This window comes from Anoplolepis gracilipes, chromosome 14, assembly GCF_047496725.1.
Source record: "Anoplolepis gracilipes chromosome 14, ASM4749672v1, whole genome shotgun sequence".
In the NCBI taxonomy this organism is placed as follows: domain Eukaryota; kingdom Metazoa; phylum Arthropoda; class Insecta; order Hymenoptera; family Formicidae; genus Anoplolepis; species Anoplolepis gracilipes.
This window is the reverse complement of record NC_132983.1, coordinates 8,887,659-8,959,747: the sequence shown is the minus strand read 5'-3', so window position 1 is coordinate 8,959,747 and position 72,089 is coordinate 8,887,659. Positions and strand designations below refer to the sequence as shown.

The window sequence follows — 72,089 nt, the reverse complement described above, 5'->3', positions numbered from 1 at the left end:
ACCGGCAACCTCCACGTGGTGCACATTGGGTAATGCTAATGCCGGCGGTAAATGTCATTTTTCAATAAAATTTAAGGTTGACTTTAAAGTCATATTATTAACTCGGCCAAAAAAAATCGTCGAAATATTTTTAAAAAACCATTTTGTAGGTAAAACATTGTATTTTATGGAAATTGACTTGAGATTGTCGAGAGAATTTTTCTTATCTAGCTACAGAGCGTCAAAAATACGTAATTTTAAGAAAAAAAACTGTGCGTGCTTTTTTAAGGGATAGCACTGAGAAGATAAATTTTTTTCAAAAATTATCGATTGCATACTAAAGTTGAAACTTTAAGCTTCAAAATGCTTTTTTTTAAATTGGCGTATGATAATTTTTCACTGAGTTACAATAGTTTGAAAATAGCTTATTTTTTGACGTATGAAAAGTGTTCCCTATTTTCTTTTGAGTAGTGTGTATATATATATATATATATATATATATATATACTACTCAATATATATATATATTGTATATATATATATGTATATATATATGTATATATATATATATATATGTACATATGTATACATATATGTACATATATATATATACATATATATGTATATATATATATATATATATATATATATATATATATACATAGAGAGAGAGAGAAGGAGAGAGAAAGAGCAGTGGTCATTTTAATTTACCTGATAAAAGCTAACATTTATGCTTGGTGTTTTTTGTTACGCTTCACCATGATAAAAAATTTGCTGTTGACTGGCTCTCATGCAAAATATAAATTGATTTCTTTATTTCCATACTGTCTTATTTCTCTTTCATGTGATAGATCTCACAGTTGCACGAAATATTCTATATAATGCAAAATATGAATGAGACTGGCTCTCATGCAAAATATAAATTGATTTCTTTATTTCTACACTGTCTTATTTCTCTTTCATGTGATAGATATCACAGTTGCACGAAATATTCTATATTTTGATTATAACAAATGTTCAAAACCTGTTTCTATGTTTTTAATTGAAAATAGCAAGAATTATATATCTATTATTAACAAACAAACAATCTATTTCATAAACATTACGTATATATAATTCTTGCTAGTTTTCAGTGAATTTCTTAAAATTAATTATTAATCTTTTAGTTACCTATCAGTTCAGACAGTCAAAATGTGCAGGTGATATACAAATGTTCACACGATGGCTGCATAGTGTATGCACGTGTGCACGTTATATGTATATTGTGATGTCCACAGCTAACTCTGCATCAGACGAGCACAATACCTAAAAAAACACATAGGGACTGCATAACTATTGCATTGTGTACTGGCATATTAGCACGTTTGGTTATCTAGAATAGCCTATCCGCTGAAATTTGTTAGCTGGCAAATGACAGCACAGTGATCGCACTGTGCCAGAAAAGAAATAGCACGACGAACAACACCTAACCGTGCGTTCTCTGTGACAGCACAAGGTTGACGCACCTGGACGTCACACCTACTATCAGCTATCATACGTGCTGTCACTTATCTAGGTTATGTAAATAATAATATATACGTTGATAACATGGACTAAGGAAGAAGGGGACTGAGCTTAAACTTCTAGTTTAGTAAGAGACGTCACGTCAGATATGCAGGGGGAACTGCTTTCCGCTTCCATTTTACTTTCCACATCTCATACATGTTTTCATGTCTCTCTTATAATAAATAGGTTAGGGTTTTCTCTCTAGTTGTAAAGATGGTTAAATGTATTGTTACGTCGTCTTGACTACACGATTCCTTCCTTCCACGGAACTTTAATACTAACTGTCTACACTACGACACTACTCACTAGGGCATACTGTCTCAACCACTCTCGCAGAGTCGTGGTAACAACTGAGAGCGCGATAACAATTTGTTATCATAAAAAACGGAAAAGGGCAATACGACTCTAATCTATTAGAAAATTATAATAATACACTTAATATCAAAGTCCAAGTCCTCTTACAAAATCATGAGCACGCGATAACAACTTGTTATCATAAAAAGGGCAGTACGACTTTAATCTATTGGGAAATGATAATAATGCACTTAATACCAAAGTCTAAGTCCTCTCACAAAATCATGAAACACATCCTTTTCCATATGCACCGAAAGCACCAAAAAAACAGGAAACGGTCCCTGACAACGTTAGAGGAGTTTCCAATTGGAACCGATAGAACTATCAGCAGAGAACATAGAAAATAATATGACTCAGAATCACATGAGCGATAACCTTGCTCCAAAAACCATATAAAAGAGGGGTTTTGGAAGAAAACGAACCCAAGCTCTCTCTTGAATTTCACCAGTCTGTTTTAACCCGTCATTCTGTGAAAGTGAACAATAAAAGTTATCGGCGAACCACTCGAACGCCACTGAAGGAAATCTGGTTGAACCCTGATCACATCTTCAAATTTATCACTCAACTCACAACTAGAGTCAGTGAAACCAAAGCTTCAATTTCCATTGGCTCACTCTCTCGAACGACCACAATAGATTCTCCAAAGCTCCAGCTATGGTATTCTAAAGGTAAACTCAAATCGCCATTTTTCACGACCGTAACAAAACCATCTGCCAGACAAAGCGTACTGCCCACTAAACACGAATAACATTTCCAATGAATTCAAATCCACTTCTTAATACACTTAAACACTTCTTTATTTTGCATTTCTTTTTTTATTTTTTAATAAGATCATTGTAAACTTCTAATCAGAATTTAAAATTTAATAGTAGAGTCTCTCTCCCTTCTCTATTCTGATTGACGTTCTCCGCATTAATGTAACACCCGCGATTAAAACACTCACACACACACGCACACAACCACACGTACTCACGCAAACATAAAATAGAGAATGATTGTAATTTAATAACGAACACATGTAAACACATATATATTATATACACATATTTATAACCAAACTTGACAATAATTTTATGTAATATACTTTTAAAAGAAATTTATGTAAAATTAAACTCAATTCTCTCAGTGACTTCTAACCCCTCAATCAGTTGAAAGATCGCACTTGGTCCTATCCCGCGTAATAAGGATTAATTTCCTTTACCAAAAAAAACCTTTCGATGAATGTCCGAAACAACAAGTAATAGCGATATTCATTATCATTGACTTGTTTTTGGACCTGATAATTCGTTCGACTCGAAACCTACATCCTGACCTGCACGGTTTCGAGAGCTGGCTGTTACGCCCTTCTTTTTAACTCATTCTTCCCGAGTCTGGACGTAACAGTATAGTGTTCCATCACAAATTCTCGAAAAAGTGAATTTCAGAAAAAATTAGAACAAAACTTAAAATTAGTCTACATAGCTTAAAATTAGTCTACATAGGTAAAAATTATATTAATAATTTTATTTAATACGTAACATTTGATTCTATTGTTATATATAAAAAATGATATATAAAATTCTATATAAATGTGTGATACATAAAATTATATATAAATATTTCTTACTGTCACTAGATTACCAAAAGATATAAATAAAAGAATATTATGGCTGAAAAATATTGGATTATGTAAAGATCAAAATCTGCATCAAAAACAATTATATTTCATATATAGCAGGTTCCATTGTAAACTCTCTACAGGCAAAAATAAAATGTGAAGAGTGCTTAAGAGTTTTAAAAGGTATACCGTCATTAATTTCTTCTTTGATTATAATAAAAAGCAGAGGGTTTTTAATTTACTCATCAACTGATGTAATTTGTATTTGTACAAAGGCTGAAAAAGTAATAAAACTGTCTCTTTATGAAAGTGGTGGAAAGTTTTTATCAAAAAAATTTTCTGATCAGTTTTTAATAAATTCTATTAAACGATTATTAGTAAGTTGTAATTTATTTTTGAATTAAAAGACCATGACAATAACCAAAATATTCTAGAGCCTCATTCAATATATCTTATTGAAGCGATAATAAAATAATTTATTAAAATAAGATTATCTTATATTTACTCTAAGGCTATTGATGAAAGCATTAGTGACAGACAAAAGTTCATTAAATTAATTCAACATAAACATCTATAAGTTATGTTAAAAATTTGAAATATTTTATTCGCTATTTTATTAGAGATTTTTATTTGAGATTATATTGTTTTTATTTTAAATTTTATTAAAAATGAAAATTTAATATATATTATTTAACAAATAATATTATGTTACATATATTATGTTAATTATAATATTATTAATAATTTTATATTAATTTTATTAATAAAGTAGTTTATTAATTTATTAATATAGTTTATTAGTAATTTTATTTATGAATAAATAATAAAAAATATAAGAAATTTATTTAAAGTATAAATTTTTACAATTTTAAGCTTTATTATCTTTATTATTCTTTCATTTTACATTTACATATATGAGTTTTATGACTGGGTTTCGTGAAACGCATATCCGCTTATGTATATATCTATAGTATGCGTAACGTACGTTATATAGATACTGGGAAAGTAACGTGGCGGCCTCCCCCGCTGCGGACATACACCCCCGCTAGAGTTTCCGATCAATAATACCGATAATTTTAGTTCCGTCGTTACCAACCACGGACTAAGGAAGAGGAGGACTGAGCATAAACTCTAGCGGGGGTGTATGTCCGCAGCGGGGGAGGCCGCCACGTTACTTTCCCAGTATCTATATAACGTACGTTACGCATACTATAGATATATATATATATACATACATAAAGAGAGAGAGAGAGAGAGAGAGAGAGAGAGAGAGAGAGAGAGAGAGAGAGAACAGTGGTCATTTTAATTTACCTGATAAAAGCTAACATTTATGCTTGGTGTTTTTTGTTACGCTTCACCATGATAAAAAATGCTTCTTTCTTAACACATACTATGTAGCACGAAAGAGCAAAGTAACATAAACCAACAAAGTAACAATAACCAACAGAATAGGTTATGGATGACGAGGCGCTCGAGCGCTACACTACTTTACCACGAATATATCGCAACGCGTCAGCATCCAATCAGCATCGCAGAAAAGGAGGCTTAAACGCTTCAATATATTCGAGTAATCGACTTAACATACATTTTTTAAGATAGGATATTAACCAACAACAAAGTAACTGGGATTCATCTCTAGATGCCGCGATGTTTTCATATAACACCTCGTATCATGAAGGGAGAATGATATCTCCTTACGAATTAATTTTTAGTCGTTAACCACGATTACCCTTTAAACTCAGCGAACCACGACAGGGAATTACACGTAGAAAATTTCTTGCAGATTTGGTTGATAAATTATCCTATTTAAAAAAGTGCGCGGAGGAAAATCTCCAGAAAGCAAAAGAATCCGCGAAATAATATGATAGACGCGTGAAACCTTTAATATTAGATCCGGGAGAATACGTTTATGTACTTCACGAAACAATCAGAACTGGTAGTAGAAAATTGACAGATCAATATGATGGACCATTTCAAGTTATACGCAAAGTAAATGACGTTAATTATGAAATTAAGAGAGGCAACAGAAATCAAATTTTACATGTTAATAAACTGAAACGCGCATATTTCTCATTACAGAATGATGATGCCAATTAGTTCAAACTCTTTCGAGGCCTTTACCAATCAACCATTAGCACACCTACCCGGAGTCTTTGAAAGTGTCGATAATCTTCTTATTTTTAGAGATTATTGGAAATTCATTAGTTATGTCAACCTTGCACCGTTAGAAGAAAAGGAAAATATACTCAAATTTTACGTACATAAGATCGAGATTTTATGCTACAATCTCTACGGAAACAACATATCATGTTCAGGTTTACAAGAATTGCAATTCATTGAACGAAAATTAACAGCAATAAAAGCAGACAGAGAAATTCTTAATGATATGGACGATTCGACGACGAACCTCTACTTAATAACCGCAATGCAAAAGTCAAGCGAGGCGTTTTTAATTTTATAGGATAAATTTCGAAGATCTTATTCGGCACATTAGATTCATATGATGCTGATTATTATAACGATCAGATAGATCTTGTTTATAATAATTCAAAACAATTAACAAATCTATATAAAAAACAAATCAGTATTATGCAATCAACTATTAATAACTTTAGTAATGCTTTTATAGCAAATAATCAAAAATTTAAAGAAATCGATTTTAATTTAAACATATTAAAGACACACATTGTTACAAAACTCTAATAAACTAACTGAAACGGAAATGAACACAAAAATAAATTCATATTTACTAGAATATGCTGAAATGATGCTCGAATATGAATTAGAACTAGAAATACTTACCGACGCTATATTATTAGCACGCCGAGGATTACTTCATCCTAAAATATTATCTTCTAAAGAACTCTTTAATAATTTAAAAGATTCGCATCATATGATAAACAACAGAAGATTACTTGTAACACTAGTACCTAATCAATTTAATAATCTAATTGATTCTAGCAACTTAAATGTATTTTATAAAAACCATAGGTTAGTTTATATCATCGAAATTCCATTACTTGACGAAACCGACTTTACCTTATATAATGTAATTCCACTACCTATCAAACAAAATGAAGAAAATGTTTACCCATTTATCAATTCAACGTACACATATATGGGACTTAGAACCGATAAACTATGATACACACATTTAACAGATAAGACATAGCGAAATGCAAAAAGATTAACAACGCGACGATCTGTAAACAAACAAATTTATTATTCCAGATTACGGCTATTCATAATTACGAGTCAGAACTGTTAAGATTAGCCAGATTAGATAATATATTAAAAGAATGTGATATACGTTTAATGAAACTTCATAATACTGTTTGGTACCAATTGAAATCCACGAATTCTTGGATTTATTCAGCATCGCATGAGGAAACTCTTCACATTTTATGTCCAGATGACAAACCACGTCGGACACAGTTGCATTCGAATGGAATAACCACATTATCTCGAAAATGCGATGCTATTTCAGATAATATTTTACTACATAGTCGAACCATAACATAATAGACACTATCGAAAAAGATTTTATCCCAAACGTTAATCTAAGCACAAAAAAATCATGCGAGAACATCAAAAAGAAGAACATAAATGTTTCGGAACTTCAATTATTAAATATCGGTAAAGTACCTCATTTGGACATTAATTTATTAAAACCAGCAAGCTCTAGCCTGAATGAACTATAAAAGGAAGCAGACGAAATAAGTAAGCATCATTGAATAATAAATCTATATGGAAGTACTATGAGTTGGTTCTATTATATAATATATGGTATTTTGATATTAGTCACCATATATATATATATTCATAAAATGTTCACTAATAAGTAAATGCGTTAACATTTTTAGACTATGTTGTATACCTAGAGAAGGCTGTACTCATTATTTCAATAACTGTTTTAATAATAATGTAACCAACAGTAACGCACAACTACGTGTAACAACCGCACCACAGGGAATTACTCTTGCATCGATACCCGTCAAAGATAATAAAACACTTCAGTGTAGCGAGAACAATGATCAGGGCGCGAGAATACAGCGTCCCCGCTCTCGAAATTACCGATTATCAAATCTAAATTAATACGTAAAAATATCATCTTGTATCACCTGAAATTTACACCATCAATCGCTACCTTTGTAACCGCTTTTTCTTATTTTCTTTACATATGTATTTTACATTGTAACATTAAGTTAAGTTACTATATCGTCACTTGTAATTTTGTTAAACTTATAGCTATAAGAATATTCGAATTAGTCTCAGATCCAGGAGGATCTGTAATTTAAAAGGGTGGTGTTACGTACCGCAACTTTCCCACGCAAATATTTCACGAATAAATATCTTGTTAAGAGACAGCAGTTTCTCACACTAGATGTGCATAAGTCACAGGACACTCTTAATATCTCTTCGCGAGATATCTCTTTCGATTAAGCAATAAGCGCATCACTTCGAGATGCCACACGACTTTATCTGCATGTGGGGACCTCCGAGAATGAAGGTCCAGCGATATAAAAGTAGTCAGTTCTAAGTCGTCTCTCTTTGAGAAAACACCTTTGACTTGTAACATTGCGCCAAATAAAGTCTTGTAACTAGATAACTGTACCTTTATATTCGTTATGTCGCGTTCAATACATAACAGAGCACATATTAAAGAACATATTTCTCGAAGATGTAACACTAACATCCAAACATCATTTTAAAAATTCTTAACTGCATCAAAGATGGCTAAAGAAAATATTAATAGTATTCTTCTAATTTTACTTTGTTATAGCCCCAGAAAAGGCTATATATTTAATAAATGAATACATTATATATTTAATAAATGAATACATTTAATAAATGAACAATATATATATATATATATATATATATATATATACATATATAATTATAATGAAAGCGATTCGAATTGATGCAGGAATGCATCACGACCGAAGCGATAATCGCGCGAGCAGCTGACGCAGCGAGCCACGCGCGCCCGAGACCGAGCGCGAACACGAGACCGGAAAGCGCTCTCGGAGACACACCGGAAAGGTGTCGCCAAATTGCAAAAAGTACAAGCGAGGAAATTCGACTTTGAACTTCCTCGCCTGCACTAAAACGCGAACCCGCAAATTCAGCAACATAACCATATTTGGTCATGTTGCTAAGGGATCCTCTCCAAAAAACCATGCAGTTCGGAAGGAAGAACAGCACCCGCCGCAATAAAGCGACGGGCAGTCGTTGATTAAATTCTAACGAGTAATCGTCACGGGCAGTTATTGAATAGATCAAGATACACGAATAACTAAGAGATATACGCGCGCCGGAGATAAATTGACGCGTATCAGACTACCTGTACGACAGTGTATACTAGAGATACCGCTCTCTCACTTTACCCAACAGTAAGCGCGAGTGAAATAACGTCCGCAGGGAACAGTGACAAAAACAACACGCTATTGATTTTAATTAAAGGATCGTTTATTATTAGTTATTTAGAGATTATAGAAGCTAAATTGTGCCAATAAAAGAGATAAATTTGGAGAAAAACGTAAAGGAGAGTAAATAAAAGGAGGTAACAGCTGTATCCCCGGCATCCCTGCACGATCCCGCAAAATCCTATGCCCCCTCCCGGAGGCACAACAGCACACAACAGATAATAAAAAACAAACATGCATAACTTATTGTTGCAAAGAAAAAAACTGCAATGCTTTTAGAAATAGGGTAAATTTTAATAAACATTTATATAATCACATAAGACAAAATAAAATTGGGATTTGTTGTGGATACCCAACTTGCTCTACCAATAAAACAATTTTCAAAACAGTCAGTACTTACGCAGTACATATATGTAGATATCATTCAAATAATTTTGATAAGCAATTTATTACTGAAAAAAAAGAATGGATAAATTTTGATACTAGTAATAATAATACCAACAATAATAATTGTAATTTTTTTTACAAGAGGATGCTTTAAATCAAGTTTCACAAGAGGAAACTTCAAATCAATTTTCTTGTAATATAAAAAATAATGAGAAAGCTATAGCACAAGTATACTTATATTTGACTACAAAATATTTCTTAACAGAATTTGCTTTACAAACTGTAATAGATGGTATGTCATCTATAGTTAATCTTATTTATGAATACTTTATTATGACTTTAAATGAAAGTGATCTTGAAGATAATACAAAAAAAATTAAAGATATATTTTAACATAGTTATTCTTACTTTTTAAATATTTATGATTCTATAAATGGTTGTCTTCGAAATACATATATGAGAAATATATATTTCCAAAGAAATTTTTATATTGTAATGCTCGTACAAATTAATTTAGGATTAGATAATAATCATAAGCAATGTTATTATCATTATATTCCAATTTTGAAAATTATTGAAATATTATTACAAAATTTTAATATTCAAGATTTTTGTTTAAATTCGCATAATAATTGTAATAATAATAATGTGCTTTTTGATATAAAAGATGGCAGTGTAATAAAAAACAATAATTTTTTTCATAATAATAAAAATGTGTTAAATCATATTATATCAAGATGCATTTGAGATATGTAATCCATTGGGTGCATAAAAAAAATTTAAACTTGTTGGCGTATATATGTTACAAAATTTACCTGCTTATCTCAGATCAAAAGTTGATAATATACAGATAAATAAATAAATAAATAGCTACCGTTTGTATTCTAATCTATAAATAAATTACTGCCAATTCGGCCAATAAACGAGCAAATTAAATTATATGTTCGTAAAAATAATGAAATTTTATTGTACTAAATTACATCGGAGTAAACGTTTCGACTGTACGCAGTCTTTTTCAATACATTATGAACGTAATTACAAATACTAATATTACGTGTGACGGGAATCAATTTCCAAAAGCATGTGGATAATTTTCTTTTTGTCATCAAGAACTTGTAAAACTATAAATCTAACAGTCAATTGTCTGAACCACGTCAATTCCTACGCAAGAATTACAATATTTCTACCAACATCGCAAGTTATTAGTAAATGACCATTCCTTTGTTGGTTAAGGGCAAGAAATTAAAATCATTCATCAACAACAGTCTATACCTATTTGGCTGCGTAAAATTGCAAATTTTATAAAATATCAAAATTACGTTGACGTTATTGTATGAAGTTAAAAATTTCGAAAATAACCAATTAATTACCATTTTTTATATTCCTCTTTAAAACTTATTTGTGTGTCCAATGCATTACCGAAACGCTTCCTTACTAAAAGAGATTTCTCACCTCCGACAGACTCCACGCTATACTGTTGTAATAATCTAAGGTCGAGATATAACCTTTCTTATATTTGGACATAATAACGTTAACCGAAATTATTTTTGTATTATAAACAAGTTGTTATTTGTTTTTTAATTCTTGTAAGATGTCATAATAGGCTTCGTTTAACAATTCTGTATCTTTATTTGAATTTAAACCCTTATGCTGCTCCTTAATGTGCAACATCTCCGAAATGAGTCTCTTATGATAATTAGCTTCATAATCCAAAATTTTTACATCATCCCAGTTAAGTTTATGTGTGTTAAGTGTATGTTTTTCATTTAGAATATGTTCTGAAATTACCGAGTGTTTGTCTGAAGTCAATTTTATGTTGTTGATATGTTCTTTTATTCGTGTCCGTAATTGTCTTTTTGTTTGTCCTACATAAGACGCGTTACATCCATTGCAACTTATCTTATACAGTACCGGCCAAAAATATATCACCTTTATTATTTTTGAGTATATTTTTATTCAAAGTGGATATGAATCATAGACTAGCATGGATATTTATCATATCCTAATATGTTTGGATAGTAAATATAACTTACCATATAAAATATTTTTTATAAAATAATAATAACAACTTAAAAAAATTAATTTTATTTGAAATTTTATAAGTAAGTTAAATTAAATAATAAACTTTGAATCATAATAACATCAACATAAATCTACTTAATTAATATTTATATATTATATCTTGATTAAATAACTCTAGTATTTTGTACAAAAACTTTGGCATCGATTACAGCCTGACAACGCCTAGGCATGGAGTCAATGAGTGCGTTGATTGTCGACTGAGGAATTCTTCCACTCTTCTGCAAGTTGGGCAAATTTCTCAGCTGTATTCTTTGCCCGTTTACCTGCCAGACGTCTCTTTAACTCTTCCCACAAATTTTCAATAATATTTAAATCGGGTGATTGGCTTGGCCACTTTGTTAGGGTCACATAATGACGTCGGAACCACTCTTGCACTTCGACCGCGCGATGTTTTGGATCGTTGTCTTGTTGATAAATGAAGCCACGGCCAAGGAAACGCTTTGCATATGGAAGCATCACATTCTCAAGGATATGAATGTACACTTTTCGATCCATGAGACCATCGATTTTATAAAGAGGACCCATTCTTTTTGCGGAGAAAGCACCCCACACCATGATCGAACCACTTCCATGCTTCATTGTAGGAAGTTGGTATTTGGGATTAAAGCGTTTGCCTTCAGGACGACGAATCCATCATATTCCGTCACTACCAAATAACATAAACTTGCTTTCATCAGTCCAATGGACGTTAGACCATTGCTGAGATGTCCAATTGAGATGTTCTTTGCACCATTCCACTCGTGTCTTCCGGTTCTTCGCAGAAATGAACGGCTTCTTCACAGGTCGCCGTCCATTTAGTCCTCTGGCTTGTAGGCGACGGCGTATGGTCCGTACAGATGGATTAGGTTGTTCTGGAGTCAATATTTCTTTAGCAATGTCCGGTGCTGTAAGATGTGGATTACTACGAGATATACGGAGAATGTTGCGATCGACGAGAGAAGTAGTGCAACGTGGTCGGCCTCTCTTTTTCTTATTAATAGAGCTTTTCTGAATCTTCCAACGCTTGAGAAATTTGGTAATTGTAGATTTTGAGACATCAAATTGCTGGGCTAGCTCTTTATGCGTCCGACCTTGTTTGTGACCATTTACAATGGCTTTTTGCTGTCATTCATCCAAATTTCGAGCTCCACAAGTTTTCGTCATCTTTTAAGACACTAAACTTACATTTACAACTGTAAAAACAATGACGAAATACACGAAAAACAAAAGAAAACACAAAGGTTGCTAACATGTGACTTTGAGAAAATCAACAAACACCTTCGAAAATCATGATATATTTGTTCAAGTTTCATCATACATTATATATAAGGTGTACTTAATACTAAATATTACCTATAAAATTTATTTAGAGTTTATTTAATTCACTTATATAAAAGTTATGCTCAAAAATCCTAAAGGTGATATATTTTTGGCCGGTACTGTATATGACATTGGAGTTCGTCATACGGGGATTTTTATAAATAACAATATGTAAATGGATAGGCCATAGAGAGCCGACGTAGATGTAGGGCGTGAAGTAGTATATAACCACTTGTAATAATCCACCGTTTATTTAGTACAGTGCTCGGAGTTAGTTGCTCTTTTCGGGTCGATTTCCGAGACGACGCCTCCTATTCCCCCACTAGCGCTCGAGGCTCGACGGCTGCCGAATCGCTTCAGGCGCGTCCCTATAAGAAATGTGTTGGGATCCGTATGTTACGCACACAAATCGTTAGTTTTTTTGCTAAATAATTTTTATTTTTATAAATAATTTTAAATAAAATTATGTTAATAAATAATAAATATAATAAATAATATATACAATAAAAAATATATAATAATAAATTATAAGTAAAAATATTAAAAATATTAAAAATATTATTAATGTTATGTAAAGCTATTATATATATATATATATATATATATATATATATATATATATATGTGTACACATATACATATACATATTCGCATGCATATTAATAATAGAATTTTTAATATCTTTATTAATAATTTATTTTTTTTATTATATATTATTATATTATTTGTTATTATTATATTTATTATTTGTTAATATACTTTTATTTATTATTTATAATTATTTATAAAAATAAAAATTATTTAGCAAGAAAAATTTTAATGATTTGTGGCGTAACATACGGACCTCAATATATTTCTTATAGTTACACGCCTGAAGTATAGCGTTCAGCTCGGCCGTCGAGCCTCGAGCGCTAGTGGGGAAATAGGAGGTGGCGCCTCGGAAATCGGCCCGAAAAGGGCAACTAACTCCGAGCACTGATTTAGTAAATCAGACGTTTCGGACTCATTTCGAGCCTTCTTCAGTGATGTACACTACAAATGAATGAAAATTGAGATAAATACAATGACGTAAGGATCCGTAAAACCGCATAGACAGATCGCTCTATCGATACATACGTGAGGGATGTAATCTTAATACGTAATCATCTCCACCGGTCTCAACACTCATCCGATGCAAAGATCTCCCAAACGGTGCAAGGCGCAAAAGAGAGCTGCACTAATTAACACATATATGCCCATATGCAACTTTCAAAAGGTAGAATATCTTGTCAAAATTGAGATAACTTACTCAGACGGAAAATCAAAAACGGCAGAGATAATCACGCACCTTGTCGCATGACAAACGACACTTAACTGACAAATAAAATAAACAAGCAATGTCATGAGAGTACATAGGTACACCCATATAAAGAACATTCGCAAACACACGCAAAAATAACAACAACACAAAATCAAATTTTAGAAAGATCGTTAATGATTGCTAGACATGCCTCATTTAATTTAAATGTATTGTTCTGGAGATTTAAAGAATTCATTTGGCGCTTAATGTGAATCATTTCGAATATCAATCTTTTCCCCAAAAAAGATTCCTCATCCAAGATTTCAACCTTGTCCCAATTAAAGTCATGGTTCAATAACTTGTGAATCGCAATGACAGACGTGTGATTCTTTTTATGTTCCTTAATTCTAGTATTTAATAGACGGCCCGTCTGTCCCACGTAGAACGCGTTACAGTTGGCGCAATTAATCTTGTATACTATATTGCTTTTAGCACGTATATGTAATCTGTCTTTTCCCATAGTTATACTGCGCGAAGCGCGGTCCGAAAAGCTAGTAAATAAATAATTACCGCTCGTATTCTAATCCATAAATAAATTATTGTTTATTCGGCCAATAAACGGGCAAATTGAATTATATGTTCGTCAAAATAATGAAATTGTATTGTACTAAATTACGTCGAAGTAAACGTTTCGACTGTACGCAGTCTTCACTATTCACAAATGTACCATTAGATATTGCAATTATAGCATAAACAAGAGATGGAACTACATAGAAATCCACACTACCTTGCTACACGACGAATTCATTTTCGCAGTTAATTTTGTCTTAACATCGATTTATTTTACTTTCAATAACAAAATTTACAAACAAACGTATGGGAGCCCCATGGGATCCCCATTATCACCCATGATTGCCGATCTGGTCATGCAGGACTTCGAAACAACAGTATTTAATTCGTTAAATTTACACATATCATTGTACTATAGATATGTTGATGACGTTATAATGACCGTTCCATCAAATTCAGTCTCCGAAATTGTAAACGCGTTCAATAATTACCACGATCGTTTGAAATTCACAGTAGAATGTGAGGCAGACCGTTGCTTAAATTTTTTGGACTTATTTATTAAGATAATAAACGATACAATCTACATCAACTGGTTTCATAAGAAAACTTTTTCAGGCAGAGTTTTATCATTCTTTTCGAACCATCCGTTCTGCCCAAATAGGCATTATTTATAATTTGGTAGATAAAGTTTTGTTGTTGTCACATCCACAATTTCATCAAAAGAATATTGAATTGATAATTAATATATTACTGAGCAACGGTTACTCTCTAGAAATGATATTTAGAATGGCTAATAAAAGAATTGAAAGTCTCGTTTTCAATAAACTTAATAAAAAACCAAGTAAAATCAACGAAATATCCTGATAATAATAACGACAAAAAAGCGAAAAAGATTTTTGTTGTTCCATATGTCAGAAATATTTCCGAAAAGTTAGTCTCAACGATTAAAAAATCTGATTTATTAATAGGATACCGATGTTTTAATAAATTAGACGAAATTGTAAAAATACAAAAAGATAAAAATCCCCGTATGACGAACTTCAATGTCATATATAAGATAAGTTGCAATGGATGTAACGCGTCTTATGTAGGACAGACAAAAAGACAATTACGGACACGAATAAAAGAACATATAATTGACTTCAGACAAACACTCGGTAATTTCAGAACATATTCTAAATGAAAAACATACACTTAACACACATAAACTTAACTGGGATGATGTAAAAATTTTGGATTATGAAGCTAATTATCATAAGAGACTCATTTCGGAGATGTTGCACATTAAGGAGCAGCATAAGGGTTTAAATTCAAATAAAGATACAGAATTGTTAAACGAAGCCTATTATGACATCTTACAAGAATTAAAAAACAAATAACAACTTGTTTATAATACAAAAATAATTTCGGTTAACGTTATTATGTCCAAATATAAGAAAGGTTATATCTCGACCTTAGATTATTACAACAGTATAGCGTGGAGTCTGTCGGAGGTGAGAAATCTCTTTTAGTAAGGAAGCGTTTCGATAATGCATTGGACACACAAATAAGTTTTAAAGAGGAATATAAAAAATGGTAATTAATTGGTTATTTTCGAAATTTTTAACTTCATACAATAACGTCAACGTAATTTTGATATTTTATAAAATTTGCAATTTTACGCAGCCAAATAGGTATAGACTGTTGTTGATGAATGATTTTAATTTCTTGCCCTTAACCAACAAAGGAATGGTCATTTACTAATAACTTGCGATGTTGGTAGAAATATTGTAATTCTTGCGTAGGAATTGACGTGGTTCAGACAATTGACTGTTAGATTTATAGTTTTACAAGTTCTTGATGACAAAAAGAAAATTATCCACATGCTTTTGGAAATTGATTCCCGTCACACGTAATATTAGTATTTGTAATTACGTTCATAATGTATTGAAAAAGACTGCGTACAGTCGAAACGTTTACTCCGATGTAATTTAGTACAATAAAATTTCATTATTTTTACGAACATATAATTTAATTTGCTCGTTTATTGGCCGAATTGGCAGTAATTTATTTATAGATTAGAATACAAACGGTAGCTATTTATTTATTTATTTATCTGTATATTATCAACTTTTGATCTGAGATAAGCAGGTAAATTTTGTAACATATATACGCCAACAAGTTTAAATTTTTTTTATGCACCCAATGGATTACATATCTCAAATGCATCTTGATATAATATGATTTAACACATTTTTATTATTATGAAAAAAATTATTGTTTTTTATTACACTGCCATCTTTTATATCAAAAAGCACATTATTATTATTACAATTATTATGCGAATTTAAACAAAAATCTTGAATATTAAAATTTTGTAATAATATTTCAATAATTTTCAAAATTGGAATATAATGATAATAACATTGCTTATGATTATTATCTAATCCTAAATTAATTTGTACGAGCATTACAATATAAAAATTTCTTTGGAAATATATATTTCTCATATATGTATTTCGAAGACAACCATTTATAGAATCATAAATATTTAAAAAGTAAGAATAACTATGTTAAAATATATCTTTAATTTTTTTTGTATTATCTTCAAGATCACTTTCATTTAAAGTCATAATAAAGTATTCATAAATAAGATTAACTATAGATGACATACCATCTATTACAGTTTGTAAAGCAAATTCTGTTAAGAAATATTTTGTAGTCAAATATAAGTATACTTGTGCTATAGCTTTCTCATTATTTTTTATATTACAAGAAAATTGATTTAAAGTTTCCTCTTGTGAAACTTGATTTAAAGCTTCCTCTTGTAAAAAAAGTTACAATTATTATTGTTGTGTTCAATTTAACTGTATTATCTAAGATCTGATAACCCTGACATCTATACGCGAAGATCGGGATCGACCTATAATATCGAGCGAAATCAGTATGGCGACATTCGTGCAACAAGACACTCGTGCCTCTGTAACGTAGACTGTATTTTGCCAAGGAAATATATAAGAAAAAGTAACGTCTAGATAAAGTGACTTTTTGACCAAAGATCCCTGACTCCCGAACACTCATACAGGCCGTAACAATACAACCACGGCACAAACATTGGTCCTTCAAGCCGGATCCACACAAAGAATGTGGAATGTTCAATAGAACGAACCGCCATTACGTGTGTAAGGAAGCATCAGGATTCACGAACATCATAGTCGTTGCAGAAAATCTACAGCCAGATAAATTCATTTCTCGCGATTACACGAGTAACCAGGCGAGCTAAGGCCGTCCCTTTCCTACGGACTACGTACGGCGCTCTCTCTCTAGCTCAGGCGAGCTATAGCCGTCCTTCTCTTAAGGACGACGCACGGCGCGCTCTCTCTCTAGCTCAGGCGAGCTATAGCCATCCTTCTCTTAAGGACGACGCACGGCGCTCTCTCTCTAGCTCAGGCGAGCTATAGCCGTCCCTTTCCTACGGACTACGTATGGCGCACTCTCTCTCTAGCTCAGGCGAGCTATAGCCGTCCCTTTCCTACGGACGCACGGCGCTCTCTCTCTCTAGCTCAGGCGAGCTATAGCCGTCCTTCTCTTACGGACGACGCACAGCGCTCTCTCTCTCTACCAGGGCGAGCAATGAAAATTTTGCACATTCCACGGAATCAAGCTCATTGTGAAGACAGCACGATTGACCAAATACGTAAATATAGTCTGTACACTAGCAATAAAACTGCGTATTAAGGTTAGTTTAAGTTAAGTATAGCAATAAACGTTCGACATGGAACAAATAGCACAGTTAATTAGACAACGGGGTAGAATTCGAGCGAAGCTTACTACATTTAAAAACTTTCTTGCGCGACTTAATGAAGATCCTAATAAACAAGTAGAATTGAATAGTCGACTCGAAAAGGCTGAACAGTTATGGACAGAGTTCGATTATATTCAAAATAAAATTGAAGACGTAGATGGATCGGTTGAACAAGAAGCAGAAAGAATTAGTTTTGAAGATTGCTTTCATGAAATAATTTCGAATGCGCGTAAATTGTCCATAACTGAACAAATGCCCGTTCCTCAAATCGCTCAGATTAATGCTATACCAGTTGCACAAGGACCACAGGTGATAGTGCGACCGTCTGTAAAATTGCCTAATATAGACTTGCCGAAATTCGACGGAAGTTATGAGTGTTGGATTCCGTTTCGCGATTTGTTTGAGTCTCTTATTGATTCGAATACAGCATTATCTAATGTACAAAAACTGCATTATCTAAGATCTGCATTAGCAGGTGAAGCTGCCAAGGTCATCAATGCGTTAGAGATCACAAACGACAATTATACTCTAGCATGGAACTTGTTGAAAAAGAGATACGAGAACAAACGACTAATTGTACAGCATCTTATCCAAATGTTGATAGATATGCCGGCTATCACTAAAGAATCGCATGCAGATCTTAGACAATTAGCAGACAATATATCTCAATATACGAAATCGCTGGCGAAACTCGACCAACCGGTTGATAGTTGGGGTACGATTATTATACACATTAGCTTACCAAAAATTGATAAGAGCTCACGGCGAGAATGGGAGTCAAAACGGTCAGCAATAGATGAGTTTCCGACGTTAATCGATTTCACAGACTACCTTATCAATCGTAGTGTATTTTTAGAAGCGGTAAATCGTGCAAATCAAATTTCACAAGTTGTTGTTTATCATAATAAAAGAGATAATAAATCAGGCGGGAATCAACATAAAAATTTAAGTCAATCGTACGTATCCTCAAGCGATTCGTCATGCGTAACATGTTCCGGTAATCATGGAATACAAGACTGTCAAGTATTTCTAAAAATGGCCGTGAAGGACAGACTAGTAGAAGTAAAGCGAAAACGGCTCTGTATAAAATGTTTAAGGACCTTTCATGGGAGAAATTGCAAATCAAATAGTTGTAAAACGTGTAAGGGTTACCATAATACATTATTGCGTAAAATAGACCTGGCTGTTAATGAAAAATCAGACAAAAATGAAATACAAACGAATAATACTAATCAGACAACACAAGTGGCTCTGGCCTCAAATTCAGAAGAGTCCATGGTTCTTAATCATTGTAGTGTAAAGGGATCAACTCAAGTGCTTCTCGCGACAGCCGTTATTTATATTCGCGATCAGTATGGAAATCCACACGAATGTAGAGCTCTCCTCGATAGTGGATCGCAATCCAATTTTATGACAAGAGATATGAGCGAAAAATTACACTTGAAACCAGAATCTATTCACACGACTATTATGGGCATTAGCAACACAGCGGTCAATACGATTCAAAGGATACATGCTACAATTGAATCTCGAATTAACTCACGTCAGTTTAAAGTTCCTGGTGATCAATCAAATCACTGAGCGCTTGCCAATGTTTAAGGTTAACAAAACTCATTTGCATATACCTCCGAACATAACATTAGCTAATCCAAACTATTTTATTCCAGGAAGAACAGATATACTATTAGGTGCATCTATATTCTGGGAGCTCATGTGCAGTAGACAAATACGTCAATCCAAAAATGAGCCGGTTCTACAAGAAACCATATTGGGTTGGATAATTTCAGATCCCATGCATATTGGCAATGTAAAGCAACCAAATCAAGAAGCATACTGTGGAGTTTCGCTTAGTATGTTACAGCACCAATTAGAAAATTTTTGAAAAATTGAAGAAGTGGAACCACCAATACAACGGTTAACAGAAGAAACACATTGTGAAGAGCATTTTCTTTCTACGTACCAGAGAAATGAAGAAGGTCGTTTTGTAGTGCGATTACCACTCGAAGGTACGACAAAGGAATTAGGAGAATCATACAAATTATCAGAAAGGCGACTAAAAACTCTGGAAAGAAAACTAGAAAGGGAACCAGAGTTGAAGGAATGTTATCACGCATTCATGACGGAATATTTAAGGCTGGGACATATGACCGAAATTCGGAATAGTAAAGAATACAAGAAGCAAATATACATTATTCCACATCACGCAGTAAGGAAGGAGGAAAGCACTACAACTAAGGTAAGAGTAGTATTTGATGCATCAAGCAAAACATCATCCGGAAAATCACTAAACGATATACTGATGGTAAGACCAATTATACAAGATAATCTGTTTGCCATTCTTATTCGCTTTCAACATAAGTACGCTATAGCAGCTGACATCACAAAAATGTATCGTCAGGTACTGGTACATGAAGATGATCGTAAATTACAATGTATTTTGTGGAGATGGGATAATGAAGAGCCCATACGTGTGTTTGAGCTCAACACCATCACTTACGGCATGTCCAGCTCATCATTTATAGCTATTCGGTGTCTGCAAGAGATAGCACAGCAAATGAAACACCAGTACGAAAACGCTAGCAAAATTATAAGAAGGGACTTCTACGTAGACGATCTACTTACAGGAGCGGATACTGTGGAGGCGCTTATACAATTGAAACAAGACGTCACTAGTATACTGGAATCCGCCAAATTTGAGCTAAGAAAATAGACATCAAATACACCGGAAATAAAGGGTCCAGGTAGTAGTCAAGAAAGAATTATCATTCCATGCGAATCTACTAAGATACTCGGTTTATGGTGGAATACAACGACTGATAACTTTCAGTATCATATTAAAATGAATCTTCATGATAAGGCCACAAAGCGTAACATATTAGCCAGTGTGGCACAAATATACGATCCGCTGGGAGTTTTAGGTCCTATAGTATTGCAAGTAAAGATATTTATTCAACAGCTGTGGCTATTAAAATGTGGCTGGGACGAAGAAATTACAACCGAGATAAAGGAGAAATGGATTCACTGGAAAACGCAAATTTACAAGCTAAAACAACTATCCATTCCTAGAAGGATACTGTGTGATAATCCTGCGAGGATAGAAATACATGGATTTTGTGATGCCTCTGAATCAGCTTATGATGCTTGCATATATCTTCGTACAAAAGAAATCAATGCGAATACAAAATATATGGTCAAATTATTATGTGCTAAGTCACGAGTAGCGCCCGTCAAGAAAGTGTCGCTGCCACGACTAGAATTATGCGGAGCACTATTATTAGCCAAATTGAGCAAAAGAGTGCTACAAATGTTAACAGTACATATAGATGAAGTATACTTATGGAGCGACTCAACCATAGTTTTGTCTTGGATCGCGCGAGATAGCACAGAATGGAAAACATTTGTGGCAAACAGAGTGGGTGAGATACAACGTAAAACAAAAGGTACAAAATGGTATCATGTTAAATCTGAAGACAATCCAGCTGATCTACTATCGAGAGGAGTAAACCCGGAAAGGCTGATAGATAAAGGAATATGGTGGGAAGGTCCACAATTTTTACAGCGATGCACGACGTTCACACCATTCAGCAATAAAGGCAGGCAAGCAGAAATGATTGAAAGACGAACGACAGTTTTAATGGTGCATACAAAGAAAGAAGACGCATTTCTAAATATCATTGAAAAATTTTCATCATTGTCAAGATTAAGAAGGGTAATCGCATAGTGTTTACGGTTTAAAGACAAACATAGTACACAAGAAGCAAAGTCGTTAACAGTAGAAGAAATCGAACGATCCATGAAGGTACTCATTTCAGGTTGTCAGAGACATAGCTTCACACAAGAGTTACATGATCTTCGTAATTGATCGCAAGTACATTCCAAGAGTAAACTGTTGCCCTTGCATCCTTTTTTGGACGAGGAGAGCATTATTCGTGTGGGGGGAAGGTTACGCAATGCTCCTATAGAATTCACTCAAAAACACCCCATTATTTTACCAAAAAAACACCATCTCACAAAATTAATAATTAGAGAGATACATTATAAGAACTTGCATGCAGGTCCACAAACGGTCTTATCAATAATGCGCAATAAATATTGGCCTATTTCAGGTAAAGAGGCAATACGGAGCGTATTGAGGCATTGTATAATTTGTTTTCGCGCTAAACCGGTAACTGCGAAACAATTAATGGGCAATATGCCTGCAATAAGGGTGACGCAATCATCGCGAGCGTTTTTATACTCAGGGGTAGACTACGCAGGTCCATTTACTATAAAAATATCGCGTAATAAAAATAGTAAAGCGTACTTATCGATTTTCATTTGTCTAGTTACAAGGGCGGTACACTTTGAATTGGTACCTGATTTAAATACAACATCATTTCTCAATGCGTTAAAAAGATTTATTGCCCGAAGAGGCAGATGCAAGGTGCTATATTTGCACAATGGCACCACCTTTGTGGGAGCAAACAACCAGCTTAAGGAATTAAAAGACTGTCTATTAAAGGAGGCGACGCAGAGTCAGATACAGGAATATCTGACAGAGCAGTCGATTGACTGGAAGTTCATTCCTCCATATTCACCGCACATAGGCGGATTATGGGAAGCAGGGGTAAAATCTGCCAAAACGCATATGCGCAAGGTTATTGGACCAACGCCGATGAGCTTTGAGGAACTTTACACGGTTCTAACTTCTATTGAAGCCTGTCTCAATTCAAGGCCTCTTACCCCATTGTCTAATGATCCGACCGATTTGCAGCCGTTGACACCGGGTCATTTCCTAAGAGGCGAAGTAATGACCGCGATCCCGGATCAGGATATTGCGAACGTACCCGCGAATCATCTAACGCGTTACCAATTATTAACTCAGATGAGACAACACTTTTGGGCGCGATGGTCAAAGGAATATATTACACAATTACAAGAAAGAGGCAAATGGAAACAGTCTAGTCCGGTAAATATACATCCAGGAACAATGGTTATTCTAAAGAATGAAAATGCACCTCCGATGGCATGGCCATTAGGACGAGTGGTGGAAATACATCCTGGAGCAGACGGACTTACCCGAATAGTTACTGTTAAAATCAGTCGCGGACTATGTAAGCGCGCTATAGCTAAATTATGCGTTCTACCTATGGAAAAAACTGAAACAATCTAGTCGATTAAGACATAGTTATATTGCGTTCACGACATTATTGTATGGTGTTCAGGTCGTTCTGCATTAGTTAAGTAAGACAAGTATATTTAAGTAAACCACATATTGTATTCACGTTTATTATTTTTTTTTGAGTTATCGAATCCAGACATTTTATTTACGTTATCTCATTTTAGATGATCAACTAAGATTGGCGTTAGGTTTACGTATTAGCTATGGAATTGATAATTTACAAGCAGTGGCAAACCGATTGTAAATGAAGGATTCTACCTCGGCAAATGAATATAAATTTAGTTGAAAGAATATGTATCTTTCAAGGAGGGCAGAATGTTGTGTCCAAATTAACTAAGATCTGATAACACTGACATCTATACGCGAAGGTCGGGATCGACCTATAATATCGAGCGAAATCAGTATGGCGACATTCGTGCAACAAGACACTCGTGCCTCTGTAACGTAGACTGTATTTTGCCAAGGAGATATATAAGAAAAAGTAACGTCTAGATAAAGTGACTTTGACCAAAGATCCCTGACTCCCGAACACTCATACAGGCCGTAACAATACAACCACGGCCCAAACAATTATTGTTGGTATTATTATTACTAGTATCAAAATTTATCCAATCTTTTTTTTCCGTAATAAATTGCTTATCAAAATTATTTGAATGATATCTACATATATGCACTGCGTAAGTACTGACTGTTTTGAAAATTGTTTTATTGGTAGAGCAAGTTGGGTATCCACAACAAATTCCAATTTTATTTTGTCTTATGTGATTATATAAATGTTTATTAAAATTTACCCTATTTCTAAAAGCATTGCAGTTTTTTTCTTTGCAACAATAAGTTATGCATGTTTGTTTTTTATTATCTGTTGTGTGCTGTTGTGCCTCCGGGAGGGGGCACAGGATTTTGCGGGATCGTGCAGGGATGCCGGGGATACAGCTGTTACCTCCTTTTATTTACTCTCCTTTACGTTTTTCTCCAAATTTATCTCTTTTATTGGCACAATTTAGCTTCTATAATCTCTAAATAACTAATAATAAACGATCCTTTAATTAAAATCAATAGCGTGTTGTTTGTCACTGCTCCCTGCGGATGTTATCTCACTCGCGCTTACTGACGGTTAAAGTGAGATAACGGTCTCCAGTATACAGGTCGTACAGGTAGTCTGATACGCGTCGACTTATCTCCGGCGCGCGTATATCTCTTCGTCATTCGTGTATCTTGATCTATTTAATAACTGCCCGTGACGATTATTATTCGTTAGGATCTAATCAACGATTGCCCGTCGCTTTATCGCGGCGGGTGCTGTTCTTCCCTCAGAACTGCATGGTTTTTCGGAGAGGATCCCTTAGCAACATGACCAAATATGGTTATGTTGCTGAATTTGCGGGTTCGCGTTTTAGTGCAGGCGAGGAAGTTCAAAGTCGAATTTCTTCGCTTGTACTTTTTGCAATTCGGCGACACCTTTCCGGTGCGTCTTCGAGAGTGCTTTCCGGTCTCGTGTTCGCGCTCGGTCTCGGGCGCGCGTGGCTTGCTGCGTCAGCGACTCGCGCGATTATCGCTTCGGTCGCGATGCATTCCTGCATCATTATAATTTATATATGTATATATATATTCAATTATTAAATATGTAGCCTTTTCCGGGGCTATAACACCCCTCTCCCGTTGGAAAAGAAAACGGAGGTACGACGTTTTCTGTTTTAAAGAATTTATCTCCTTTTCTTAAGTCTTAAGAGTTTCCCAATATATATATATACTGACAAATAAATTGCTTACATAATTTTATAATCCAAACTTATAAATCAAGAAGTGCATACTTGAAGAGATATACAGGAGTAGAGTGTAAATTAGTTTCAAGAATAGGATGTGGTGCAAGTAAACAAGTATATGGAAACAAAAAGATTTTATCGACATCGTAATCTAAACGTTTAATTTCAAACTGCTCATACACAGCAAAATCAGAATTGTATATAATTGTTGTTGTAGTACCCAAAAAATAAATATTAGCATAATGTCTATTAACTCATCTATTAAAATGTATTTAATTTTGCATAAAATGAAATAATCATAACAATCTTTACCTACGCAGATACATATATTTCTTTTGTACGTAACACCTCTAAAAGTAACTTGTAAAGATATATATTTCACATTTTCATTTTTGTCATAAAAATAATCTCTTATTATTGTTACGTCCAGGCCCGTGGAAAGGATGGGTCAGAGGAAGGGCGTAACAGGAACTGTTCCGATGTCAAAAGTCTTATCGACGAGTAACTCGGTCGAGTGAGCTGCAGGTTAGCAAACAGATAAACGACGGGTGTCGTTATTACTCTGTTATGCAAACGCTCTCTCGGTGGTCCCTTTTTGGTAAGAGAATCGAATCTCTTTTACGCGGGACGGGACCAAGTGTGATCTTTCGCGTGGAGAGAGTGAGGGAGTTAAATAAGTTTACCGATCATTTAATTTTTAGATTAACATTTATTCACTTAATTTCTAACGTTATACATATGATCTTATTGTTTTAGAATATAAATGTCAGCCTTAAAATTATTTGTATGAGTGTGTGTGTGTGTGTGTGGATCGCGGGTGTTACATAAGTACGGAGGTCATCAACCAGAAAAGAAGGGGAACGAGTGCGATTTTAAAGATTTTATTCTGATTGGTATTCGTTACAATAGTTTATAAAAAAAAAATAATAAAGATTTGCGAAAAGTGTAATGTGTGTTACGGCGCGATTTTGACGTCTTCGAAGACGCTATCTATCAGGTTGAAGAGAGCGGAATCGGACATAGATGCAAGCTTCGATTCTAAAGAGGGGAGCGCGAAGGTATCAGGATCTGGTGGAGAGTACTCCAAAGAGGAGTTGGGTAATTCTATCGTGTGGTTCGACGAATTATCCGAGAGGATCACGGACGAAGAATCAGAAAAAGGGGGAGACGACGGCGGTGAGTCATCGGATATATCGATGACCGAAGGTGAAAGGGGTACGGGGGAATATGATGGGGAAGGAAAATCTATTTCAAGGTAACAATGGGTAGATGGGAAAAGCGTCTTCAATGGGATGGAACAGCGCGGGTACTGCGGGGAAGAAGGAGGAGAATCAAAACTGTTGGTTTTGCTCACGGTCGTGTCGTCTGATCTATGGTCTCGGTTAGCTCGCGAGAATCGGCGGGTCGGCGCGATTTTAGGCACTTTAAATAAAGAACAGGGTTGAATAAAGGGAAAAGAAACGACGGTAAAAGAGAGAAGGAAAATAGACTTACTACTTAGGCAGATTTCGCTGTTTTTCAGCTGCTGGTCAGGTTGTGGCCCAGTTGTGGCTCTTGTTCGGCGAGTGGTCGTTGTTGGGCATTGACTCTAATAGTTTTCAAAACTTAATCAGAACTCCCGATATGTGAAACGAATTCCTTGGGTCAGTGAACGACCGAAATAAGTATGAGCGAGAGTAACTGTGCCGAATGAATCTAACGCTGTATTATCGACTGATTTGAATTTTGTGTGTCTGTAATGCGCGCGTCTTCCCTTTTTATATTAAATCTTGAGGGCATGTTAACAATTTTGGGCGGGAGCATTATTGAGATTTTGACGTGTAAAAAGCTGTCGTTCGGTGAGATCCTTCTCCTCCTTATTTTTGATTGTTGCTGATTGGTGAGCTCTCTGTACGGCCTCTTAGGAAAATTTGAGATTCTTCATTTGGTTATTTCCTTGGGATTATGCGGCTGTTTTTATCCATTATTTATTTAGGGGATCTCGCTTTCGGTCCTTTTCGGTCATTTCTTTGAACATCGATTTCAATGTTTAAAATATTTTTTTCGTTCCGCGGCCCTGTTATGACTGGTCGGGCAATTATTGCTTTATCTTTATAGAAGGTAAAGACGTGGAGCCGACAGTGCATAGCGGCATTATTTGTTTCTTTCTTAGGATTATGCAGCTGTGTTTGTTGATTTATTCATTTAGAGAGTCTCACTATCGATCCTTTCCGGTCGTTTCCTTTGAACATCGATTTCAATGTTTTAAAATATTTTTCGTCGCGCGATCCCTTTTATGATTAGTCGGGCGATTATTGCTTCATTTTCGTGGGAGGAAAAACGTGGAGCCGACAGTGCGTAGCGGCATTATTTGTTTCTTTCTTAAGATTATGCAGCTGTGTTTGTCTGTTTCGTTGTTTAGAGGATTTCGTTATTGATCCCTTCCGGTATTTGTTTAGATATCCTTTCTAGTAGGTCTAAACATTATTTGATAATAACGGTTTTTTATTGCGCGACCCGTTTTTTGTGACCGATCGGACGATTATTGTTCATTTCGTGGGAGGAAAAACATGGAGCCGACAGGACGTAACAATCCTTACAACATATTTTATATACGACATTTGTTTTATTATCAATATGTAAAGTATCTTTGCCACGTCTTATCAAATTATTAAGTTTATTAGTTACGATCGAAGCAACCTTTAAACCGGTGTCACGTATTGAACGGCGCAAACAGGCACTAAAATCATTAATGTACGGTAATAACATAAAAAGGTTGTTTGGCTGTAATTTTTCCGTAGATTCGTGATCATTAGTGGTTGCACGGTTTTTTAAAAGATTAATCCTTTTTTGGATATGTCGTTCAACAAGTTGTTCAGGGAAGCAATTGTTACGCAAAGTTTTTCGAACTATATTTATGTTCTCTTTATGAAATCTGGAATCCGATAGTAATACCGCTTGGTCGACAAGATTATATATAGTATTTATTTTATACTTAGTTAAATGGTTCGAATGAAAATTAATATATCTTCCAGACCATGTAGGCTTCTTAAACCAGTTAGTTAATAGTGTATTGTCGACACGCATAATCGTAGTATTTAAAAAACAAATGGAATTGTTATGTTCTATTTCGAAGGTAAATTTCAGTCGAGGGTGGAAGTTATTGAAGGTCTCTACTAATTTCTCTATGTCTGTGCTCGGAACGACTGCAAAAATGTCATCCACATATCTGTAAAATGCCGTGACATTAAAACCTAACGAGTGTAGGCAATGTGATCATCACTCAAGGTCATCCATGACCATGTCGGCTAAAATCGGGGATAAGGGGGAACTCATAAGACTTCTAAAGATTTGTTCATAAAATTGTCCGTTGAAGCTAAAACTGGTCGAGTCCAAAATTAATTCTATTGTATGTAAGAATTGAGGGAGAGTAAGCTCGTAAGAGCAGTGATGTCATTCCAACGTTTCTGAATGGCACTCAAAACTAAATCTTTGGGAATATTGGTGAAAAGGGAACTTACGTCAAATGAAACCATCAAATCTCCGTTATTTATGAAAATGTCCCTAATCTTGGTGGAAAAGGACCATCCGTCCTTAATATGCGAGGCTGGTTTTTTTTATAGATCTATGTATATCATGTATATATGTAGAGATGTTATATAAAGGGCTACCCACAAAAGAAACAATGACCCTTAAAGGAAATCCTGGTTTATGGATCTTAAGTAGATCATAGCAACGAGGAAGATTACTGTTAGTGCACTTCAGATGTTTGTACGTTTTTTCATTGATTAATTCATTATCACGCCAGGATTTTACAAGTCTATTTAACTTATTAATAAACGGTTTCATCGGATCTTTTTTTAATTTTCTAGGTAGATTCGTCATTTAATAACAGTTCCATTTGTGATAAATAATCGGTCCTATTCATTATTACAGTGGCCTGACTCTTGTCAGCCTTTGTGATTAAAATGTCTTTATTGTCAAATAAAAACTTTTTTGAATGTGAAAACGCACCAAGGATATGCTTGTTGACATAACTTATGTGTTTTCTCGAACTCAAAAATCTCTGGAGTGTGTTAGCCACAGAGATTCTCGTCGTTTCTAACAAATCAGTAGGAATCTTATCTGAACAAGACTCAAAATTCTTGACAACATCTAATACAAACTTGACTCGATCATTACTGCGTGACGAATTAATGGGTAACGCAAAATTATCGCCCAAACTAAGAAGCGTGGATACATTGTCCGGAATTGTCTTTTCACTGTCTTATTAGTTTTTTAACCATATAATATATGTATAAAAATACATTCCATGTGTAAAACACATTGTTATTTATCTTTGACTCATTTTCATGTACGTATTAATTTATTTTCTTCGATCGATTTGATCACGTTTATCTTCTGTCCGTGATTGATATTATGATTATTTTGTTATTGATTATACAGTAAAATTTGAAAAGGACCACAACCAAATAGTCGAAACGTTGTACTAATAAAGAAGTTACTGGCTAGTTTGGTCATTTAATTATACCATCTACTTTTACCAGTTTTTGACGGCAAAAATATCCCAACACATCAATTTATATCCGACTGTAAAGGAATTCTCGAATTAGTCAAACCGGTCGCAAGAACCTTTTTTTCAGAGCAATCCTCCAAACAAAATTAACAGGCGAAGCCGCACTAGTTAGATCCTTATATACGATAACGAATCTCGACGAATTATATGTAGCGCGTTGGAAAAAGAATTCAGCAATAGCAAAACTTTTGATCATTGGGAACTCGAAATAAATAATCTCAGGTAAAATAGAGATGAATCCATTGAAAATTATATTACCAAAGGAAATTAAATTCTGAAATGATTATTGCAATTTCTAATTATCCTGATCCAGCAGCAAGAACAGGATTAAGAGTTTTTGCCACTAATAAATTAATAGATAACTTTTTGGGCGGATTACACAAACATATCGGACATTTCCTAACTTGTAATTATTGTAAAAAAATCAGACATTCTGAAAATGAATGCAGAAGGAAAATTTTTCATACACAGAACCAAAACGGAAATTCAAATCCAAATTTTCAATATTATTATAATAGACATGAATTTAATCCTGTGCAAAATTTCGACAATAATTCTGGAAATAGATTTAATGTACAAACCAATAGACATCAAATAAATAACGGGCAAAATAACGATAATCGGTATAGATCAAGTAATTGAAATAATTATAGCTATAATAATAGTAATAATCAACCTAACAATAATTTAAACTATCAAGGCCAAGCGGCAGGCGTGCAACGCCAGGGCTAACCATCGAGCCGTGCAAATCCGATCCACCTGATCGAAACAGAACTCGAACATACACAATCCGAACAAATTCCCGAAACGTCATCTCAATCCCTTTCGGCGAGCTCCAACGGACAAATTCTTATTAGATACGGGTGCTGACATAAACATTATTAAAGCAAATGCCTTACTCCGAGACACATTAGTATATCAAGATAGAAAAGTCGAAATACAGGGTATAACGGAAGAGAAACAGCAAACTCTCGGAACTGTATATTTAAATTCAGAAAACGGCAATCATGAATTTCACGTAGTACCGAGTAAATTTCCATTGAGAGAACAAAGAATTATCGGATCAATCTTTTTACGTCTCAAAAATGCAAAAATAGACTTTGAAAAACAAACGGTTACTATACGAAATAATAAAGTATATTCATTAGAATATAGTAATATATCAACATTACCGGCTAGAAGCATATGCCCATGTATAATTAAAGCTAAACAAAATAATATTAATGACGGATTAATAAATCGACAAGAAATATTAAACGGCGATTTTATTTGGGCGATAATATTTCTTATAGATAGCATCGTAAAAGTAATTAACGGTAATATACATACATATGTAATTAACACGACAGAAAAAGAATTGAATATCGAGACACCCATAATCGACGTAGAGCCAGTGTTAATTAACACGAGCCCGAGGGACAGCCCTGCGTGCGTAATTAATTCGGTGATCTCAAATAATCTAACAGATAGATTAAGACTATTAAAGGAAAATTTAAGATTAAATCACTTGAATGAAGAAGAACAACTTTCTATATTACCTACGATAGAAAATTATAACGACATATTTCATTTACCGGGAGACAAATTAAAAGGAACAAATCGAATCACACATTCTATTCCTACTACGGATAACGCTCCTATAGCCGTTAAACAATATAGATACCCACCTATCCACAAGGAAGAGATTAACAACAAATTACTTGAACAAGATATTATTCAACCGTTTCTTTCACCATTTAATTCACCATTATGGGTGGTACAAAGAAAGCGGATGCTAATGGTAACAAAAGATGGAGATTAATGATAGATTTTCGTAAATTAAATGATAAAACTATCAGTGATGCTTATCCCTTGCCTAATATAACAGACATTTTAGATTGGGAAAAGCCAGATATTTTTCGTGTTTCGATCTAGCGTCGGGTTTTCACCAAATTCCGATGAGTCCGCAAGATTCAATAAAAACAGCTTTTAACACTAACTTTGACCTAACGGTCATTTTGAATATAAAAAGATGGCCTTCGGATTAAAAAATGCCCCTGTAACATTCCAACGTTTAATGGATAATGTTTTAGCAGGTTTACGAGGAAATGTTTGTTTTGTTTATTTAGACGATATTGTCATTTATGCGAAATCTTTAGAAGAACATAAACCAAAACTTAATCAACTTTTTGAACGATTAAGAGAAGCCATCTTAGCTTGCAACCAGATAAATGCAAATTTTTTAAAAAAGAATTGATTTATTTAGGACAATTTCAGACCTAACCTAATCCAGAAAAAGTGCAAGCAGTAAAACAATATCCCGTTCCAAGAAATCATAAAGAACTCAGACAATTCTTAGGCCTTGTTGGTTATTATCGATGTTTTATCAAAGATTTTAGCTCGCTTACTCATCCATTTACGTCATTTCTTAGGAAAAATATACCATTTAAATGGGAAATGCGACAGCAAATAAATTTTGAAAAAATTAAACAAATTATTGTCAAGTGAGCCTATTTTGCAATATCCAGATCTTAATAAAGAATTTATATTAACTACGGAAGCTAGCGATGAAGGAATCGGTGCAATTTTATCACAAGGAAAGATAGGAAATGATCTTTCAACCGCCTATGCTTCTAGAACGCTCAATAAAGCAGAAGGTAATTACGACACTACGGAAAAAGAACTCTTAGCCATCGTATGGCCAACAAAGCATTTTCGACCATACTTATATGGTAAAAGATTTAAAATAATTACTGACCATAAACCATTAGTTTGGCTTTTTAATGTTGAAGATCCGTCATCCCGTTTAATGCGTTGGCGATTAAAAATGGAAGAATACGATTATACGAAGTTCTTTATAAAGAAGGGAAACGAAATACTAATGCGGATGCTCTTTCTACAAACTAACCAATAATATCTTTATTTACTATTAAGACGACGTTTCGACCATTTGGTTGTGGTCCTTTTCAAGTTTAGCTACAATGAATAACAAATTAATTATAAATTGAACTAAGACGGTAAACGCAGTAAATCAATCAAAAAACCAAATAAATTTAGTATATACATTCGAGTGAACAAAGATGTATATCAATGTATTGTACAGGTAGCAGTTAATTAAACATATTGATTTGACGAACCAACAAGTAACGGAACATGTCTTGTCAAAACTAATGTCGAAACTAAACTGTCGATTTTTTAAAAAACATTTTAGACGACCTTTATAATCTTGTCATAAATTATGTCAAATATTATGTAGATTTTCTGTGTCTTTTTGTAAGTTTATTGTGTTGTTGTTAAATTTCTTGATAAAAAACATTTCTGCTATTTCTCTCTTTTTTATAAATTTCTCGTTATGTAAAATCTCTGGGCTATTCCACTCAAAGTCATGTCCGAATTCCGATCTATGCTTACTAATTACGGATTGACACGAAGGATGCAATTTAATATTTTTACAATGTTCGTTAAGCCTTGTGCGCAAATGTCTTTTTGTTTGGCCTATATAAACCGCATCACAATCCTTACAACGAATTTTATATTTGACATTAGTTCTATTATCAATATTTAACATATCTTTGCCACGTATAATCAATGTGTTAAGCTTATTCGTTACTATCGACGCTACACTCAAACCCGTGTCTTGTATTGATCGGCGCAAACATGAACTAAAATCTTTAACAAAAGGTAGCAACATAAAAAAGTTTTTCGGTTGTAATTATCGATGATTCTTCAACACATATATCCTTTTTGTATGTGTCGCTCAACAAATTTTTCAGGGAAACAATTATTACGTAATGTTTTACGAACTATATTTATATTCTCTTTGTGGAATCTGACATCTGAGAGTAGTAAGGAATGATCAACGAGATTGTATATAGTATTTATTTTGTACTTTGTTGGGTGGTTAGAGTGAAAGTTAATGTATCTTCCCGACCATGTAGGCTTCGTAAACCAATTGGTTATAAGTGTGTTTTCGACACGCATAATCGTTGTATTTAAAAAACTAATGGAATTGTTATGTTCTATTTCAACGGTAAATTTCAATCGGAGGTGAAAATTATTAAAGGTCTCTATTATTTCGTCTAAGCCTATGCGCGGAACTACTGCGAAGATATCGTCAACATATCGATAGTAGGTGGTGACGTTAAAACTTAAAGAATGTAAACAATGTGACTCTAGGTCATCCATGACTATGTCGGCCAAAATCGGGGATAAGGGAGAACCCATTGGACTTCCAAAAATCTGTTCATAAAAAAGGCCATTAAAACTAAAACTAGTCGAGTCTAAAATCAGTTCAATTATATATAAAAATTGCGGGAGAGTAAAGTTCGTGACGGAAGTAATGTCATTCCACTGTTTCTTGATAACACTCAAAACTAAATCTTTAGGAATATTCGTAAATAAAGAACTCACGTCCAATGAGATCATCAAATCCTTGTTATCGATAATTGTATCTTTGATCTTAGCAGAAAAGGACCAACCGTCTTTAATGTGTGAGCCTGGCGTTAATTGATCTATGTAATATGTCATGTATGTACGCGGAGACGTTGTAAAGAGGGCCACCAATAGACGAAACAATAACTCTTAAAGGAAAACCTGATTTATGGATCTTAGACCGTAACAACGAGGTAGGTTACCGTTAGTGCACCTAAGATGTTTGTAAGTTTTTTCATCAATCAATTCATTAGCCCGCCATGATTTTAATAGTGTATTTATCTTATTCGTAAGTGGTTTAATTGGATCTTTATTTATCTTTTTGTAGGTAGATTTATCATTCAACAACAATTCCATTTTTTGCAAATAATCAGTCCTATTCATTACCATGGTGGCCTGACCCTTGTCGGTGATTAAAATGTCTTTATTGTCAAATAAAAACTTTTTTGAATGTGAAAAAGCACCAAGAATATGTTTGTCGACATAACTTATATGTTTTTTCGAATTCAAGAATCTCTCGAGTGTATTGGCAACCGAAATTCTCGTTGTTTCTAATAAATCAGTGGGAATCTTATCTGAACAGGACTCAAAATTCTTGACAACATCTAATACTACTTTGACTCGATCATTACTGCGTAACGAATTTATGGGTAACACAAAATTATCGCCCAAGTTTAGAAGCATGGATACATTGTCGGGAATCGTCTTACCACTAATATTCACAAGCCATTTAGATGTGTCAACATTTGAAAAAGGATCTTCTTTGAAATTATGTTTTAGTTTTAAATTGTTAATCTTTTTAATCGAATTATTCTTTGTTTTAAGGTCAAAAGATAAGATTCTTTGTTTATTAAGTTCGAAAAAGTTAGACAACAAGTCATGTGGTAAACAGTCAAAAAGTCCTTTCTCAACAATCTTTTTTGAAAGATATTTTAAATTAATGTTTACGTCTTCTATCTCAAAATTTAACAACGTATGTTGGTTTGTCAATATAAATTTATAAAACTTACGATTAATACTAATACTATGGAAAGTGATGTTAGTTTTGAGGTTCTTAATATGTGTAGGTATAAGGTCTAGTCTTCTGCAGCGAAGTAAAAAGGTCAATTGTTGTTTGGCCGTGCAGATCTTCTTTTTGCACGAGATTCAAGACTTTAATAAAATGTGCTGTGTTCGTCAAACGTTTCCGAAACAAATCGAAAAAAATCTTCTGTCCGGGAAGGCTCCATAATTAGGTCCAAGAGCAATTCCAAATTTCAAGTTATTAAATTCAAATCGCTAGTAATCAATTAATAGTAGGTAATGTAAGTAGAGCGACCAAACTAGCCAATAATATCTTTATTTACTATTAAGACGACGTTTCGACCATTTGGTTATAGTCCTTTTCAAGTTTAGCTACAATGAATAACAAATTAATTATAAATTGAACCAAGACGGTAAACGCAGTAAATTAATCAAAAAACCAAATAAATTTAGTACATACATTCTTCTATTATATTATGTTCTCTGATGAATCGACGTTCAAAAATAATGATGAATTGAATAGACATAATTGCCATTATTGGTCGGATGTTAACCCACATTGGCATAAACAAGAAGATAATCATTGCTGGAGTGTGAATGTTTGGTGTGGTATTAAATGGTTTCTTGATTGGTCCTTATTTCTTTGAAGGAAATGTTAATAGTGTAAATTATTTGGAACTTCTCAGGGATCATTTACCACAATTGGTTGAAGACGTTGATTTTCATACACGTCAAAAAATGTGGATACAAATGGACGGGGCGCCACCTCATTATGTGCAATAGTGAGAGCTTATCTAGATCGAAAATACAATGGCAGTTGAATTGGGCGACGAGGGGCCATGGCATGGTCTCCACGATCACCTGATCTAACTTCACTTGATTTTTAATAATGGGGTAAAAATGTGGTTTATGAGCATGCGCCTACAACTAGACAAGATATGATAGAGAAAATAAGAGTAGCTTGCGCAAATATACCGCGAGCTGTCTTACTCAAAACGGTCAGGCACTTCAAAAATAGGTTGGAATTATGTATTCAAGCCAATGGAGATAATTTTGAACAGTTCCTTTGATAAAGATATTACCTTGACTGGTTGGATCATACTCGGATCTTACCTTCACTGGCTACATCATGCCTAGATCTTGCCTTGACTGGTTGGATCATGTCCAGATCTTGCCTTGACTGGTTAGATCATACTTGGATCTTATTTTTACTGGTTGGATCATGTCCAGATCTTGCCTTGACTGGCTGGATCATACTCGGATCTTACCTTCACTGGCTACATCATGCCTAGATCTTACCTTCACTGGTTGGATCATGTCCAGATCTTGCCTTGACTGGTTGAATCATGTAAGATAAGACTATCGGAAAGTGAATATTTTACGAGATATTTTGAATTTTTTCAAATTGCAACTTTGGAGCTTTATAACTCGAAAAATACTCAATGAAGAAACATTTGATTATAATGTTTTGGAAAGCTCTCGAGGTCAGCTACAAGAATATGTAATAAAAAATAGGGGATGCCATTAAAAAAATCGAGGTGACCTTCATGTGACCTTCAAATAATTCTTTAAAGTCAAACCAATGGTACCATCTTATGGTCCTCTCGAAACCAAACAACTTTTGTCTGAAACATTTTTCTCTCTCGGGCTTGGTTTTCGAGATATTCGACTGGATGGTGTTGTGCCTCCGCGAAGGGGCACGGGATTGTCGGGATCGTTCCGGGAATGTCGGGGATGCGTCGGGCGTTTTCCCCTTTTGGTTTTATAGTATTCTGCTTTTCCTTTAATTGTATTTCTTTTTATTCTTCTACTTTTACAACATGTACAGTTCTTTTCATCTCTCGCAAAAATATAAGATAGTTTAATTGAAATCAATGGTGTGATATTTTGTCACTGCTCCCAGCGAACGTTATACTACTCGCGCTTGCTATCGGTTAGAGTGAGAGAGCGGTATCTCTCGTATACACCGTCGTACCGGTAGCCTGATACGCGTCGGCTTATCTCAGGTGCGCGTATATCTCTTGGTCGTGCGAGTATGACTCTGTTGAATCTGGTCGGTCGCTGCTCGTGGCGATTATTACTCGTTCGGTTCTAATTAACGACTGCCCGTCGCTTCATCGCGGCGGGTGCTGAGCTTCCCTCCGAACTGCATGGTTTTTCGGAGGGGGTCCCTTAGCAACATGACCAAATATGGTTATGTTGCTGAATTCGCGTTTTAGTGCAGGCGAGGAAGTTCAGAGTCGAATTTTCTCGCTTGTACTTTTAGCAATTCGGCGACACCTTTCCGGTGCGTTTCTGAGAGCGCTTTCCGGTTTCGCGTTCGCGCTCGGTCTCGGGCGCGCGTGGCTCGCTGCGTCAGCGGCTCGCGCGATTATCGCTTCGCTCGCGATGCATTCCTGCATCTATATGATTATATGTATATATATATATATATATATATATTTATTAAATCTGTAGCCTTTTCTGGGGCTATAACACCCCTCCCCCGTTAGAAAAGAAAACGGAGGTACAACGTTTTCTGTTTTAGGGAATTTATTTCTTTTTCTTAAGTTTTAAGTTTCCCGATATATATATATACTATATGTTTTCTTTTTTATATTATTTTCTTATTCTAGTTAACAATTTTGTTTGTTTTCGCGTTTACAAGATTTAAATATAATCGTTGTTCTTATCTAAAATCGCGTGCTTAGGCTACGTTTTAATATTGGTTTTGGGAGTCGATCGATCGGTTCGGATCGCTCTTCGTCGTATATCCTAATTAATGGCCGCTTCCTTCTTTTATTTTTGTTTCGTATAACTATGTAAAGTACAATTAATATTATTATTATTGTTATCGTGATTGTTCCGCTTGTCGCCATTGGATATACGAATTGTTTTTTCGCGAAGAAATTTTGTTCGTTACTTTTTAAATTGTTGTCTATTTCTTCTAGTTGTAATTTTAATTTTGTCAGTTCCATTCGATGTTGACCTATGTCTTGTATCGTGTCATTATCGTGTGTTATCGTGTTGCGTTCTCGTACCAGTGTCAAGTTATATTCAGGTAGGTACGTTTTTATATCTGTTTCATAGATTGTCTGCTTTGTCTGTATAGTCATGTCTGGAGTTATTAATTTGCATTTTCCCTTCAGCGTAATTTTTCCAGTGTTTTTAATCACTGTTTTGTATTCTTGTCGTTTGTCTTATTGTATTGTTAATTGTTGTTCTGTAGCAGTCGAGTAGAGCCATGTTTGTGGCTGTTGTAATGCGATCCATGTGGTACGCATTGATATAATGTATTTTGTCTTACAGTTACGTTGACGCTGCTGTGTATAAATTTGTATTTCGCATGGTGCATTTAAATTTACTCTATATGTCGGTGTCGCATGCTCACATGTGTATTGTGAGTTAATGTTAATACAATCTTTTAAATCTTTTTCTGTTACTAAAACGTATGTTAGTTTTTCTTTGTCTATCGCAATTATTTTATTGTTAATTTTTGTCACTGCGAATATATTGTTATAACTGAATACAGGTAACGCAATTACATTCATTATGGTATAGCTCGGTTGCGCAATTAATGGGAAGATTAGAATGGTATAAATAATTGCTTTATCGCTGAATGCGCTTATTTTCGCGTATTTTTCTATAGTAAGCCAATCTTCGGTGTGTACTTGAAAAGGGAAGTACAGTCCTTGTGGCAACTGCTGTGTTGCTTCCTTTAAATGTGTTATTATGCTATCTATCGGTGTTAATCTCGGATGCATTGCTCCGTTTTTTGTATATGTTAGATATTCTATAATGTTATCCGCGTCGCGTATTAATTCTGCTATTACTGCGGTAATTATGGTAAAGTGTTCGTTTATCTCGCTGCGTTACTCAGTTACTCGTTTCTGTAAGAGGTATTCGTTACGTTGTATTGTATTTTCGATTTTATCAATATGCCCGATAGTCGTATTTATTATTTTAATTTGATTTTGTACGGCATGCTGTATTGTTTTTTGACTGTTTTCTAATATGTTAAGTTGTTCGTTAATTCGTTTTTCGTCGTTAACGTCCATTGTGCCAAATAAAGACTTTGATAAGGAACCTATTCCGTCTATGAGTCCTCGTCGTTTATTTGTCTGTTTTTTGTATATCGTTTTAATTTGTATTATGACATTTTTTAAATATTTTGCTTCTCTTTTTGTTAGAATGTCTAGGTTCACACATGTATCTCGAAGATAATGAGCGTGAAATTTCATGGTTTCGCATAATCTTTCGGTCTGTTTTAAATAGTTGTTTATTTGCTCGTATCTTTCGTCTAAGTTTGATAAGTCTAATTTTATTACTAGTTTCCAGTTTTCTTTTGCGTAGTGGATTTGTCCGATTTCTTCGAAGAATAATCCTGGGTTATGTTTAAATTCTTGTATCTGGTATGAGAGATTCGTTTCGTCGTCTTTCGTGTGACCTTTGCTGATCCAGCAGGCGAATGTCCTGTAATATCATATTATATTTCATTTTATTATATTTTATCTCTTGGGTGTCGCTCGCCTTCTCTGACTTCGCGGGGTTCGCGCTAATCCAGCGGGTGATACACCGGTAATATTATAATGTGGGTTTAGTCTCTCAGCGACTTTGGGTTGAGATGGATCTCGCGTTTTTTATTTGAAAGATGTTGCGCTTTTTGCTCCAATGGAGTTTGCCGATTTGTCGCCAGTGCGATGGATATCGGGATGGTATTCATCCCGATATCTGCCGCGAGTGTTTTCGGGCTCGCCTACCGGTTGTGGGTCTACCGCCACCTGTGGACCCCGTAGTGCGGGCGCGGAGCGCCGTTCTCCGAAGTTCCCGGGTCGCGGGGGGTACTTTGTCCCTCCGCGTTACGTTCTCGGAGCCTGGTGAGAGGTTTGTGCGGGCAGTGGTGCCGGCCCTGGATCCGATGCATCCCGTCCGCGTGGAGATGAGGAAGGTCCATGACCAATTTGACTTTTACGAGTTGAGATGTCGCCGGGGGGAGGAGGAAGACTAGGACATGGATCCTTGAAGAAGGTGAGTACTAGTTTTCTATATATGGCTTAAGCTTGTTTGCGTGTAAGCGGGTGTTTTTCCTTCCTTTCTTCACCGTGTAGTTGTTATTCGAATGCTTTTCGATTATTATGTATGGTCCGATCCATAGAGATTCGAGTTTTTTCGATCTTCCGCGTCGTAGCGTTTCATCATAAATAAGTACTTTATCGCCGATTTTGAACTTTGTTTCTTTTGCGGTTCGATCGTAGTGTTCCTTCGATTTCAGTTTTTTCTCTGTGAGACTATCTCTTGCAACTTGATTCGTGGCGCGTAGTCTTTCTTTTAGCTCTTGCGCGTAATCGTCATAGTTGTATGTCGGTTGTGGTGGTTTCGTTAATGCTGTCGGTATTTCGGCTTGGTGTCCGTATACTAGCTCGAAGGGCGTGTATCCTGTAGCTGTATGTGGCGTAGTGTTGTAGGTGAACATCGCGAACGGAATCCATTCGTCCCAGTCAGTCTGATCATTATTAATATAATGTCGTAGATATTCTGTTAATGTTCTGTGCGATCGTTCTAACGCGCCGTTACTTTCAGGATGATACGCGGTCGTCTGAATTTTATTTATTTTTAATAATCTACACGTATTTTTAAATATTTCGCTTAAAAAATTTGTGCCTTGATCGGTTAAAATTTTTTCCGGTATTCCGTATTCTAAAATTATTTTCGTGGTAAATTCTTTACTCACAGTGTTCGCTTCTTGATTTGGTATCGGTATTGCTTTACTAAATTTTGTCAAACTATCTTGAAAAGTTAGTAAATATTTATTTCCGGTATTAGTTATCGTTAATGGACCGACTATATCTAATGCACATTTTTCGAACGATTTACTCGGTGTATCGGTGATAACGAGAGGTGCTTTAAATCGTCGCGATAATTTATTTTTTTGGCAAGTGTCACATTTTTTAATGTATCGTTCGACGTCTTTCGTCAACCCGGTCCAATTGTGCGTGAGGCGAATTCTGTTTATCGTCCTCTCGATACCTTGGTGTCCTCCTGTGGGTGCATCATGATATTCATATAATATTTGTTTCTTTTCTTCTGCGCTATAGGCACGTGTCGCATCGTTGCTATCTTTCTCGTCCTCTTCTTTATCTCTTTCTTTGCTGCTGATATCGTCCATCTCTTCGTCTTCGGTGGTGAGAATCTTTTCTCTCTCTTGCTCGTCGTTGTCTTGTGTTACGTTGCGGCTTAGCGCATCGGCGTTCGCGTTCGCACGTCCGGCCTTATGTATGATCTCATAATCGTACTCTTCTAATTTTATTCGCCATCGAATTAATCGTGATCCTGGATCGTTCACGTTAAATAACCATATTAGAGGTTTGTGATCTGTAATGACCTTAAATTGTGTTCCGTACACGTAGGGTCTGAAATGCTTTACAGCCCATACAATAGCTAATAGTTCCTTTTCGGTAGTGCTATAGTTCTGTTCCGCGCGGTTCAGTACTCGGCTGGCGTAAGCTATCGGTCGGTCGTTGCCTATCTTTCCTTGCGATAAGACCGCTCCGATCGCGTAGTCGGATGCGTCTGTAGTTATATTAAATTGTTCAGCGAAATTTGGATATTTTAATACAGGTGCCGTTATTAATTTATTTTTAAGTACTTCGAAAGCATTTTGTTGCTCTGCGGTCCACACAAATTTTTCGGTTTTCTTTGTCAATCTCGTTAATGGTTTAGCTATTTTCGAGAAATCTTTTATGAATCTTCGATAGTAACCGGCTAGACCTATAAATGATTGGATATCTTTCACCTTTTTTGGCGTCGGGAAATCTCTTACTGCTGTTAGTTTAGACGGGTCAGGAGATATTCCATGTTCCGATATTATATGGCCAGGTACATTACTTCTTTGCGTAGGAATTCGCATTTATCCGGCTGTAGTTTTAAATTATTAGTTCGAAGTCGTTGCAGCACTTCCTTGAGTCGCTTGTTATGATCTTCGAGGCTTGCTCCGTAAATGACGATGTCGTCTAGATAGACCAGGCATTTGAGTCCTTGTATTCCTATCAATACAGAGTTCATTAATCTCTGAAATGTCGCCGGTGCGTTTTTCAATCCAAAGGGCATTCGGTTGAACTCGTAATGTCCATACGGAGTTGAAAAGGCAGTTTTAGGCTTGTCCTTTTCGGCTATTGGTATTTGATGATATCCAGATGCTAGGTCTAATGTTGTGAAGTATTTTGCGTTTCCCAGCTGGTCCAGTATATCCGTAATATTAGGCAGAGGGAAGGAATCGCCGATCGTCAAGTCGTTGAGCTTTCGAAAGTCTATAACTATTCGAAGTTTCGGTTTACCTGATGCGTCGGTCTTTTTTGGTACTACTAATAGCGGAGCATTCCATTGACTCGCGCTGGTACGAATTATTCCGTCTTCCAACATTTGTTGCACCTGTTTATTTACTTCCGTCTTATGTTTCTCCGGAAGGCGATACGGTCTTACATTTACCGTTGAGGCGTCTACGCGCGTATTTATCTCGTGCGCTACCGTCGCAGTGCACGACAGTGGTTCTCCATTCAGGTGAAATATGTCGCTATATTCATCACATATCCTTGAGAGTGCCTGTCGTTCTTCAGAGTTGAGATGCTGTGTTCGCAACAATTGTCAGATGCGCTCGTTACGTGGGGTATTTTTATCGTCCGTCCCCACGGCTATTGTATAGATACCGTGCGGGTTATCTTTATCGATGTCGTCTATTGTTACAACAGGTACGTATCTCAATAGTCTCGTCTGTTGTGTTGATAACGCTGATTGGGCAGAGAAAGTTTTTCGGTTCTACTAGACATCTTCCTATATATATTCCAGGGGCTGTTTCCTTCGCGCGTACTATTCCCGCTTCGTTTCGATTAGTCGCGGCTTGCACAATGGTTTCACTGCGTGGTTTCAAGATAATTTTATTATATGGTCGCATCTTGAGTACATCCGTACCGATTTTTAACTCTTTGTTTTTGTAATCGCAGGATACCTTTTGCTTCCTTAGGAAATCGATTCCCAGTATCCCGTCGTATTCCATGGAGAAGTCGTCTTTTACTACGTAAATTGCATGTTTAATGTCTTGTCCGGTTAGATTAATTGTTGCATGCATCTTCCCTATTGTATATACTTTGTGTCCGGTTATTCCTATTAACGCTAATTTTTTATTGTATATCAATGTTTCGCCTTTTAAATGCTTTACTTTTATTAGTGATATGGTCGCACCGGAATCGTATAGCATGTTTATGCGCCCTGTCTTCGTTTCGCGTATGGGCATCGTTACGACGTCGAGTCCTTGTTTATCTCGCGTCTGTCGTACGTGGGTCACCTGATATTCCAGCGCGCGCTTTGCCTTGCTATCGCTTCTTTCTTCTTCGTCGTTACTACGCTCGGAGTCGGAACTCTTTCCTCGCGTCTTATAACGCGTTCCTTTTGAATTAATTTGAATATCGCTCGATTTATTCGCGTTGTTCGGATTTTTTCGAGCCTGTGGTTTTCCTTGCGGTTGGCCGTTTAAAGACCAACACTCGTCGCGATTATGTCCGCGCTTTTTACAATGCTTGCAAATTTTTTCTACCACATTGACGCGTGGTCTTTCGGGTTTCGGCAGAGCGTATCTGCTCGTTCGACAATCTCGTCCATAATGTCCTATCTTGCCGCATTTAAAACACGTTGCATTAGTATCTCGAGGCGGTTGCGAGTAATTCGAGTCGAGTTTATTTTTATTTTGATAACTGTTTGTTCTCGCTCCCATCGGCTTGATAAGTTTTTCTTCCGAGCTCGCGCCGTTTATCGCCTCTTGCAATGTCGAGAAGCGTTGTGACCGTACGAGTACTTTCAAGTCGTCGCGTAGTCCGATTTGATAATTAATTAATGCTTGGTCTCTGATAGTTTGCTGAATCGTGCGTTTTTGTTCTAGAGTATGCTCTTTTCCTTCGATCATAGAGTCATATAATTTCATAGCTACTAGATCGACACGCTGTCCGAACGCGTAGGCGGTTTCGCTTGTTTTTTGTTTTAATGAATTAAATTCGACTTGCAAGTGTGTCGTGCTTTGTTTCGTTTGATAACAAGCTTCGAGTTGCGTCCGAAATTCATCGAAAGTGCGTATATCGCGTGTTTCAAAATCTTGTCGCGCTCTTCCGCGTAACTTTGTATATAATATCGCTTGCATAAGAGATTCTTCATCTGCCGGATTCGTATTTTGTATTGCGTATGTGCATGAATTCACGAAATCTTGCAACTTGTGTCGCGATATTCCGTCAAATTCCGGAATCATTTGCCTCGCTTCCTTTAACGTCAGGAAATTGGGTGCCATACTACGTCGGCTTCTAACGTCGCGATCGGTCCGTCCGTAATATATGCTTTCGGAAAGTTCTTCTCGACGGCTTGTATTTTGATCGCGTTGCTGTAGTTGAGCTACTTGCTCTGTTAAGAATTGTATTGCATAGCGCATTTCTCTTAACATGGCGGACGTAAAGTCGTTTGTCGATTCTTCTCGCGGTTGTACCGGTTGATTAATTGTTCGTCGCAATCGTGCGATCTCGTCGTCCACCGCGTCATTAGACACGTTTGCGGACGTAGACGCGCGGGGATTTTGAGCTTCTGCCATCTCACGCGTTCGTGCGTAGATTTCTTCGGGATCAAAAATCTCGCTCTCGTAAGATGTCAATGAAAATTCTCGCCGGAGTGATACCTGGCTTGGAGTTCGACTAAGGTACGGTCTCGTTCGTCTGGTTGAGTCGTGTAAATCGTCAGTGGGGTCAGTCGGATTATTTTCAACAAGACTCGCGTCGAAACTCGTAAATGGAAATTCGCGTTCTGTTATAACATTGCTCGGTAGCTCTGCGTCACTATCACTCGAGTATCGAGTTTCGAGGTTCCGTCGGACACTATCGCGTATGTCTCGCAGCGCTTCTACGACTACACTCGCGGGACTTAATTCGCAATATTTTATAGCTCGATTTGCTCGTTCGATAAGCAACCACGACTTATTTGCTATCGGTTTCGGTACGTTTCTTCCTTCCGACATTCACGCAAATTTAATTAAAATAATTTGGTTCGGACTTACAGTAGTAGTATCGCTCGCATATTCGCTCGCTGTCTCGGTTCTCGCTGACGTTGCGTCCTTCGCTCGGCGGCTGATAAGGCTGGTGGTCGCGTTCTGGCGGCGATGCGTCGTCGATGGAGTTGTCGTAGGTCGGGCGGCTTGGCGGCTCGCGTCCTTGCTCCAATCCTGCGATGCTCTGTTTATCTCGTAGTCCGTAGTCGTCTGCTCTGCATGTAGTTTTTTCTTGGCTTCTTGATGTCCGTCAGTGTTTGCTAACTTTCCGACGTGCCTGCCTGTTTGAGCACTTTTTATTTTATTGCAGGTCTTGCACGACGGTTGGGGTGCCAACTCCGCGACATCCACCGGGGGTGTTCCCTGGATCCCACCGCTGCCACCAGAATTGTTGTGCCTCCGCGAAGGGGCACGGGATTGTCGGGATCGTTCCGGGAATGTCGGGGATGCGTCGGGCGTTTTCCCCTTTTGGTTTTATAGTATTCTGCTTTTCCTTTAATTGTATTTCTTTTTATTCTTCTACTTTTACAACATGTACAGTTCTTTTCATCTCTCGCAAAAATATAAGATAGTTTAATTGAAATCAATGGTGTGATATTTTGTCACTGCTCCCAGCGAACGTTATACTACTCACGCTTGCTATCGGTTAGAGTGAGAGAGCGGTATCTCTCGTATACACCGTCGTACCGGTAGCCTGATACGCGTCGGCTTATCTCAGGTGCGCGTATATCTCTTGGTCGTGCGAGTATGACTCTGTTGAATCTGGTCGGTCGCTGCTCGTGGCGATTATTACTCGTTCGGTTCTAATTAACGACTGCCCGTCGCTTCATCGCGGCGGGTGCTGAGCTTCCCTCCGAACTGCATGGTTTTTCGGAGGGGGTCCCTTAGCAACATGACCAAATATGGTTATGTTGCTGAATTCGCGTTTTAGTGCAGGCGAGGAAGTTCAGAGTCGAATTTTCTCGCTTGTACTTTTAGCAATTCGGCGACACCTTTCCGGTGCGTTTCTGAGAGCGCTTTCCGGTTTCGCGTTCGCGCTCGGTCTTGGGCGCGCGTGGCTCGCTGCGTCAGCGGCTCGCGCGATTATCGCTTCGCTCGCGATGCATTCCTGCATCTATATGATTATATGTATATATATATATATATATATATATATATATATATATATATATTTATTAAATCTGTAGCCTTTTCTGGGGCTATAACAATGGATTAAAATGGTCCACCTTGTATATATACATATATATATATATTCCATACACTTAACATATAGAATATATAAGAATAACAAAAAGACAAACATATACAGGGTGTCCCAGACTTACCGAATTACCTGTTAATGGTGAATTCCTGAGGTCATTTAGAGATGAAAATCCTAATACCAAAAAGTCGAGGCTACAATAGTTTTCAAATGGTAAGAGTTTAAAGTTGACCAATTAGTATGACAAAACTCCGCGCGCTCAGGCACGTCGCATATTAAAAGTGCCACCGCACTAAATTTAATTATCAATATTGAAATATTTAATTATGTATTTAATTATGTATTATGATAAATTATGTATTTAATTTATTGTTAAGTTATTGTTATGTAGTAATTTTTATTATATTAAAATAATTTTATAAATTTATCTCTTTCATGTGCGGTTAATAAATTTTGATATTAGAATATCTCCGCAATGACAGAAAATCCTCGTAACTCCACGCGCAACATCGACATTGAATTTAATTGGGTGGCTATGAGGATTTTCTGTCATTGCGGAGATATTCTAATACCGAAATTTATTAACCGTACATGAAGGAGATAAATTTATAAAATTATTTTAATAACAATAAATTACTACATAACAATAACTTAACAATAAATTGAATACATAATTTATCAATATTTCAATGTCAATAATTAAATTTAGTGCGGTGGCACTTTTAATATGCGACGTACCTGAGCGCGCGAAGTTTTGTCATGCTAATTGGTCAACTTTAAATTCTTACCATTTGAAAACTATTGTAGCCTCGACATTTTGGTATTAGGATTTTCGTCTCTAAATGACCTTAGGAATCCACCATTAACAGGTGATTCGGTAAGTCTGGGACACCCTGTATATAAAAATATATATATATATATATATATAAAAATATATAAACAAAAATGTAGAAACATATATTAACGAAAATGTAGGAATAACTTTTACTTTCTATTAAGTAACACTAAAATATATATTATATTTTTTTCATACAATTAACATACGGAATACATAAGAATAACAAAAAATATACTTGTTTAATATTATAAACTAACACATAACAAATAAATACACACATATATGTAGCCATTTAAAGAAAAAGTTATATATGTTAAAGGAGGACGAAAGAAAAGGAAGGGGTTTTGGAGGTCGCCTTATCTTTCCTCTTTCTTAATTAAAAACACACATAAAACTAACACATCGTGGAAGTACGGAATCTATTTCCCATTGCAAATGTTATGTCACCCCCCAACATTTGTCTAAGGTCAGGGGTGTTACGTCGTCTCGACTGCACGATTCCTTCCTTCCACGGAACTTTAACACTAACTGTCTACACTGCGACACTCACTAGGGCATACTATCTCAACGACTCTCGCGGAGTCGTGGTAACAACTGAGAGCGCGATAACAATTTGTTATCATAAAAAACGAAAAGGGCAGTACGACTCTAATCTATTAGAAAATTATAATAATATACTTAATATCAAAGTCCAAGTCCTCTCACAAAATCATGAGCGCGCGATAACAACTTATTATCATAAAAGACAGAAAAGAGCAGTACGACTCTAATCTATTGGGAAATGATAACAATACACTTAATACCTAAGTCTAAGTACTCTCACAAAATCATGAAACACATCCTTTTCCATATGATTTCCAAATGCACCAAATGCATTTACTCTTGTTCCATTCTGTTACTTTTTCTCCCCTATCTTTCCTTCATTTATTTATTATTTCATGTATTCAAATTTGCATAGTGCCCAAACTAATAATTCGCCGGTCGTTACGCCTTAAAGGGCGGAAATACTTAAACCGTTGGAAACAGTCAGTACTGCCCAGGCGTCGGTCCCTCCAACTTATCAAACTATCAAAAGGGACGAATAAATCGGAACCCTTGCGCCCGCGAACTCGCAAAATTCCTCGTCGAAAACCTTCTCCTTCGCAATCTCCATCACTCCAACGTTTTCCATCATTAACATCCATATCCTCAGAAGACCTCTAGAATATATCATCACGGAAATATTCGAAGACTTTCACCTTCCGACACACCCTTAAGGAATCTCCAATGTCTCCATCGCCTATACACACACTTACACACTTCTTTATTTTGCATTTCCTTTTTCTATTTTAATAAGATCATTGTAAACTTCCAATTAGAATTTAAAATTTAATAGTAGAGTCTGTCTCCCTTCTCTATTCTGATTGACGTCCTCTGCACTAATGTAACACCCGCGATTAAAACACACACACACACACACACGCACACAACCACACGTATTCACGCGAATGTAAAATAGAGAATGATTGTAATTTAATAACAAACACATGTAAACACATGTATATTATATACACATATTTATAACCAAACTTAGCAATAATTTTATGTAATATACTTTTAAAACTATGAATAAATTTATGTAATATTAAACTCAATTCTCTCAGTAACCCCTCAATCAGTTGAAAGATCGCACTTGGTCCTATCCCGCATATAAAGGATTAATTTCCTTTACCAAAAAGGACTTTTCGACGAATGTCCGGAACAATAAGTAATAGCGATATTCATTATCGTTGATTTGTTTTTGGACCTGATAATTCATTCGACTCGAAACCTACATCCTGACCCAATTTTCGCATAAACTATGGACCATCAAACGTTATAAAGAATTTATTCGTGACCACCTAACGATTCTGCATCGAATAAACTCTTGTTTAACTTGATTGGACGAAAAATAAAAATGTTCGGCTAACTCTACATCGAAATTTTAATTATTTAATTTAAAAAAACGATGAACCACCAAGTATTTTAATTGGACTACCAATCATCACCAAACGATTACCAAACGATTAGTTAATTTTAATTATAAAAAAATCAAAGTGGTTTGGCTAACTTTACGGAGCTCAACTAGCCTGACTATGCTATTCAGCTGTGTCGAGTTGTGTTGTATTATATGTGTGTCATTGTAGGAAAGCACTTGTGTCACACAGTATCGCCTGTGTTGCTTGCTGGAAAGCACTCTTTGTAGATCTTATTTTCTGCAAAAAGAGTTATTCGGTCAAATTACATGTTTACAAAGTAGTATTATATAAAGTCACGGGTATATACTTTAAAAGTTATAGATTAGATTATTTATAGAAACATCAAGATAGGATTTAGAATTTATTTTTAGTATAAAGGTTATATTGCATGAGAGAAAAGTATTGCATGAAAGAGAAAAATATTAAAGATATTATAAATTCATTTTTTTGCTTTCTTTTAAAAGAGTTATTAATTACAAGTTTTATATAATCAATAATTATAATCAAACAAGACAAAAAAAGATACAAAAAATGTATGCACACAATAAATATATAATTGTTGTATAATATTTAACTAATGTGAATGTTATATATATCGTACATGTTAGTTGTAATTTTACTTATAGATGTAACAGACATGTGTTACATTGTAGTTATATCCCATAACACAGTAATTTATCAGTACCATGAATGTTAGGGTTAGGTTTGATATCGATAAATCATTGTGTTATATAGAATATAACTATAATATAACTACAATGTAAATATTTATTATATCTATGAGTGGGAAATTACAATTAACAAATACGTTACATGTAATATGGCAGTCATATATCTGTTCCCGTTATATATAGCAGTATTATTATATAGCTGCTGTTTGCTGGGTGATAATTTGATATATATATATATATATATATATATATATAGTGTGACGTGACGTTTTTCTTTCGTCCATCACAAGGGCTGAAAGGCCCGATCGGGAAGGGTTTTGCGTGGCCTGCGTCTTCCTATTATAGAGAGAGCGCCCTGCGAAATTCAATTTTATTTGCGCGCGTTATTTGCGGGTTTGGCGGCAGCAACCTCTAGTTCGACAGCTACACGGATCCGAGGAGCCTGGTTATGACGGCGAGCAGAGATCAAGGAATGCGGAGAAATTACGCCCGGTAAGGATCGTACATTTTTATTTGATAATTCATAAATCGGCGGAAACATCGGCTGCCGTTAAAAGGTTCACATCCGCAGGATCGTACCGAGGGCGAAGAACCGGAAAGAAACGGTACAAGGGAATGGCCATTCCCGATGTATTGAGCATCGGAGCCTCGACCATGGAGCTGAAAGGTCTGACTCGACCATGGGGTCCGGGGAAGCCAAGGGTACCGAACCGAGCCGGCCGGAAGCTGCCGACAAGCCGTACCGGGAAGTTGCCTCGCGGGAACCGAAGGATCAAAGATCGATAACCCGAATCAAACCGGCCGCGATAAGAAACGGCCGTGATTGGCCCTAAGGGCCACGATAGCGCCACAGGTGGCCTAATTGCGTACGATGTCGCTGGCGTGTCTCCCGCAAGCCTCACGGTGGCTACCGTCGCCGTCGTAATCGCTTGAAGATTTTACGTGGATCAGGCGAATATCGTGTTAATTGAAGACGGCGCGAATTTTCGCGCCTGGCGCCCAAACATTACCGTTCTGGTAGAGCAAAACGCCGATTAATTAAGCGATCGCGCCGAAGGTGTGCCGTAGGCCAGTCCATCGGCCAAAAATTGTATAAAGGAGCGTACACGATAATTTATCGAAAACAGATATACGGTCACAATATATATATATATATATATAAAGATTTTAATTTAATTTTTTTTTTTTTTTTTTTGTATATCCCAATCGCATTGCAATATGTCCATGTATGTAGGACATTCAGCAATAGTTATGACTTAGAGGTGATCATGGAAGGAACGCATCCGGTGATACGCCCTTATATCGATTAAACTTTATAGTTATTTTAAGTCAGTTTCCTCTTCAGTCTCCTGTTTCCAGAAGATTGTTTCATGTTGTAAGAATATTCGGATGATTTTTGAGTCTATTGCTGTAATCTGTACAACACTTTGTAATTTCTTCTTTGACACTCGGCACTTGGAGGTCACGTTGTATCGTGTCATTGGTTACAAACCATGGTGCATCTAAAATAATTCTTAGGACTTTAGATTGAAAACGCTGTAGTATTTCTACGTTGGAATTTGAGGTTTTTCCCCAAAGTTGAATGCCATACGTCCACACTGGCTTTAATATAGTTTTGTATAACAATAGTTTATTTACCACTGATAGTTGTGAATCTCGGCATAATAACCAGAACATTTTACGTAATTTAAGTCCAAGCTGCTTTCTTTTGGTGAAGACATGTATTTTCCAATTTAGGCGACGATCAAAATATATACCTAGATATTTGGCAAACTCTGATTTTGGAATTGGTTGATCGTTGAGTGTCACTTGGGGACAGGTTTCTCTTCGGGTGGTGAAAGTCACATGGATCAATTTGGTTTCGTTGGCCTTTATACGCCACTTTTTTAACCACTTTTGGATAGCATTAAGATTAGTTTGCAGCATTTGAAATGCTATGACAGGGTTTGTGTGAGAGGCTATAGCCGCGGTGTCATCCGCGAATGTCGCTGTTGTTACTCCTGTTGTTGTAGGTAGGTCAGCCGTCTATAAGAGGTAGAGTATGGGACCTAATACACTACCCTGTAGAACATCCGCTTGTATTTTGTGAAGGGCCGTTGTTGCGTCTTGATATTTTACAAAGAAATGTATATCTTCGAGGTACGACTTTAGGAGAGTGTAGTAGTTTATAGGCAGACTTTGCTTGATTTTATACAGTAAGCCAAGGTAAGTAATACTGGCGAATGATCAGAAGAGAGCTCTAGGCTTGATTTAACCTTTAAGTATCGTTTATTTATGTTTTTGGTGATGTAGAAGTCAATAATGTCTGGGATCTTTCTTCTGTCTGTAGGTCAGTACGTCGGCTCGCGTGTGGACACTGCATCTAGCTTTAAATGCTCCATAGCTTTGTGTAGTTCTCTACCCTTGGGAGACAATAATCGTGAGCCCCATTGAGGGTGTTTGGCGTTGCAGTCACCTCCAGAAATAAATCGATTTCCCAGTGTTTTAAAATAGATCGTAAAATCGTTTTCTTTGATATTATGCTTCGGAGGGCAGTAAACTGCTGATATAGTGAATGGACCAACCCAGTCCTCTACAACTACATTCGCGGCTTGTATTTGTTCTATTTGATATGCATTAGTTACATAATGTTTTATGTTATTTCTGATGATAATGGCGGATGCAGTGCCATCTGGATGCATGGTATGATAAACAGAATATTTAGGGATTTTGATGTAACTCTTCTTGGTGAAGTGAGTTTCAGATATTAGCATGATATCTATGCTATGGTCTTTCAAGAATGTCTGTATTTCGAGCTTGTGTTTGGATAAGCCATTAGCATTCCAGATTACTAGTTGTAGTGTTTTAATCATTACGCCATTTTAGCGACTAGAGTGGTAGGGAGATTTAGCATTGTACTCATCTGTGACATGAGGCCTTTCATCATGGTTTTTAGTTCTTGGAGGTCATTAGATTGGTGTCCTTGAAGCTGTTGGTTTGATGCTTAGTTGTTAGGAGTGTTGTTTTGTATCCTGTTGTCAGCTGTAATCTGTGCATAGGTGAGTCTTGGGTGATTAGGCTTTGGATGTTCCAATGGTTGTTTCGGGTATTCGATTTGTTCCATAACATTTTGTTTTGGTGCTATTTCTTTATTCCTCAGAGACGGGAATTTAGCTTTTTGTAATTGTTTATAAATTATACAGCCTTTATAGTTGGCTGGGTGATTCCCGCCGCACAATACACACTTTACTTTATCGGATCTATCTCTATGCATGCAATCTGTTGTTTTGTGATTGCCTGTGCACTTAACACATCGCGGGAGATGGAAGCAAAAGTTCTTTGTGTGACCATAACGCAGTTTATGCATTGGGGTATTTCACGTTTAGAGTGCGGGGCTTCAAACTTAATTTTAGTGTTTAGTAGGTATTCAATCACGTAGATACTTTTATTATTTACATCTGGCTTTAGATCTATAACAAATAAGGGTAGCGGCTTTTTCGTTATTCTTTGCCGCATATTTATAATGTTTAGTACCGTGTGGCCATGACTTTCTATTTTGTTTTTTATGCTATCGATTTCGGTTGAATGGTGCATATTACGTAATATTACTTTGAATGGTTTTTCTTGTTTTTTCTGATAGGTGTGATATTCAGTATTTTTTCTTTTAGGGCTTTAATAATTACGTCGTAGGCTTCGATGGTTTTAGCTTGGACCTTGACTTGTTCTTGATTTTGCACTTTAATAGTATAATTATCTTTAGTGATTAGATTTAGCATGTTCAATAACGGAGTTATATTATTGACTCTTGAGATAAATATAGGAGGAACTTTGATAGTTTTGACTGTAGCTAGGTTTACCGATTCTTCAGATTCCTGATTGTCTAGGTGTTGATATTTGTTTGCTGCACTGATTGGCGCATTTAGCCAGTAGTCAGCGATGCGTGTTTGTTTTGATCTGCGTTGTATATTATTTCCTTCAGGGCTGGATCTTAGTCTTTTATTTTTGCTTTTAACCTTATACCATTCATTTCGATTACCCGTGGTATGCTGTTCTGAAGTTATCTCGTCGTTGTTGCAAGATGTTTAGTTTGACGTGGTTTGTTGCACGACAATGCTGTCAAGTCCGCTGACCATGGCGGCCGCGGAATATTTTTTTTCAGACGATATTTATTAATACCTACTTTGAGCACTTTATCTCGTTATTTACAAGTGATATTAATAAGTGATATATATTAGCACGTGAGAATAACAACACTTGCTACACAATAGGTAGGTATAATATCGCGTACGACGCGGACGAGCGTTGTAAACATGTCCGACCCATACGACGGCTCGATGGAGACTTTAATTTAATAAGTAAATAAATACTTACGCTGATTTTCTGCCATTATATCTTCTTCAAAATACTCCTTCGTTTATTAAAAAAAAAAAAAAGATTTTATCACAACTATCACACTTCACAAAAGATTAACCTTTATTATTTTACTGTGCGGTTACCCACGTATGTAGTATCGCAGAGCTGGCGCAGTCTTCCGTCGAAGAAATGAATTGCAAAATAAAAGGCGACACACTTAGATCCAACGAAGATCTAAATGCAAGAACCAATCACAATAAAGAATCACTAAGCGCTCGATGATTTGCTTTTTCTGCTGAACGCAGCTAATGACACTATGTCGCCGGAAGACTGCGCTAGCTCTGCGATACTAACGACATACGTGTTAACTGCTGTTACGTACCGCAACTTTTCCAACGCAAATATTTCACGATATCTTATTAAGAGACAGCAGTTTCTCACGCTAGATGTACATAAGCCACACAGGACACTCTTAATATTTCTTCGCGGGATATCTCTTTCAGTTAAGCGATAAACGCATCACTCCGAGATGCCACACGACTTTATCTGCATGTGGGGACCTCCGAGAATGAAGATCCAGCGATATAAAATGTAGTTAGTTCTCGTCTGTACTCGGCCTCAGCAATATATCCGAAGTTTCATAATAAAAGCACTGAGCACCGTATCCCCGACTATATTTTTATTTCATTACGTTGTTTGTAAGGCACGTAACAACTGGTGGCAGCGGTGGGATACGCTGTTAAAGGTGCAACATTTTTTTTATTCTTTGTGATATAATCGATACACGATTTATCTTTAAAATCAAGAGGAACGACAATCACATAAAAGTTCAAGAAGACTTTACAGTGAAAAATAAGATTCAAGGCCAATGGTCGTCTTGCTACTTGAAGAAGATAAGATCTTCACAGTGCAAGCTCCTGTCAAACTGTCGAACTCCAGCGACCGATAAAACTTAGACGTTTTACAACGATCGAGAAAAAGGTGCAAGGACACAGGAATCGGCAGTCAGAAGAGAAACGAGAGTAACAAGTAACGAGACTCCGTGGAGGATTCCATCACGTTAAAAGGCCGTATCATCAAATAAAATCCAGCGACGGACGAAACTTCAGTACCACAACGATCGGAAAAGACGCAAAGACATCAGGACGTTCCTAGGAAACATAGAAATCAACAATTGAAGAAGAAAACAGCAGCAATAACAAAACTCCGTAGAGGATCACCACGTAAAGAACAGTCAACTCATCAACTCATCGACCTCATCGTGAAGCCATCTAATCAACATCATGCTATGCGTTTTATTACTGTAAGTCAATAGAAAATTTTAGAGATCTCCTAAAAGAGCTAGAACATTATTACTCAGAAACCTGGTTAGAGTCAGAAGATAGTTCGTCAAGTAACAATTCTGAAAGTAATAATCACGTAGTTTCAAATACCGGAACAATGGACGACACACACGCGTCAGAAAAGTTCGAAAGAGCTGCAAACAATCGCGATCGATCAAGTCGAAGATCATCCATCGATAGTAATGGTAGTTATTTTTCTGTCCGCCAAAGTCTATCGCTTTTACCAATATTTAACGGCAAAAATATTCCAATCGCGCAATTCATAACCGATTGTAAAGGAGTTATCGAATTAGTTGATCCCGACAAAAGAATATTCTTTTTTAAAGCAGTAATACAAACAAAATTAACGGGAGACGCCGCATTAATAAGATCTATTTATACAATAACTAATCTTGATGAGTTATGTAGCGCATTAGAAAAAGAATTTGGAAATTACAAAACTTTTGATCATTGGGAACTTGAAATAAATAATCTTAGACAAAATAAAGATGAATCCCTCGAAAAATATATTACTAAAGTAAGGAAATTAAATTCCGAAATGATTATCGCAATTTCTAACTACCCTGATTAGGCAGCAAGGGCAGGACTAAGAGTCTTTGCTACAAATAAATTAATAGATCACTTTTTGGGCAGATTACACAAACATATCGGGCAACATCTTTTAGCACAAAAAGAAGAAGCAATAGAAATTACAGTTAGATTTATGCGTAAAACACAATATCACGCGGAAAGACTTAAAATCAATAGATTTAATAATCAAGCTACTATAACCTGCAATTATTGCAAAAAGATCGGTCATTCCAAAAATGAATGCAGGAAGAAAGCTTTTCACATACAAAATCGTAATGGAAATTCAAATTTTCAATATAATAATTATAATAGACGCAAATTTAACCCTGTGCAAAATTTCAATAATAATCCCGGAAATAGATTCAATAATTCTGGAAATAGATTTTATACACAACCTAATAGACAAACAAATGCCGGACAAAGTAATAATAATTATTGATATAGCTTAAATAACTCAAATAACTTAAGTAATTATCGCCATAATAATAATAACCAATCTAATAATCATTTAAACTATCAAAGCCAAGTGACAGGCGTGCAACGCCAGGGCCAATCATCGAGCCGTGCAAACCCAGTTCACCTAATGGAAACAGAGCTCGAACACAATCCGAACAAATTCCCGAAACGTCATCTCAATCCCCTTCGATGAACTCAAAAACCCATCAGACAAATTCTTATTAGACACAGGCGCCGATATAAATATTATTAAAGCGAACGCTTTGCTCCGCGACACATTAGTATACCAAGATCAAAGAGTCGAGATACAGGGTATAACAGAAGAAAAACAACAAACTCTCGGAACGGTATATCTAAATTCAGAAAACGGCAATCATGAATTTCACGTAGTACCGAGTAAATTTCCATTAAGAGAATAAAGAATTATCGGATCAACCTTTTTACGTCTCGAAAATGCAAAAATAGACTTTGAAAAACAAACGGTTACTATACGAAATAATAAAATATATTCATTAGAATATAGTAATATGTTAACATTACCGGCTAAAAGCATATGCTCATGTATAATTAGAGCTAAATAAAATAATATTAATAACAGATTAATAAATTGACAAGAAATATCAAACGGCATATTTCTTATATACAGGGTGATTCAAAACAACCTGATGTCAGCTGATTGCAGCGTCCGACGACCGACAATCCGAAGCAACTTTTGATCATTAAAGTAACGTTATTTTAAGGAACACTTATTCCTGACGTAATTATAAGACATTTTCTTCTTTACCAAAATTTTATTTAAAGCATAATTTTATGTTATAAGATAAAATAGGTAGCGACTCATGCGACGGTAATCACCCGTCGGACGGTCAGCTGCGCCCGCGCTCGTGGCGCGTCGCGCCGCCCCTGCCTGCCTTCTATACTCGACGTGTGATTTGCTAACTATTTTTGTTTATAACTCAAAAAATATGCTTCAAATCAAATTTTGGTAAAGGAAAAATTGTTTTAGAATTCGCTCAAGAATATGTCATTTTGAGGACATCAGATTATTTTGAATTACCCTGTATAGATAGCATCGTAAAAGTAACTAACGGTAATATACATACATATGTAATTAACATGACAGAAAAAGAAATAAATATCGAGACACCTGTAATCGACGTAGAGCCAGTGTTAATTGACACGAGCCCGAGGGACAGCTCTGCGCACGTAATTAATTCGGTGATCTCAAATAATCTAACGGATAGATTAAAGACATTAAAAGAAAACCTGAGAATTGATCACTTAAATAAAGAAGATAAACTTTCTATATTATCAATTATAGAGAACTATAATGATATATTTCATTTGCCGGGTGATAAATTAAAAGGTACAAATCGTATCACGCATTCTATTCCTACGACGGATAATGCCCCTATAATTGTTAAACAATATAGACACCAGCCTATTCACAAAGAAGAAATTAAACAGTAAGTGAATAAATTACTTGAACAAGATATCATTCAACCATCTCTTTTGCCATTTAATTCACCATTATGAATAGTACCCAAGAAACCAGATGCTAACGGTAACAAGCGGTAGAGGTTAGTGATAGATTTTCGTAAATTAAATAATAAACAGGTGACACTTATCCTCTCCCTAATATAACAGACATTCTAGACCAATTAGGAAAAGCTAGATATTTTTCGTGTTTCGATCTAGCATCCGGTTTTCACCAAATTCCGATGGATCCGCAAGATTCAACAAAAACAGCGTTTAGTACACCTAACGGTCATTACGAATACAAAAAAATGCCCTTCGGATTAAAGAATACCCCCGCAACGTTCCAGCGTTTAATGGATAATGTTTTAGCAGGTTTACAAGGAAATGTTTGTTTTGTTTATTTAGACGATATTGTCATTTATGCAGAATCTTTAGAGGAACATAGACAAAAACTTACTCAACTTTTTGAACGATTAAGAGAAGCCGGTCTTAACTAGCAGTCAAATAAATGTGAATTTTTTAAAATAGAATTAATTTACTTAGGTCATATAATTTCAGACAAAGGAGTAAGACCTAATCCAGAAAAAATAGAGATAGTAAAAATATATCCCGTCTCAAAGAATCATAAAGAACTTAAGCAATTTTTAGGATTTGTAGGTTATTATCGATGTTTTATTAAAGATTTCAGTTCGATTACTTATCCGTTCGTATCACTTCTTAGGAAAAACGTACCATTCAAATGGGAAACGCGACAGCAAATAAATTTTGAAAAACTTAAACAATTACTATCAAGTAAACCTATTTTACAATATCCAGATTTTAATAAAGAATTCTTATTAACTACGGATGCTAGCGATGAAGGAATCGGTGCAGTCTTGTCACAAGAGAAGATAGGAAATGATCTTCCAATCGCTTATGCTTCTAGAACACTTAATAAAGCGGAACGTATTTACGATACGACTGAAAAGGAACTCCTAGTTATCGTATGGGCAACGAAACATTTTCGACCATACTTATATGGCAAAAGATTCAAAATAATTACCGATTATAAAACATTACTTTGGCTTTTTAATGTTAAGGACCTATCATCTCGTTTAATGCGTTGGCGACTAAAGTTAGAAGAATTCAATTATGAAGTTCTAGATAAAGAAGGAAAACAAAATACTAACGCGGACGCCCTTTCTAGAATACCTCAAATATCAATTTTACAAGCTAAAGTTTCGACCAGCAATAATGAAAATCCTAGTTATAGTTTATTCTTGCATTCACGCATTAAATGACTTGCTGTGGAAAACAGATAATATAATCCCTCAAACATCGGGCAATATTAAAGGAACATTAGTAACGGAAACAATCCTTTCTCCTAAAATTAAAATTACATTATCTGCTACTGAAGATAACAAAGCCGAAAATTTGACATTAACGCCGGGAAATATTAATATAATAAAAAAGAAACATTCGACCGTAATAAATCTTATTACGCAAGAAAATAAACCCGTTAACCTAGAAACTGTATTTAACTGTTTAATTAAATTAAAGGAATACGTTATCGAACACAATAAAAAAATATTATCAATAGCACCCATAAGAGATATTACTAGTATGATAAAAATAACTCAAATGATCAAATACATATTTAAAGACACACCAATACAAGTATTTTTACTCAAATCTTTACCTCAAGAAATTACTGACCCACTAACGAAACAAAACATACTTAAAGAATTACATAACTCGAAAATTAGCGGTCATAAAGGCATCACTAAAATCTTAAAACGAATACAACAGCATTATTCATGAGATGATATGAAACATGATGTTAAGAATTATATAAAGACATGTTCATGATTGTCAAAAGCGAAAATTAGTCCGCATAAAAACAAAAGTCCCCATGTTAATTACTGACACACCAAATGAGGCATTTCAAAAAGTCGCAATAGATATAGTAGGACTTTTTACCGAAAACAGAAAAAGGAAATAAATATACATATATTAACTACGCAAGACCAATTGACAAAATTTTGCACAGCATATCCGTTACCAGATACAAACAGCGCGATTATAGCCGATATAATCGTTAATAAGTATATTTACACTTTTGGCTCGCCTAAAGAATTGCTGTCCGATCAAGGTAGTAACATCTTAGGAGAATTAATGAAAGAAATTGCAAGAATCTTTAAAATAAAACAGATAAAAACGAGTGTCTATCACCCTCAATCTAACGGGTCATTAGAACACTCTCATCATGTACTGGCGGAATATTTGAGATCATATATTAATAAAAATCAAAATAATTGAGATTCATTTCTAGACGCGGCAATGTTCTTTTACAATGCAGCATATCACGAAGGGACTAAAATATCTCCGTACGAGTTAATATTTGGACGAAAACCACGATTACCTTCTGTATTTACAAAACCGCGAATGAATTACTCATAAGGAATTTCTCGTGGATTTAATCAACAAATTAACTTACTTAAGGAAAAATACAAAAGAAAATTTATGTAAAGCAAAAGAATCAGCAAAAGAATATTATGATAGAAAATTAAAATCGTTAATAGTAGATCCGGGAGAATACGTTTATGTGCTTCACGAAACAATCAGAACTGGTAGTAAAAAATTGACAGATCAATATAATGGACCATTTCCAAGTTATACGCAAAATAAATGACGTTAATTATGAAATTAAGAAAGACAACAGAAATCAAATTTTACATAATAAACTGAACGCGCATATTTCCCATTACAGAATGATGATACCAATTAGTTCGAACTCTTTCGAGGTCTTGACCAATCAACCATTAACATACCTAGCCGGAATCTACTTTGAAAATGTCGGTAATCTTTTTATTTTTAGAGACTATTGGAAATTCATTAGTTACGTCAATCTTGCACCGTTAGGTTAGGTTAGGTCAACCGATGAGCAAACGTTTGCAAAAAGAAAATTTTAGATTTTTCAGTATTGAGGGGCCAGATCTCAAAATTGACTTGCCTGTAACTTTTAAACTAAAGAGGCGCAAACGAAAATTCCAACGGGGCATTCGTAGGCAAACGATGAGCAAACGTTCGCAAAAAGAAAATTTTAGATTTTTCAATGTTGGGGGGCTAGTGTAAAGTTGGCCTCCCAAAATTTGTTTTGCCTATATTTTTTAAACTAAAAGGGGGAAAACGAAAATTCCAACGGGGCATTCATGGGCAAACGATGGGCAAACGTTAGCAAAAAGAAAATTTTTGATTTTTTAATATTGTGGGGCTAACTTCACACAGGTTAAATTTCGAAGATCTTATTCGACACATTAGATTCATATGATGCTGATTACTATAACGAACAGATAGATCTTACTTATAATAATTCAAAACAATTAATAAATCTATATAAAAAACAAATCAGTATTATACAATCAACTATTAATAACTTTTGTAATTTTATAGCAAATAATAAAAAATTTAGAGAAATCGATTTTAATTTGAACATATTAAAAGTACACATATTACAAAACTTTAATAAACTAACTGAAACGCAAATGAACCCAAAAATAAATTCATATTTACTAGATTGTGCTGAAATGATGCTCAAATATGAATTGGAACTAGAAATACTTACCGACACTATATTATTAGCGCGCCGAGGATTACTCTATTCTAAAATACTATCTCCTAGAGAATTGTTTAATAATTTAAAAGATTCTCATCATATGATAAACAACAAAAGATTACCTGTAACACTAGTACCTAATCAATTTAATAATCTAATTGATTCTAGCAACTCTCGTAAAAAATTAATTTTTCGATTATCTTATTTTAATACTTTTTAGCACATAATAATAATCATAAAAAAATACATGGATGTTTCTCTAAAAAAATCGAAAAATTAATATTTTGCGAGATATTTCGTATTTGATGTCAAAATATTGGAACTTCCAAGCCTCCCCAGTTAGAAATGAAATTTCGAAATGACATCGAAATGATGTCGAAGTCGTTTCATCGAAATAATATCAATTTAAAGATCGATTTTGATTCAATCGTGTCCGCGATTTCGAACAAATTTCGAACCTCGAATCAATATCGATTTGATATCAATATTGTATTTAATAATAAATTATTGTATTAATATTTAAATATTTTAGCTAAATTATAATAATAATATATATTGTATATATATATATATATATATATATATATATATATATATATATATTTTATAAGATAAAATAGTTAGCAATTTTGATTCATGCGGCGGTAATCACTCGTCGGACAGTCAGCTGCGCCTGCGCTCGCGGTGCGCCGCGCTGCTCCTGGTTGCCTTCTATACTCGACGCGTGATTTGCTAACTATTTTCGCTCAAAAATATATATATATATATATATATATATATATATATACATACAGGGTGTCCCAGAACAACCTTCCGTCCGTAAAATGACGTACTCCTGACACAATTCTAAGACAATTTTTCCTTTACCAAAATTTGATTTAAAGCGTAGTTTTTGAGCGAAAATAGTTAGCAAATCACGCGTCGAGTATAGAAGGCAGCCAGGAGCAGCGCGGCGCACCGCGAGCGCAGGCGCAGCTGACTGTCCGACGAGTGATTACCGCCGCATGAATCAAAATTGCTAACTATTTTATCTTATAACACAAAATTATGCTTTAAATAAAATTTTGGTAAAGAAGAAAATGTCGTATAATTACGTCAGGAATAAGTGTTCCTTAAAATAACGTCGGACGCTGCGATCAGCTGATTGCTACACACGATGTGTGTATGGCTGAGTGTGTGTGTAAAAGATTGGTTTGACCTTGAAAAGTCATTTGAAGGTCACGTGAAGGTCACTTCAAATTTTTTAAATGGAACACCCTATATATTTTTACATATTCTTGTAGCTCATCTCGAGAGCTTTCCAAAACACTTATGACAAAGTATTTTTTATTAAGTATTTTTTGAGTTATAAGGCTTCAAAATTGCAGTATTTTGACATAAAATACAAGATATCTCGTAAAATATTCATTTTTTTATTATCTTACTCTAATACTTTTATGCACAGAATAATGAGACGAATCAATTGGTGTAAAGAAAATACATAATTATGTTAAAGTAAAAATGTGTAACTGTTAGTTGCTAATTCAGATTTTACTTTAACATAATTATGTGTTTTAATTATACCAATTGATTCGTCTCGTTATTCTGTGCATAAAAATATTAGAGTAAGACAATCAAAAAATGAATATTTTATGAGATATCTTGTACTTTATGTCAAAATACTGCAACTTTGAAGCCTTATAACTCAAAAAATACTTAATGAAAAATACTTTGTCATAAGTGTTTTGGAAAGCTCTCGAGATGAGCTACAAGAATATGTAAAAATATATAGGGTGTTCCATTTAAAAAACTTGAAGTGACTTTCACGTGACCTTCAAATGACTTTTCAAGGTCAAACCAATGGTACCATCTTATGGCCCTTTCGAAACCATATAACTTTTGTCTGAAACATTTTTCTCTCCTGAGCTTGGTTTTCGAGATATTCGACTGGATGGATTAAAATGGTCCACCCTGTATATATATATATATATACAGGGTGTCTCATAATTAACGAGCCAACGCTCGTGAGCGGGTAGAGGGGATTAAATGGAATAGAAAAGTCCTGTACCATTTTGCGATTTTCAGAATAATTATTGAGAAATTAATTTACAAAGATCGGCAAATCCGGCGCGAGTTCAGCCTGAAAAAGATGGCGAGAAGGACGGCCCTAAGGACGATCGCTAAACGCGCGGCGTAAATAGGCGTCATTGCCTCGCGGTTACCAGGGGCATAGACGAGAAGCGTTGATAAGAACAATAGATTAGCGATTATTATTTAGCGACCGGCCTAGCGGTGGACCGTCCTTCTCGCCATCTTCTTTGCGGCGGGCTGATACTCGCGCCGGATTTGTCGATCTTTGTAAATTAATTTCTCAATAATTATTCTGAAAATCGTAAAATGGTACAGGACTTTTCTATTCCATTTAACCCGCTCTACCCGCTCACGAGTGTTGGCTCGTTAGTTATGAGACACCCTGTATATATGTCCGGTAAATATTTTTACTAATAATATTATGGTTATCCCGCATGACTTAAATAGTAATTATTAATTATTTAAGAAATCAAAATAAAAATTTATTGACAAACACAAAAACAAAATTATTAAATATAACAAATGTAATCAAAAGATATATTCCCGTTATCCATATTAATAGATCATTAATACATCGAAAAAATCATATTCTCATCTTAATATACCACTTATTTTTAGAATGTTTTCTTCTAAAATAAGCGCCAAAAGGGTTTTCTTAACTAAAGACAGAAATTCTCTAAAAAGTAGAAAAGTATTAGGTATTCTTAATATGTAAGAATATATACATTTCTAGTTTTGAGGCTTTCGCGACCATTAGTCTAAACTGGGGGCTTCCGGATGAATGTCGCGTAATTAAACATCGTAATCTCAAACGTTTCGCAAACGTTGCAATTTGCATCTTCATGGCTAACAAAACAGCCCCGATACTGAGCTCTCTTGGGTTGGGGTCCTTATATCTTGCGAGAAGTTTTTCTATCTACGGGAGAAATATACCGTTTTGCCTTCTAGTGGTGCGAACGCAAATTAAGAGCGGTGTGCCAAAATAGAAGATATTCTTAAATTTAAGATATTCTTAAAATTATTACGTAAAGAAGGAAATATTTTTATTCGTTAAGAAATTCGTTAAGAATATTTATTAAGGGGACTAAGGGGTTAAGTATATATTTCAAGAAAATCATTTTTTCGGTGTAAGCATGCAGTAAATAGCACCTGAGAAAACTGATATTAATTCGATGTCGAATCGATATTAGTATTATTTGAACGCAAGCCGAATATAGCCGCCATGATACTTTGATGCATTTTGAAAGTATTGACATCGATTCGATATCTTTTTGACTTTTCATTTCGAGTTATGACTGGATCATAACTCGAAAAATACTTAATGAAAAAATATTTTATTATAGTGTTTTGGAAAGCTCTCGAGGTAAGCTACAAGAATATGCAAAAATATATAGTGTCCCATTTAACAAATTCAAGGTGACTTTCACGTAACCTTCAAACGACTATCCAAGGTCAAACCAATAGTACCATTTTATGGCCCCCTCGAAACCATACAACTTTTATTTGGAACATTTTTTTCTAAAATCAAAAATAAGAAAGTTATTTGAGGTGCACACTTAAAATGGGACACTGTATATATTCATAAAATGTTCTAATAAGTAAGTGCGTTAACATTTTTAGACTATATTGTATATCTAGAGAAGGCTATATTCATTATTTCAACCACTGTTTTAATAATAATGTAACCAACAGTAATGCACAACTACATGTAATAACCACACAACAGGAAGTTACTCTTACATCAATACCCGTCGAAGATAATGAAACACTTTAACGTAGTGAAAACAATGATCATGGCGCAGAGAGACAGAGTTCTCGCTCTCGAAATTACCGATTATCAAATCTAAATTAGTATGTAAAAATATCATCTTGTATCACATAAAATTTATACTACCAATCGCTATCTTTGTAATCAACTTATATCTTATAATTAATTGCATTATGTTAGATTAAGCTGTATTGTATTAATCTAGAAGTAAGTTACTGCTAGGACTCATACTTCCGTACTCTATTACTTTAAGGAAGTTCTCCACTCCAAAGAGGAGAGGTGTTTTGTACCGTAACTTTTCCCACGCTAATATTTTACGAATAGATATCTTATTAAGAGACAGCAAAGATGTCTCTAATAAGACAGTTCTCTAGATGTGCACAAGTCATAGGACACTCTTAATATCTTTTCGCGAGATTTGACTTAAAAACGATAACCGCATCATTTCGAAATGGCACATGACCTTATCTACATGTGAGAACCTCCGAGAATGAAGGTCCAGTGTTATAAAATGTAGTTTAGTTCTCATTTATACTCGGCCTCAGCAACATCTCAGAAATTTCATAATAAAAGCACTGAGCACCGTATCCCCAACTTTATGTTTTATTTCCTTACGTTGCTTGCAAGGCACGTAACAACGCGCATAGCATGCGTTTATAATATTCTAGTATAAAAACATTAGAGTAGTTCTGTTTAAAAATCTAGATAGTTTTTATATGACCTCGATACTCAAGGTCAATCCAATGACATCATCTTATGCATCCCTTGAGTAGGAAATATTTTCAATAGAAACCTTGGTTTCTGAAAAAAAAAACGCCTGATACAGACACTCTGAAATATCCTGTAGAAAAAAATGTCTTATAATAGTAGAGAACTTCGACTTTGCAGTTTCTCCGTTCATATTTGGACTTTATTGACAGGAATCGGGCAAACATGATCATGTCTGTCAAATACTCCTCTTCAAAAATTTAACTGAAAAGAAGAATCGCTCGCTGCGAATGAACGACGGATAGATGTTGTCGGGGAGCGTCCGAAATAGTCACGTTCGGATTGGACACCACCAATCATATCGACTGATGCTTAAGGTCACCAGCAACGATTAGCCAATCAGAAAGTCCTATTTTGAATTGGTCAATCAGAGTCCTATTTTGAATTGGCCAATCAGAGAGTCCTATTTTGAATTGGTCAATCAGAGTCCTATTTTGAATTGGCCAATCAAAGAGTCCTATTTTGAATTGGCCAATCAAATACGTGGCCATTTTATACTCACTGATGTTGTCGAAATATTATTCGGAAAGTTTCGGATAAAAAAAACTTGTATAGATTCAGAACAGTCGTAACTTAATAGATATAATATGAGTCAATATATCAAACCAAATATACTTAGGGACTAAATACTGCACTGATTTCTCGCGAGATATATTACCTAACGCGGAGTTATACCGAGTGTATATTTTATATTATATTTCAAATATATTACATCATTTAGTAAAAGCAATTAATTAATACGCAATATGATTCTTTCCTCCTCGGTCACTTTCAACATTCCAGTAAAAATGTCTCATCAAGATCAAATTAAAATTTCTCAATAAAATCAAATTATTTTTTACAGCATTTTAAACGCATAACATATTTGGCTATTCTTTTGTATAAAAAATTACTAAATAAATAAAGTAATATCACTAATGTATAATAATCACTATTAATATTATAATATATAATCATTATAAATAATCAAATTTAATATTAATAATAATATTGATATTAATTTCTTGATCATATAAATCATTAAAATTTATTAATTTTTTTATTTACAAACAATTACTAACTAAAATTTTTTATCTATATTTTGTTAATATAAAAATAGTAGCAGGAATTGTATATTCTATCATGACATGTGAAAATAACATCTATCAATATTAAATAATAGAAAGTTTTGATGACTGAATCTTGCAGAAAAAGCCATTGAGACTTTAATATCACAATAGCCTTACTTAGAGTCGGCCAAAATAACTACTTTAAACATAATAAATTAAAATGGCCTTTAAACTTATCAAAAAAGTATAAAATTGATCATTATTTCTCGTTGTAAAGAAAAAATTACCTGAATCACAAATGTTACATTGCTGCAATAAACTGATCTTTGGTTTTAGACTTTCTTTACAGACTTTATCTAACATAGAGAGTGCCACTAATAATCCAAAATATTATATATAAATATAAATATATATATATATATATATATATATATATATATATATATATATATATATATCACAAGAAAGATACTTGCTTGTGTAGAAATTCTAAATTTCGTGTAAATATATATATACAATGAAAATATTCGACAAAATTGTCATATATGATCCTTAAAACGAATTGTCTATAGCTAAATTATCTGATGAATTTCTGCTGGGAGATTGCATCACGATGTAGCGTCTTCGTAAAATTTCCTGCAAATCATTGCATGGACTATTCTCACGCTTTACCCGAATAGAATGTCCACCTGGAGATCTGTGAAAGATTAATATAATCATTTTACTTTATTTTATAAAAGTTATAATTCCTAACAGTTGTATTGAGTCATTAATAGACTGTATAACTTATAGACTAACTATAATTATAAATCAAGTAAATTTTTTCCTAGCATTATGTATTGAAATTATTTTCCCATGTAATTTTATATCCATAAATAGTTTATATCCAATAAACATAAATTACTCAAAAATTATCTTATTATAAATATATTACAGAAAAATAGGAACTAATAAAAGCCAAGCGTAAAATCATGTACAACTTAGTCTTATTATATCTATATTATTAATAAATAAATATATAATTAAATCTATTTAACAACTTTATGACATTTAATCAAAATTGATAATTATTTATTAGTTTATGGACTAAAAGTTTAATCTTTATATATTGAAAGATACAGATAAATTTATTACATTTAATACGGATATACATATAATATGTATGTATGTACATATATACGTATATATCAATAATATTAATTTATTTCAAATTTTTTATGTAATGCAAGGAGAAAATTTATATTATTTTTTATTTTTAATATCATAAGGTAATGTTACATGGAAACTGTAAGCTGTCACACATTCAATAACTACCTTGCAATTGGTTTCAATTTTATATTGTCGATATCTTTAAGTATATCGTCTGTCGATTTCTGTGCACTCAGTAGATTTTTTTTGCGTTCCTCAATTTTATGATCTTGTAAACTAGCTCTTCTCGCGATATGTGGTGTGGTGGGTGGCGGAAGAGGAGGTGGTGGTGGCGGTATTGGTAAAGATTTTTCTTTGTCTGTTCCATTGGACAAAGATGTGACAGATGCATCTATAAGACACACAAATCTCTAAATAAGTATAAATCTTTTTGATTACTCTAACAAGGAGAATAGACATAGCTTTCTTTGATTTTGCTTTAAGTCTAAAATACATTTTAGTCTTACTTTCCATCTAATCTATTGTATATAATAATAATACGGTGTAACTCTCAAGCATTCATGAGAAAAATGCGTTTAAAAATTTATATGCTAGTTATATACCGAATCATAAGAACCACACTTGCAGGTAAGCAGCTGTGTAGCCTAGTGAATTAAACACCTGATTACTGTGCTACATATTGGTACAATTACTTACTTCTTGAAACTTAAAATTTTTTTTTATTTGCATTAAAGCAAATTTATTGTACTATGTATTTTTATTATTTTATTCGAAAATTTAATATATTTTAATTATATTTTATTATACTTAATAATTATTTTATTTAATTATTTGCTACGCAAAGTTATGTAATTAATGTAATTAATTTAATCTTAAATGTTTTGTGTCATGCAATAAACATTTAATCAAAATTTTCTTTATATATTTTTTCTTATATTATAAGATGTTTATTGCATAACGTAACATTTAAAGTTAAGATTAAATTAAGGTTAAATTAAGATTAAATAAATTATAATCATATAACTTTGATTGCGTAGCAAATAAATGAATTAAATAATTTTTAACTATAATAAATTTTAAATAATTAAAATATATTAATGAAAATATTTTTGTTTGAATCGCCAGTGATGAAAATTAATCAGGGAGATTACTAGCAATCTCCCTGATTAAAATATATTATTTTTTCTATCAAAATAATAAAAATACATAGTATAATATCGCTTCAATGCAAATTTTAAAAAAATGTAAGTTTGAAAAAGTAAGAATCGAACAATCAATATGTGACGTAATAACATATATCAAGTATTTTATCCATTAGACTATGCTGCTTACCTGTAAGTGTGTTCTTACAATTCAGTATAAAAGTAGCATATAAATTTTTAAATGCGTTTACTTACAAACACTTGAGAGTTGCATTGTATTACTTAATTACTTTATAATGGATTAGAGGAGGGTAGGACTACAATATACTGTAGACTCGGTTAAATCGGAGGAGGCCATGTTTGGTAATACCATTGTAAGTAAAATAAAAGATATATATATTTGTACATACACTTAGACAATTTATTATTTTTCACAATTGTTGAAATTTGTTCTCTAAGTTCTTGCAACTCTTGTTCCAACGCAAGTAATCTTACTTCCGATCCAAAACTAATTGGCTCCAATAGATCTGGTCTGCTACTGGAAAGCCTATCATTAAATTGCAGAATGATAATAATATCATATATGATAATATTGTAATGAACATACACACACACGCACGACGTACGTACGCATGTACGCACACTTATACAATCTTGATCAGATCTCGCCATGTCTGTCTTGTTTGCAGTCCCTGAATGAAAAATGGAAAATGATTCTCACGGAACTATATTATTTGCTTATTATTTATAAATATGTAATTCTAAAAAATACTTGTCAAACAAACATTTTTTGTCAAAATTATAAATATTATCAATTAAAGCACAAAGAAAAAATTAGCAAATAAATAAAATTTGCAAAACAGACTTTCTTATTATCAAAATAGTATAAGCTATACTAATTTTTTTTATATAAATCGATTCTTCGCAACATTTTGAGTAAAAAGTCTTAAAGATAGATAAAATGACCAAAAATTATAGTAATATGAATAGTTTTTTCAGTACTTTTATGTTACATAATAATGAGAGAAATTAATTAATGTAAAAAAACACAATTGTTTTTGAGAAAAAGTATGAATTGCAACGAGCGGCTACATATTTTTTTTCTATAAACAACTGTATTTTTTTTACATCAGTTGATTCTTCTCATTATTCTGTGTATGAAATAAAATAATTAAAAAATGAATATTTTAAAAGATATTTCATAGTTTATGTAAAATTATATCAAATTAAAATGTTAAATATTTCGTAAACTATTCAATCTTTACAAAAGAAAAAAATACATCAAGTTAAAATCGATTATATCTAAAAAATAAATGAGGTCAGTAGATAATACGTCAAGTATAAAAAGTATATCAATTTTCGTAAAGTATTATTTGATATAAAATTTATAGCAATTCGAAACAAAAAATGTTACAAAATTATTTGTATTTAGAGGAACATTATTATACACATATGCACATACGTGTGTATACATACAGAGTGTCCGGTAATAATCGCCCGACCTTTCATGGGCAGATAGAGTAGGTCAAACTGAACATAAAAGTCCTCTACCATTTTGCGATTTTCGCAATAATTATTAAAATATTAATTAAAAACGTTCAGCGTATGCTGAGCGCTATATGCGATGCGCGCTCATACGCAGAGCGTTTTTAATTAATATTTTAATAATTATTGCGAAAATCGCAAAATGGTAGAGGACTATTATGTTCAGTTTGACTTATTCTATCAGCGCTAGAAAGGTGGGGCGATTATTACCGGATACTTTGTATTGTATATACAAGGTGTCCCATAATTCGCGAACCTTCCGTCAGGTGCAGGTAGAGTAGGTTAAAAAAATCACACGCATTAAACGAAGCGCGCCCTATGTGTGTGACTCTTCAAGTTGTCAATGCAGAGCGTTCCTCCCACCGCTTCGTGCCGCGCACCAATTGGCTGATCTCTTATAATTAATATCTCATTAACTATTGCGAAAATTGCAAAATAGTAGATAACTTTTTTACTCAGTTTAACCTACTCTACCTGCATCTGACGAGTGATTCGCGAATTATGGGACACCCTGTATAATATCGTTTGCTGAGCGTTTTTAATTAATAGTTTAATAATTATTGCGCAAATCGCAAAATGGTAAAAGACTTTTCTATTCGGTTTGACCTGCTCTATCTGCCCATGAAAGGTCGAGCGATTATTACCGGACACCCTGTATATATTACACGCTTTGAATACTTACCAGTGTCGAAATTAAAAATTGCTATCCATTCATTTTTCAATTATTCACTTCACTAGATAGATTCAGTCTTGAAAGAATTAAAATTAAAGTGACGAACAAAAACTTACGCGTCGAGGCATTAAAAACGGACTATACATATAATACTTACGTTATTTTTTTCATCATA

At 34.7% G+C, this 72,089-nt stretch overlaps 4 protein-coding genes and 3 pseudogenes across 6 annotated transcripts in view; 5 read left to right on the top strand and 2 right to left on the bottom strand.

The window, feature by feature from the left end:
* The first annotated feature begins 4 nt into the window (after positions 1-4).
* Positions 5-8,164, top strand: LOC140673558 (uncharacterized; annotated as a pseudogene).
* A 10,111-nt stretch (positions 8,165-18,275) lies between these two features.
* Positions 18,276-20,187, top strand: LOC140672916 (uncharacterized). Its single transcript, XM_072905402.1, has 2 exons — positions 18,276-19,848; positions 19,973-20,187. The coding sequence occupies exons 1-2, from the start codon at positions 18,276-18,278 to the stop codon at positions 20,185-20,187; spliced, it is 1,788 nt and encodes a 595-aa protein (XP_072761503.1).
* A 417-nt stretch (positions 20,188-20,604) lies between these two features.
* LOC140672915 (uncharacterized) lies at positions 20,605-21,015 on the top strand. Its single transcript, XM_072905401.1, has one exon. It carries the CDS (start codon positions 20,605-20,607, stop codon positions 21,013-21,015), a length of 411 nt encoding a protein of 136 aa, XP_072761502.1.
* A 129-nt stretch (positions 21,016-21,144) lies between these two features.
* On the top strand, positions 21,145-26,858 carry LOC140672914 (uncharacterized). The gene is made up of 7 exons (XM_072905400.1): positions 21,145-21,942; positions 22,027-22,159; positions 22,412-22,561; positions 22,631-23,398; positions 23,510-23,528; positions 26,227-26,444; positions 26,752-26,858. Exons 1-7 carry the CDS (start codon positions 21,145-21,147, stop codon positions 26,856-26,858), a joined length of 2,193 nt encoding a protein of 730 aa, XP_072761501.1.
* An 8,249-nt stretch (positions 26,859-35,107) lies between these two features.
* On the top strand, positions 35,108-36,318 carry LOC140673302 (uncharacterized; annotated as a pseudogene).
* A 1,904-nt stretch (positions 36,319-38,222) lies between these two features.
* Positions 38,223-39,468, bottom strand: LOC140673301 (uncharacterized; annotated as a pseudogene).
* Positions 39,469-67,431: 27,963 nt separating this feature from the next.
* LOC140673118 (uncharacterized) overlaps positions 67,432-72,089 on the bottom strand; it is a 14,560-nt gene continuing 9,902 nt past the window's right edge. For all 3 annotated transcript variants that reach the window (XM_072905778.1, XM_072905777.1, XM_072905779.1), the window contains 3 exons: positions 70,107-70,243; positions 68,720-68,945; positions 67,432-68,102 (listed from right to left, as the gene is read on the bottom strand). In XM_072905778.1, coding sequence (XP_072761879.1) covers positions 67,958-68,102; positions 68,720-68,945; positions 70,107-70,243 — 508 coding nt within the window. In that variant the 3' untranslated portion in view covers positions 67,432-67,957. The remainder of the gene's footprint in view (positions 68,103-68,719; positions 68,946-70,106; positions 70,244-72,089) is intronic.

Bases quoted from the DNA above. Each gene is read 5' to 3' on its own strand.
- LOC140672916 (XM_072905402.1), top strand. From the start codon at position 18,276: ATGGAACAAATAGCACAGTTAATTAGACAACGGGGTAGAATTCGAGCG. The intron at 19,849-19,972 runs GTCAGTTTAAAG...ATTTTATTCCAG, and splicing joins TGAATCTCGAATTAACTCAC to GAAGAACAGATATACTATTA.
- LOC140672915 (XM_072905401.1), top strand. From the start codon at position 20,605: ATGGTAAGACCAATTATACAAGATAATCTGTTTGCCATTCTTATTCGC.
- LOC140672914 (XM_072905400.1), top strand. From the start codon at position 21,145: ATGAATCTTCATGATAAGGCCACAAAGCGTAACATATTAGCCAGTGTG. The intron at 21,943-22,026 runs GTGCATACAAAG...GTAATCGCATAG, and splicing joins GACGAACGACAGTTTTAATG to TGTTTACGGTTTAAAGACAA. The intron at 22,562-22,630 runs GTCCATTTACTA...TCATTTGTCTAG, and splicing joins CTCAGGGGTAGACTACGCAG to TTACAAGGGCGGTACACTTT.